Source organism: Bidens hawaiensis, unplaced genomic scaffold, assembly GCF_021521415.1.
Source record: "Bidens hawaiensis isolate Kalapana, Puna unplaced genomic scaffold, B.hawaiensis_p1.1 tig00028738_1, whole genome shotgun sequence".
Taxonomy (NCBI): Eukaryota; Viridiplantae; Streptophyta; class Magnoliopsida; order Asterales; family Asteraceae; genus Bidens; species Bidens hawaiensis.
In genome coordinates, this window is record NW_027505129.1 from 123,152 (window position 1) to 195,240 (window position 72,089).

At 40.3% G+C, this 72,089-nt stretch overlaps 1 protein-coding gene across 1 annotated transcript; it reads right to left on the minus strand.

The window, feature by feature from the left end:
* Window positions 1-21,928: 21,928 nt before the first annotated feature.
* LOC143610916 (uncharacterized) lies at window positions 21,929-27,418 on the minus strand. The gene is made up of 4 exons (XM_077085265.1): window positions 27,055-27,418; window positions 25,620-25,936; window positions 22,757-25,520; window positions 21,929-22,080 (listed from the first exon to the last, which is right to left on the minus strand). The coding sequence occupies exons 1-4, from the start codon at window positions 27,416-27,418 to the stop codon at window positions 21,929-21,931; spliced, it is 3,597 nt and encodes a 1,198-aa protein (XP_076941380.1).
* Between the last annotated feature and the right edge of the window lie 44,671 nt (window positions 27,419-72,089).

A 72,089-nucleotide genomic window follows, 5' to 3' on the forward strand; every position in this document is an offset into this window, starting at 1 on the left:
GAGAAAACGGGTCAACTACGAATAGTTGGTGAGTTTCACAATTCGAGTAAACCATGATAAATCATTATCAAAATATAATATTATCTGGGGACACTGTTAACCCAGTACTGTACTCATTCTGGGGGCAACGTTAACCCAGAAACACTTCCAAAGACATATGGGGACACAGTTAACCCAGTAACACTTCCAAAGACATCTGGGGACACAGTTAACCCAGTAACACTTCCAAAGACATCTGGGGACACTGTTAACCCAGTACTGTACCCATTCCGTACGATTCCCGTACAATCAAATATTTATAAATACACGCAAATCCATGCGTTCAGTATGTACTTAAACATCTCAGTAAAAAACATGCTTCCGCCCCGAGAAAATATTCGAAAACAGTTCAGAAAAAGGGGCTCGTGAAACTCACCTTAGCACATGCAAGCAGGTAACAACAATCATTATCAGTTAACACGTCCAATCTGTAATATGAACCCTACGATCGTTACTACACACTCATTATTAATATAACTTTAACCAAGTTAACCGGTACATCTGGGGACACTGTTAACCCAGCACTGTACCCGTTCTGGGGGCAAGGTTAACCCAGAAACACTTCTCCGGACTCAGATTGTGATATCGTTTAGAGTTCCATGGTCACAACTACTTTTAGTCGTTTTTCTCGTTTTGCGTGCCTAGCACGGTTATCCGTTTTTACGTTTCAAAAATGAGTTTGGTCACATACGACCCGAGAGTAGTGGTTGACTGATAATTTAATTAAAGATGTGAAATTAGAGCTCGGTTTAGACGCCCCGATTGGTCGCGGGACCCGTTTCCGTATTTGGCTTACCGGAAACTGTTAAATCGGTTAAAAATACCCAAATCATCCGAATTATTTTCGGATGATTCATTTTTACTTATTTAACTCAATTATATGAAAATAGTTCATTTTTAGGGTTTTTATACACCAGTCAGCTCGCTTAAGCGAACTTCACCGGTTTACGCGTTTTAACTTTAAAAGTTTGATAATTAGCACAAATAATTATCCGTTTAACCTCGGATCTTGAAATTCTGCACAAATAACATTTTGACAGTGGGGAAATTTATAGCAATATTTCCAGAATTAAATTTTATATTTAAAATTTATTTATCTATTTTTAAACACCATTTAAACACTAAATATGTCGTAAATACCAAACGACCTTAGAAAAATCCCAAATTTTTCCTGGATGTCCCCTGCCATCCACATAGTCCCTTGTAATTTTTCCAGAACCAAAATCTTCTTTTATATGCCATTTTCACTAAAACCGAGCTAGAAAACCCTAGAACTCGTTTAACCGAAAAGCCTACTTAGACTTCTCCAACTGACCTCAAATTTTGTGTGTGACTTATACGTGATATAAAAAGCTTATCTGTAATTTTCCAGAATTTTTCATGATATTTAAATATTTTTCATCATTTTTAGCCAAAACCAAGAATTAAATTCACCAAATATTCATCCTTTATCCAAAAATTACCAAAAATTCACAGAACTCTTATTTTAATGTGTAGAACATCCCTGTAAAATTTCATGACCTAACTCTAAAAAATCAACAACCTGTCCGAAAACTCCAAAACCGAACATAACCGAATATACATTTCGTTTTCCGCCACTACAAGCTACAAACTCGTCTTTCCGCCTTATCTACCACTAAACACAGAGCCTACAAATAACATACCACAATACCAAGCAAGTTACACTCACGATCAAGCCTCTTACACTATAGTTTCGGTTATTGCTTTAAAAACAAAGATTTAACCGTAAAAATTCGTTCTCGGTTCGTTTAACTCCTTTCTTGGACCAAGATCCCTTGTATAACCCGTATACATCACTTGATCATGCAAGAATCGGTTTTCATCTTTGAAACCTCATTTTCTTGCAAACAAACTCAAGAAACGAAGATGGAAACGTGATTAACTCGATTCTTTACCTTGTTTTCTTGCTCCAAAATCTCGGTTTTTAGATGATGAAGTGGAGAGGATTGATGAAGGAGATGGAATGTTTGTGTAAAAAAGAAATGGGAGGCTAAGGGAGCACTCCCAATCCGATCGGAACTTGAGGGGGTGGGGTGGGACCCACCTCTTTCAATTCTAGCCACACAATTGGATTTCCGAAATCCGGATAATGTTTTGGATAATCTGGTTCAGTTCATTTTTTGGTTAAATGTTTAATTCGGCTTAAAACGAGGCTAAAACGGTCGTTTTTCGGCTTAAAAATGAAATTTATATAAAACCGATTTAAAAACTTCAAAAACTTAAACCATGACATTTATTAACTTAAAACATCATATCATTAATTATCGCGCATCTTTTTCGGCTTGATCGATCATCTCTTGCTCGGTTTGGTATTAAAGGTTTCGTTTAATGTACCGACGTACCATTAAATCGAAATTCTTTTTCTGTGCCGTACTTTACTTATCCCGAAGCATTAATGCTTCGTAACATCACTAAATATTATAGATATCGTCTATAATAGAACCCTCGATTCGTTCGGGTTTCAATAATTATCGATCGATTAATCGCATATTCAATGCGGTGAATTATATATTTACATACAATCAATACAATGAACCATGTATTCTCGTATAATTACCATGGTAACTCATGTACCCGACATTAAATATGACGTAACTATCGTCTACCGGTTAGGGTATCCCTGGTTTCGTCGGAATCGTTACAGGGTAGCAGTTCATCATATGGAACAGTACCATCACATTTAAAAATGAGGTGGTGAATGACACAGTTGAAGAATTTGAAACGGGGGCACCGCTTATTCCCATTCAAATTGGCGAGTTCAAGACCACCAAGGCGTTAGTTTATTATGGTGAAAGTGTTAGTGTTTTACCGGGGAGTGTGTATGGCCGGTTCAACTTCGGGCCTTTACAAGAGGTAGACACCACCTTGGTGTTAGCTGATTTCACTCGAAGACAACTACGGGGGAAGTTGGCTGGTGTTGCGGTAAATGTTGGTGATTTTTACTATCTTGAAGACTTTCTTGTTCTTGATTATGCACCAACTGAGAAGGAAGAAGAACCCCGGGTGATATTGTGGAGACCGTTTTTGGCGACATCAAATGCTCAGATTAACTGCTGAGACGGAACAATTTGCATGACCTTCGGTAATTGTAAGTTAATTTTATATATTTTCAAATTCATATGATTATTCTTATGAAAATAAATATTTTATGTCATGTGCTACTAATGGGTGTCTGATGTGTTGAATAACACACTTATATTTCCTTACAATTTTATAATGTTTTAATGATTTAATATCAAATTTATGTAAGTTTAGGGGGTTAAGTGCAAAGTTTTACCAAGTTGAAATGTTTTGTGTAGGTTATGGAAAGATGTGGAAAAAAAGGCAAGAAAAAGAGAACTTGGAGGGTTTAAGTGTCAAAGTTTCAAAGTTTAATCAAGGCCCGACCCAAGCCCACATCTTAAAAGCCTTATATTATATTATATTATGATAATAACAAGGGAAATCTGCCATTATTCAGCCATAATACCCGAAATACACAGCCAAGAACCTTAACCCTAATTCTGCGATCGGAAGTCAGCCGCCGGCAGGAAAAAGAAAGAAAAAAGAGAAGAAAGAAGAGGCGGCTGGTCTTTGTGACGGCTGGAGAAGAAGAAGGAACCTTGGGGCAGCAGCTAGGGGCTTCAAACACTCACAAATCTCAGCCATAAACCTTGAGTATACATATTTAAACTTTACTTTATGTTCAAGAACCCTAACTTTGATTGATTTGGTCTTTTGTTTTACATTGTTTTGCAAGTGATTGATAGATTGACTTGTTATTGATTGAGTTTGGATCTTGAATGAGTTTTATCATGTTTATATTGATGTTTATGATGTTTACTTTGATTGTTTGTGGCTGTCCAAAATCTATGTTAGGCTAAACTTGCTTGTTCTACCTAGGATAGATGATTGTTGCATAGTTTTAACTTGTTTAATGAATTGTTAATGTTCAAGACTTAAATTATTGATGTAAAGTTTAACTAAACCATGAATTAGATTGTGTGTGATGGCTGTGTTTTATTTGTTATTACTTTTAATCCTCTTGCTTTAGTTAATTGAATCGGTTTTGATTAATTGATTGCTTGTTAAGCTCTTTACTTGGTGTTTTGGGTTTATTTGCGGGAAGTACAACCGTAGGGATAAGTGGGTAATATATCATCTAAAATCAGTTAAAATACACCTTCTTTGAGACCGAGAGGTGATAAGAAGTAATATTGTCTCATTTCTTTTACTTGTTAGAATTAAGACCGCGCGAGAACGGGTTTTTATCTTGTCAAGTTTGAGTGTTTATGTGCAATTAGTTGGTTTAATTTGGGTTTAGTTAAATTGTTCCTCTATCCTTGGTGGCGTAGTATTCGTTTCCATTAGGATAGTGTGTCGAGGAGACCTAGAGGAGAGTCGATATTTGAACACGTTAATAATTGTTTTTCCGGTTTGTTCTTTAAAAATCAACTAAAATAAGTTAAAGTTTGTTCGAGAGACTGAGAGGTAATTTGACTTTCTTAAACAAGTTTTGGTTGTGTCATCTTTTATAACCGGTGTCTTGAATATTTTCAATCCGTTGTCTTGTTATTTCTGTTAACATGATTCATTCCTAGGTAGACGTTTTTACATATTGAATTTAAATCAAAGTTTTCTAAAAGTGTTTTGTCAAACGTTTTCGTTTAGTTAAATTAATTTAAGTAGTTAAATAAAATCTTAAAAATTAAATAAATATTATTTTGGTAAGTCTTGGTTAGAGTTTTCTTAATCATTAACGTTTTCACGTGTCTTTGAGTTCGACATCCGGACTTCCTTGATGCTATACTATTTCTGATCGGTACACTTGCCGGTTTTGTGTGGTTTCTATAGGATTTTCGTTTTTATAAATTTAAAGCTTAATTGTGATTCGTTCTTTTTTTATATTATACATTTTCACACATCAAGTTTTTGGCGCCGTTGCCGGGGAAACGGTTTGAAGCGTTTTAAGAACGACTCGAGTTAGGACTTGCCTTATTTACTATTTGTTTTCTTAATTGTTTTGTTTGTTAGTTTAAAATAGTTTAGTTAATTAATATTTCTTTTATTTATTTTAATAGTTGTATGCAACGTACTCGATCTCTAGGACCTCCAGAAGTTGAAGGATTTCCCGAACCAGAGAGAGAGCTTCTTGAGAGACGTCGTACAAAACCGTCTTCTTGTTCATCTACATCCGTCGGTAATACAGTTTCTTCTCCTACTTTATCTGAACCCATCGTTAGGGATAGGATTATGGCCGATGCACCACCGAGGAGGACAGTCGCAGACCGGGCCCGTCCGGTCGATGCTGGCGCGAGATCCAGCATTGCTCCACCAGCTATAGGAGTTCAAACAACCTGGCAGATTCCATCGAACGTTCTGAACACCATTTCCCATTCTGCTCAATTTCACGGGTTGCTCCACGAAAACCCGCATTCACATCTCACTCGCATCGCACGTATTTGCGACACGTTTCATCTTTCCAACGTATCCGAAGACGCCATCAAACTCCGCATCTTTCCGTTCTCACTCGTTGATCAGGCGAGTCTGTGGCTTGAGTCTCTCCCACAGGGATCCATTTCTACTTGGGCCGCCATGCAGACCCAGTTCCTGGAAAAATACGATCCTCCAGCTAAGGCCGCTCGTTTGCGTAACCAGATTCATTCTTTCCAGATGGAGGACACTGAGAGTTTCTACGAGGCGTGGGAGAGATTCAAAAACCTACTTGTTTTATGTCCGAACCACGGCTTGTAGGACTGGGCGGTTGTTGAAAAGTTCTATAACGGAGTGACTTACGCGACTCAGAATATGCTTGACACTGCTGCAGGAGGCAACTTATTGACGACAAAGGATACCGATGAGTGCATTGCCTTATTTAACGGTTTAGCCATGAGTGGATACCCGCGACCACCTTCTAAGAGCACCAAAACCGTCGACGCGTTATCACCGCCCTCGCGGCACAGGTTGAGGCGTTAGCGAAGATTGTGAAGGACCTGCAGGTGAAGAGTAAGTTGTGTGAGATCTGTAGAGGAGGGCATGATACTGTTCAGTGCCCTGTAAGTTTCCAGGAGGAGGTTGTAGACTATGTTAACAATCCGAACCGAAACCCTAATTCTTTTAATTCTTATAATTCGGGTTGGAGAGGTAACCAAAATCCTAACTGGAGGAACGGAAATCATTCCGGCTTCCATCCGCGTCAGAGTCTATTCCAGGATTCCGGTGAAGGAACGAGTGGTGGGGAGAAGAAGCCCACGCTGGAGGAGATGATGGCACAGCAGACTCAGATGCTGTCGCAGCTTATGACTCGAGAGGATTCCCGTCACAAAGAGACTCAAGAGAAATTTCGGGAACACGAGTCATTCATGAGAAATTAGGGGGCGTCAATTCAAAATCTTGAGAGGCAGATGGGAGAGATAGCGAATCGTCTGAATGAGAGGCCGCCAGGTACACTTCCGAGTAACATGAGTAGAATCCGAAGGCCTTCGCGAAAGCGGTGACGACGAGGAGCGGTGTAGGGGCACGTAGTAAGCCAGTGAATCAGGGGCCTGCGGTAGATGTAGAGGAGCAGGTAGACGAGGAGATTCAGATGGAGTCTCCACCGGCCAAGGTGCATCAGAGGCGAAGCCCAGGAAGTACAGCACAGGCCGAGGACCAGCCATTACCCAGCACACCACCGAGAGTCTACAAACCTAGACTCCCATTTCCCGGGAGAGTTCGCAGGGATAGAGACGAGGAGCAGAACACTAAATTTCTTGATCTCCTGAAGCAACTTCACCTTAACATTCCATTCCTTGAGGCACTAACTCAAATGCCGAAATATGCAAAGTTCCATAAGGATATTCTTTCTAATAAGGAGAAGTTAGCTGAGGTCTCTTCCATCTCGCTGAGTGCTGGTTGCTCTGCAGTTTTGCAGAGAAAGTTACCGGAAAAGATGTCCGATCCTGGGAGTTTCACGATTCCCTGCATCTTGAGTGATAATACGGTTGTTCATGCACTGGAAGATCTTGGTGCCAGTATTAATCTCATGCCGTATTCCGTGTATTGCAAGTTGGGTTTAGGCGAGCCGAGGTCTACCCGTATGAGTATCCAGCTTGCTGATCGTTCTGTGAAATACCCCCGAGGGGTGGTCGAGAACATGCTAGTTCGTGTCGACAAGTTCATCTTCCCGGTGGACTTTGTCATCCTGGACATGAACGATGACGACAGTGTCCCACTCATCTTGGGCCGACCATTCCTTGCCACTGCACAGGCATTGATCGATGTCGCCGAGGGTAAATTAATCTTAAGAGTTGGGGATGAGAACGTCACCTTTGACGTTCGACAGTCACTAAAACACCCCAAGTCTGCTGATGACTCCTTATACTTCATTGATACCATCATGGAGCATGTTGGGGAGTTTCTCAGCGAAATTTGTGGAGGATCTGCCTCCGACACCCAGATTCTCGACAGGGAGATTCCGAATATTGAAATGGTTGCCGTAACCAATCAGTCCTTAGATGACGACACCGAGTCGCATACCCCTGAATCTGGCGTGTCTGCTGAGATCGTACGAGACGATCCGATGGACCGACCTTCGGTTGAGAGTCCTCCTCTTTCCTTAGAGCTTAGGGATCTGCCTGCCCATCTTGAGTACGCATTTTTAGATGAAGAGAGGAAACTTCCAGTTATCATTGCATCTGCTTTGACGGAGGTCGAGAAGGAGAAGTTGTTGAGGGTGCTACGAGAGCACAAAGAGGCGATTGCATGGAAGATTATCGACATCAAGGGTATCAACCCTTCGTTTTGCACTCATAAAATCCTCACGGAGGATAATTTTAAAACTGTCGTCCAGCCGCAACGGCGGATTAATCCGAAAATGCAAGAGGTCGTAAAGAAGGAGATCATTAAACTCCTTGATGCGGGAATCATTTTCCCCATTTCTGATAGTGCTTGGGTGAGTCCAGTCCAAGTGGTTCCTAAAAAGGGTGGCATGACTGTCGTCACCAACGAGAGGAACGAGCTTATTCCCACGAGGACTGTGACGGGATGGCGAGTCTGTATTGATTATCGCCGATTGAATGATGCCACCAGGAAAGACCACTTTCCTCTCTTATTCATTGATCAGATGTTAGAGCGTTTAGCGGGTCAGCAGTACTACTGCTTCTTGGATGGTTTCTCCGGGTATTTCCAGATTCCCATAGCTCCCGATGACCAGGAGAAAACCACTTTCACCTGCCCTTACGGTACGTTTGCCTACAAACGTATGCCGTTCGGACTTTGTAACGCTCCGGCCACATTCCAGAGGTGTATGGTGGCCATTTTCCATGATATGATCTAGGACTCCATGGAGGTATTCATGGACGATTTTTCCGTATTTGGGAGTTCCTTCGATCATTGTTTATCTAATCTTGAGAGGATGATGTCCCGTTGCGTTGATACCAACCTAGTCCTAACTGGGAGAAGTGTCATTTTATGGTTCGTGAGGGCATTGTTCTGGGACATCGGATCTCGAGTGCGGGGATAGAGGTTGACAAAGCGAAGGTCGAGACCATTTCTAATCTTCCCCCACCCACCTCTGTGAGATCCATTCGTAGTTTTCTAGGTCATGCCGGGCTCTACCGCCGGTTCATTAAAGATTTCTCAAAAATCGCGAGACCCATGACCAAACTTTTGGAGAAGGATGCTCCATTTGTTTTTTCCGAGCAGTGTATCGAGACGTTTGATCTTCTAAAAGACAAACTCGTTAACGCCCCGATCATGGTTGCTCCCGACTGGTCGTCACCATTCGAGTTGATGTGTGACGAGAGCGACTTCGCAGTCGGAGCAGTTCTTGGACAACGGAAGGATAAATATTTCCATCCGATCTATTATGCGAGCCGGACCTTAAACGGCGCACAGGAAAGCTATACCACCACCGAAAAGGAGCTTTAAGCTGTGGTGTTCGCTTTCGACAAATTTAGGTCCTATCTGGTTTTGTCCAAAACGATTATTTATACGGATCATGCTGCTATTCGTTATCTCTTCAGCAAGCAGGATGCCAAACCTCGTCTTATCCGTTGGATCCTGTTGCTTCAAGAGTTTGATATTGAGATCTGTGATAAAAAAAGGGGCCGAGAATGTTGCGGCCGATCATCTTTCACGTCTAGAAGGTGCTGAGTTAGGAGATTCGGGGGGCAGGATCAACGACCGTTTTCCGACGGAAAGTCTCATGTTTGTTAAGGCACAGGAGGAGGGTTTTCCATGGTTCGCTGACTTCACGAACTATCTTGCTGATGGATACCTCCCGAAGATGTCTTACCAGCAAAAGAAGAAATTCTTTGCTGATGTTAAGTTCTACCTATGGGACGACCCGTATCTTTTCCGTGTTGGTGCTGATCAGTTAATTAGGATATGTGTAGATGCAAAGGAGGGATGGCAGATTTTGAGCCATTGTCATGTGGGACCGACAGGAGGTCACCACGGTGCGAGTTCGACAGCGAAGAAGGTATTTGATTCTGGATTCTATTGGCCTTCTATTTTCAAAGACGCACATGAGTTTGTTAAAAATTGTGACCGATGTCAACGTATTGGTAATATCTCATCCCGGAATGAGATGCCCCAAAATGCGATTCAGGTATGTGAGGTTTTTGACATTTGGGGTATCGATTTTATGGGCCTGTTCCCGTCGTCTAGATGGAACAAGTACATTCTTGTGGCTGTTGATTACGTTTCCAAGTGGGTCGAGGCCAAAGCATTGCCCACTAACGACGCCCGAGTTGTAGTGAGATTTTTAAAAGGTTTGTTTTCCCGTTTTGGAGTCCTGAAGGCCTTGATCAGTGATCGAGGTACTCACTTCTGCAATGCGTAGATGGAGAAGGCGTTGCAGCGCTATGGGGTCACCCACCGGCTTGCGACCGCCTACCACCCACAGACCAGTGGGCAAGTAGAAGTGAGTAATCGGGGAATCAAACGTATTCTCGAGAAAACGGTTGGTTCAAATCGTCGGGATTGGTCCGACAAATTAGATGACGCTCTGTGGGCTTTTCGAACAGCCTACAAGACTCCGACAGGTTCCACACCATTTCGGATGATTTATGGGAAGGCATGTCATCTTCCTGTTGAATTGGAACTGCATGATAGAAAGCTGAAGGGTAATAAGCAGTTCAAGTGTGGGGATAAGGTTTTATTCGGTTAAGGTTATTCCCGGGAAAGTTGAAATCCCGATGGTCGGGACCGTTCACGGTCACTGAGGTTTTCCCGTATGGCACCATTGAGATACAAGATCGAAGCGGGAAGTTTAAGGTGAACGGCCATAGACTGAAGCACTACATTGGAGAGCCGATAACTGATCAGACAGTCAAGGTGTTCTACCTTGACTCATTCACCGAGGATTAGTCGTGATGGATGCATCACTCGGGAGACAGCCCGAGTTGTAGAGTTTGTATTATGATTCTCTTTATTATTCTTTATAATGTTTTTATTTGTTTTATTTTTAGTTATATTTATAAAAACATAAAAATAAAAAAAAAATATTTAATAAAAATAAAAATAAAAAAACAAAAAATAAAAAAAATTCAAAAACACAAAAATATGTTTATTTCTTATGTTTTTTTTTCTGTTTTGTACGCCAATACATGCGAGCGAGTTTGAGTTGTTACAGGTATTATTATGCGCATGGTAGCTCTGATGGCGTTTTGGAACTGGTTCACCCGTGGTTGCGGCCGCGAATGAAATGCTATACGGTCGTTCGTTTGAGTCATACATAGCTGATGAAGAATTTGCATCTAAACCAGGGGAGTAACCCGTTCTCTATTTTAATTTCTGTTCTTTCAAGTTTTAGTTTTATGCTACATTTTATTTTTATTTTATTTTATTTCTTTTCCTTTTTCTCATCGAGGACGATTTCGTTCTAAGTGTGGGGATGGGAATTTATTTTACTTAGTTGTAGAAAAAAAAATAAATAAAAAATAAATTAATAAATAAAAAGTTTTCACTTGTTTTTTGTTTTCGTACGTTGTTAAAATTAAAAAAAATATATATCTAAAAAAAAGAAAGAAAATAAAAAAAATGTCCCTTGTTTTTAGTTTCTTTTGCGTTAAAGTGGGAGATGATGATATTTATCGGAAATCGGTTTTTCAAACTACTAATAATATGAGATAAATAAAAGAAAACGCACTTAACTTGGGATGTGTCGGTAGGCTCAGCCTTGAAAATGAAAGGGCAAATTTGATAAAACGGTTAAACGAAAATCTTTTGTGGGTAAAGTGTTTTGTCCGTGGAAAATAAGCAATGAAAGGTCGGGCCATACTCAAGCCTCAAATTTTGGTATGAAAAATTGGAAATATCATGAGTTTTAAAAATCTGAATACGTTATCATATGATGCTTGGGTAGGTTTAACGTTAGAGTATGCTGTGTAGCCTGTGATATAAATCTTAAAATGATAGTTTAGTGTTTTACACCTCATCGGCGTATGGTTTTATAACCTTAAATCCTGTATTGATGGGATGCTTCGGGTCCGGAGACCATGGGTCTGTATGCAATCTATTTAGCTGGGTATTCACAATTCCTAAGTGGGGTTGTGAATATTTAAAATAAAGCCAAAGAGCAAACCCTTTTAAGTCTATAAACATGATCACAACAGTACGAAAGTACAAATACACTACAGACTTGATCATCCACGCTGTTAGTCATGTGGGGTCCCCTTGCTCGCGTCTCATTACCATTAAGAAACGGACCACAAGGGACACGCTACATGTAAGCCTTATAGATAAAATTTTGCATACTCACCTATGGTTATGGATTTGGGGTATTGCTTGATAACGGGGTTATGTCATGTTGTGGGGAGCACTAGCTATAAAATTGAACCTTAATCATATCTAAAGGCTGCTTGGTAGACTTTGATGCTTAAGCTTAAGTGGATAAACAATACCCTTGATCGTCTTAACTATTCATAAATATTGAGCAACAAAGTTTTAATTCTGCTAACTTTGAGGTTTAAGTCAAGTTGGGGTGGTCTGGTCCGGTAAAAGCAGAAAATAAGCGGGTCTTATTGTACAAACCACTAAGTAATATTATTGTCGGATCTTATTTGTCCTGGTAAAGATTAAGGCATGGGTTTAGGTGGACAACAATATCGATGATCGCGGTTTTTGTGTTTTTCTGAGCTTTAAAATCTAACCTATATGTTTGATTTGACTTTGATTTTCCGATTCTGATCCAACTGCAGTAAAATCTTTTTTAGGGACGAAAAAGTCTTAAGTGTGGGGATGTTTGATGTGTTAAATAACACACTTATATTTCCTTACAATTTTATAATGTTTTAATGATTTAATATCAAATTTATGTAAGTTTAGGGGGTTAAGTGCAACGTTTTACAAAGTTGAATTGTTTTGTGTAGGTTATGGAAAGATGTGGAAAAAAAGGCAAGAAAAAGAGAACTTGGAGGGTTTAAGTGTCAAAGTTTCAAAGTTTAATCAAGGCCCGACCCAAGCCCACATCTTAAAAGCCTTATATTATATTATATTATGATAATAACAAGGGAAATCTGCCATTATTCAGCCATAATACCCGAAATACACAGCCAAGAACCTTAACCCTAATTCTGCGATCGGAAGTCAGTCGCCGGCCGGAAAAAGAAAGAAAAAAGAGAAGAAAGAAGAGGCGGCTGGTCTTTGTGACGGCTGGAGAAGAAGAAGGAACCTTGGGGCAACAGCTAGGGGCTTCAAACACTCACAAATCTCAACCATAAACCTTGAGTATACATCTTTAAACTTTACTTTATGTTCAAGAACCCTAACTTTGATTGATTTGGTCTTTTGTTTTACATTGTTTTGCAATTGATTGATAGATTGACTTGTTATTGATTGAGTTTGGATCTTGAATGAGTTTTATCATGTTTATATTGATGTTTATGATGTTTACTTTGATTGTGTGTGGCTGTCCAAAGTCTATGTTAGGCTAAACTTGCTTGTTCTACCTAGGATAGATGATTGTTGCATAGTTTTAACTTGTTTAATGGATTGTTAATATTCAAGACTTAAATTATTGATGTAAAGTTTAACTAAACCATGAATTAGATTGTGTGTGATGGCTGTGTTTTATTTGTTATTACTTATAATCCTCTTGCATTAGTTAATTGAATCGGTTTTGATTAATTGATTGCTTGTTAAGCTCTTTACTTGGTGTTTTGGGTTTATTTGCGGGAAGTACAACCGTAGGGATAAGTGGGTAATATATCATCTAAAATCAGTTAAAATACACCTTCTTTGAGACCGAGAGGTGATAAGAAGTAATATTGTCTCATTTCTTTTACTTGTTAGAATTAAGACCGCGCGAGAGCGGGTTTTTATCTTGTCAAGTTTGAGTGTTTATTTGCAATTAGTTGGTTTAATTTGGGTTTAGTTAAATTGTTCCTCTATCCTTGGTGGCGTAGTATTCGTTTCCATTAGGATAGTGTGTCGAGGAGACCGAGAGGAGAGTCGATATTTGAACACGTTAATAATTGTTTTTCCGGTTTGTTCTTTAAAAATCAACTAAAATAAGTTAAAGTTTGTTCGAGAGACTGAGAGGTAATTTGACTTTCTTAAACAAGTTTTGGTTGTGTCATCTTTTATAACCGGTGTCTTGAATATTTTCAATCCGTTGTCTTGTTATTTCTGTCAACATGATTCATTCCTAGGTAGACGTTTTTACATATTGAATTTAAATCAAAGTTTTCTAAAAGTGTTTTGTCAAACGTTTTCGTTTAGTTAAATTAATTTAAGTAGTTAAATAAAATCTTAAAAATTAAATAAATATTATTTTGGTAAGTCTTGGTTAGAGTTTTCTTAATCATAAACGTTTTCACGTGTCTTTGAGTTCGACATCCGGACTTCCTTGATGCTATACTATTTCTGATCGGTACACTTGCCGGTTTTATGTGGTTTCTATAGGATTTTCGTTTTTATAAATTTAAAGCTTAATTGTGATTCGTTCTTTATTTATATTATACATTTTCACACATCAGTGTCTTTCTCATGTAAGTGAGGATGACGCCAAAAAGTAGAATAGTGTTGTTTTTGACATGTCTAAGTGTGAGAAAGAGAAGGAAGAGTTGAATGCGGTAGAAATTTAAAGCGGGGAGCTTGTTAGTCCAACAAACAATACTAAGGTAGTGATGGAAGTGGTGGTCAATGTGGAGAAAGGTAGAACAAGCATGAAGAAACCACCAAAGAAGGAGAAGGTAAAGGAACCACCTGGATTCGAGAATGAACAAAGGAGGTTGGGATGTTTTGGGCCAAGGTGGGAGGAATTAGAGCTACCATTGTGCTGGAGAAGTACACGAAGTGAGATGGAGGAGGAAGGTAAGTACTCCATTCGACCACCATAACCGCCAAATCAGGTAACGGTCCGGCTGAAGACCTTAACAAAAACTTAGCGCTGACTGGGAGGCAACTCGGATTTTATTTTTGGTTTGTATTTATTCTATTTTTGTATATTTTTAATCGCTTGTCTCAAGTGTATCACCATAGAAAATATCAAGTGTAGGGAAGCCACAAGACTAGTTGGAGCTCAGAGTTTCCGGTAAGAAAGATATCCAGTGAGCGGATTCTCGGGTTCTTTTGCTATGGTTGATTTAGGTACGTGTATATTTTGTTTTACGTAAAACTTTGTGGGTGTAGTTTCCTTTAAATCCTCACGAGACCTTACTCGTCCACCCGGCCTACCAGGGGGTTTAAAGGGCTTGTTGCATATGCTAAATGCAATTGTGATTCCTATGAAAGTGAGTTAGGTCTTTTAACACTTTTACTAGTTTAACAAATTTAATTATGAAATTTATTTAACTTGGCTTGGTAATTAAAATTAAAGGTTTTGCAAACGGTTTTAAAGACTTATCCTAACAGTTGTGAGAAGCATGCTTCTACATGTGTGAGAGTTTGCAGATTTTGTTGAGTGAATTACGGAGCCAGGTTCGTTGAAAGCTAGCATGAGTGTACTTGAGTTACTTATTTTCTTGTCAGGTGATTTCGTTTTCACAATTTTATTTGTTTTTCTAGTTTGTTTGTTAGAAATATAATTTTATAAGTTGTTATGACCATCACATTAGGCCCGGTTTTAGAATTTATAATGAGTAATTTTTAACCCCATCCTCAGTATTGTTATTTTAAAAGTTATATTTTTAAACATTGAGGACAATGTTCACCTCAAGTGTGGGGATGGGGAAAAAAAAATTATTGTCTTAGAGTACCTTGATTGTGCGCAAAAGCCGAAATTGTAACTTGTTAATTGCTATTAATAATGCCAAGTAGAGGTCTTTGGCAATGGTCAATTTTTAAGCTTCTCGAAAGTCTTCCTATTAAACGTTTTTCAAAAAAGGAAATTAAAATGGACAGTTTAGATGGGGATAACGAGTCATGGGCACGGATACACATGTTTCATATCGACAGCCTAATTCCTCCCGTGCGTGTGTGAGATTTGCTTTATATATAATACACATATAATATATAGATATTTACACATGTCATATGAGTGTCATAAAGAGAGTAACCAGTGTGTTCATGATATCTAGAACTTGTTTGTCATATGTATATCGAGATCTTAATAACACTACATGTATGAAAAAATAGAACCGTAGAAACCCACATATAATAGCCTTTACATAAAAAAAATAAAATAATACTCCCCATCCTACATTATCCTATATGAGCCAAGTTTGTGCCTTTTCCCTTTCGTTTTTTTAACCCACATTACAAGCCGTGTTAGCCTCGGCCTTTTATTTTAACCATGTGGATGAAATCCGGTACGTTAAGGGTTGTATATAAGTTATTATTTGCCGAGCATAGTACACAATGTATGTATGTCTCGGGTCTTAGTTGTTTGTATACATTGATGTTAGTTTTATCAGTAAAAAAAGAAGTTGGAAAATCAATGTAAAGCTCAAAAAAAGTCAATGTTTGAGTCAGTATCGTTTGTAAATAATAGTGAGTGAGTTGTTTCTTTGTTGAATAATTTGGGTTTCATCCACCATATGTCACTAAATAAATCTGCGTCCACGCCCTAACCTAAGCCACAACAAAACCCTTAGTTCTATTCTTTATGCAACCGGTGGGTAATGGGTGGAGATATGACTTACTTCCAAGCTTATTTTATTCTGTTCATAGTTGGTATAGAGGGCAGAGAGATACTAGCACATTTTATGTTGGTCCATATATTAAACCGAGATGAGAGATGTTATATTATGAGGAGTATGAACATGTGTGTCTTAACCGGAAACAAAGTACACTCGTTTAGGTGGTTTCATAGTTTTAAAATGTATCATTAAATTATTTGGTGGGTTATCAATTTTGACACTGTCAGTTCTTGGGAATTGGGTATGAACTTACACCTTACTAGTATTAATAATGATAATTTATGAACCATCGATCGAAGTGTATGTGTTTCATGAGAGTTTGCTTGAGGGCAAGCAAATGATAAGTGTGGGGATGTGATGCGTGAGTAAAAGAATGTGTTGTAAGTGTTTAATTTCATGTATGTCAAGTGTTTTTATATATCGAACACGAGTACTTTGAGTGGTTTTATGTTTACATGTGCTCGGAGCTTAAAGGAACTAATTTGGAGCACTTAGGATGGCATGGAATTGAGTTATGGGCACAAAGGATGCAATTGGGGTGTTCGAAAGTGATTCGTGCGCATCTAAAGTAAAACGGGCATATCCGGGGCTAGAAAATGAGTTACAGAACCCATAATATATGAATTTTGGGTTTCTCAACGAGAAGAATATGAAAATGGACTACTAGAAGCCGTAAGGCAGAGGCTGAAGGCCATAGCCTACGGCCCTGGTGTAGGCTACGGTGACCTGGCCGTAGGCTATGGCTAGGTCTGACGGGCATTGTGTATTGGGCTTGTTTTCTTCCATATTTATGTCGGGATAAACCCTAAATTGATTATTCTTGATATCCTAACATCCTTGGGTGATTTTGGAGCCATCATACACCATCCTAACACCTACCGATCACCATAATCATTCATGCTTTCATCCTTCCACTCCATAATCAAGCTTATTAAGATGAAGATGAAAGGCTAAAACATTTGTAACCATCTCGGGAGTAGGGTTGTGATTAGGGTTAGACTTTGATGTTTTAAACCTTGGTATTGGATTTGAATTTGATTAACCATCTGGTTAGTTAACTTTTGATGTATGTGCATTTAAACAGTTTTTTGTAATTGAATGCTTTGAAGTTTTATCAGTTATTTGATTTGTAGTCATTAACTTTTAGGATTAAGTTCTTAGAGTCATTGACCCGTTTATCTTTAACTATTAAGCCGATTGCATTTATCAAACCCTAAAACTGGTAATCAATAAGGTTATTATTCATCCAAACCAATTGTTCGGATTAAGTTCAATCAATCAGTAAGGTCAAATATCTAGTCTTTTGATTATAGGTGTAATCAAACGAGTTTTCCAAATAGGTTTAATCAATTGATCTAATCTGCTTCACAACCTGAAACCTGGAGTTGGTTATCTTTCTCTCAATTGTTTTACAACCAAACAATATTTAAACCGCTTGACATCGTCTGTCCGCCTTAGTTAATTAATTACTGAATAATAGACATAACTTGCACTTTCCACTGATTCCCTGTGGATTCGACACCTTACTTGCTCTTGCTAGTAAAGGTTAGTCTATATAAACCAAGTTATTGTTAGACATTATAGAACATGTGAGATGAAACCGAGCTAGGGCTCATCAAGAGTCAAACCGAGTTAGGGTATATGAGAGTTTGTAATCGGTTTTTTGAGTTATATATTCTGATTAATATAAAGTAGTGTTAGTCGTTTACTTCGTGTTTAATTATCGATCGCGACATGAATTGCTATCAGAGCGACCAAGATGATAAATACCAATATGGTTGTGAAAGAACAGAAGGTCATTGATCAAGAGAAGTCCCAAGAAGTCAAGACCAAAATGATAAGGACCAATATGGTTGTGAAAGCTGAAAAGGTAAACATTGTGGGTCAACCCAAAAAGAACAAAAGAGACATGTTCCAAGTTAAAGGTCCGCCTATTCCAATTCAGTATTAAGGGGTGATTTTTGGAGTTAAATCATGAACCTGGGTTATGGGTTGAGAAGGTGGAGCCGATTTAAGCTAATTAATCGATCTCATTAGTTAATTAATTACTACAATCAGATATAATTGTCTATTGTATTTATTAGATAAATATGAAATTTTATTTAATAGATAAATAGGAGCTTGTGTTTGTATCAAATTATAATAAGTCTATATAAAATCCCAAAGAATTTATTTTAGTTTTAATAAAGATTAATTGATTAAGTTTTGAGTTATTTATATTCTTGATTAATAAAGTTGATGAGTTATGCCAAAATGCTCTCAAGTTTAATGCGGTCTTTGGCCATTAATTTATCCGAGATTTTCTAAGTAAAATCTTAGGAATTTGTGGCAGAATAGCAGTACACATGGTTTGTGTTGTACGGTATATAGATTTTTTGACTATATTATTAGGTAACTATTTCGAAACTTGATGTCTAGCAACTTATATTATACGATAATAAAAGATTTGGTGTCATGGGTGTTATTTGTTTATGACAAATAAAAGTAACGAAAAAGAAAGGATGAGAGAAGGTCGGTCGGTGGTCGGCGGATGGAAAGATTTCATTTAGACTAAGGGTAGTGGAGTGTGGCGGGCCGGGCGTGGACGACATGGCAGCCGCACACACCACTACACCCTTGCGTGGACGACGGGTGCGGACGGCCGCCATGGACCTGATCGCGGGGCTTTGTAGCCGTTGGTGTGTGGGGAAAATAAAAAAAAATAGCCGCTGAAGGCCAAAAATTTAAAAGTTTCTTTTTTTTTAAATACCAACCCTACCACTTCAACTATAAATAACAACCCCATTTTATAAAAATAACGCACCATTCTCACTCCCTTTCTCTCTCTAATTTAAAAACCTCTCTAAGATTCTCAAATTTAAAACCATGTCGGGCTCGAGTTACGGTAATATCAACATCAACGACCCTCAATTTCCGGAATGATTGAACTACTTTGACGACGAATCGTTTCAAGCGTTCATTGATATGTCACAATCCGAATATTTGGTCCCAGAAACACAACCGGAGCCGATACCGGAGAAGCCGGAAAAACGATCCCACAAAAAGGGGAAGAAAACCGGAGAAGCGGATGGTCCTTTGACATCGGCTAAGCGGAAGTCTACTCCGTGGTCTAAAGTAGGGAAACTTGCGTTGGTAAAAGCTTGGATTGAAATATCCCAAGATCGGAACGCGGGTAATTTATATCGCGAATTTTATTTTTTAATATATCTTTTAAGTTTTGTGTGCAATTATTACATTTTTTTGTTATTTATTTTGTAGCCGTCTTTTAAAGAGCTCGAGTTTTTTGGGCCAAGGTTCGGAAATGTTTTTATAATCAAGTGGGGAGTAGGGCTCGTACCGAAAATATGATATCGGTTCGGTGGACCGATACTCGTAAATTTGTAGGATTGTTTACCAACCTACATAACCGCAATGCTATCCGAATGCGGCCGAGTGGGTCGGCTGATCTCTCGGTTTACCAATTCACTTGTGATGAATGGAAACAAAAGGTGTTGAGTAGGTAGGGGATGGTGAAGACGTTTGACGAGGGCTACTTGTGGGAGGTGTTAAGAAAGTGCTCGAAATGGATGCAACTATGTGTGGAGAACTTTGCCAAATGGGCAAAACGTACAAAATCTAGTGCGTCCGGCACATACGTCTCTTCGAGCAGGTTGGAGAATCAAATTGACTTCGAGCTAAACTTGTCTGAAGGTCATTTGAAAGACTAAAGTTGTAGCCACCCTCCGGGTAGGGATCGTGGGAAAAAACGGTTGTTAATGACGACAATAAAAAGGAAATTAAGGAATTGTGAAGTGGCATCCTCTAGATTGGTGAAGCTCGACATAAAAAAACCGTTTCAAGAGTTTGGCTTTTCTAGCCAAAGACTTTAGCCACCTACCGCCATTCAACCAAGCGATAATGGAGGAAGAAAAAGATCGTATTCGGAAGGAATTGACGACAAAAAAAATAAAAACACTATTTTTATGTATTTTTTATTTTCCTTTTTATGTTTTAATGAAGTATTTTAATTTATATTTGTGTGTATAACAAAAAAAAATATAAAAACTAAATTCAATCAAGCCTTGGATCACCTGGACCACTACTCCCTCTAGGGCTTGTTCCAATGGCTTGATCTTGTACCATGTTAGCGCATGTATGGCGTAAATATATTAGATCACTTGGGGTTGGATCAAGCCTCACTACCCTTAACCTTAATGACCATTTTCAAAAATCAAAATCATATTGTTATTAAATTGTTGCATGTCCTCCATAGGTCCCATTAATGACACAAATAGGTAAATTGATGATGATGGCCCGAATTTGAGTGTTCAAACCGAATCTCATACTCAGACTCATTAGCCGGTTATATATAAATAATAGGCTGATTGATTCTTGTTTGCTAAATAGACTAGTTTTAAAGTTTTACCTCAAAATTACTTGTAGAGTACTTCAAACCTGATACGATCTTTTATTTATTATGTATTATGTTTATTATATTATTATTATTGTCTACTAATTAGGCCTATTGGGCAGAGGGTTTGTGAAGGTAACCACTAACCGGGTCTGGTACAATAAAGGTTAGGTTTCATTATGGTAGCCATGGAGTTTCTATATAAGGAGTCGCCATCATTCATTTGAAGGACCTTATCTGGGACCATTGGCTCCCAACATATTTTTATGTCTGTAAACAAGAGGAAACTCTTAGCAGTCACTTCCACTCCCCCACTTTTCAATAGCAGATCTCGAGCTACCGGAGAAGAAGATCAGGGCGGTGGTTCGTCATCTCGAAGACCAGGGAACATCGACATGGATCTGATTCGGATCCATTCCATGTTTTTCATTGGCGTCATCCGTAAGACACGACAACGAGCCACGTTTTGTTCTTCTCTACTCCAAGCTTCCCGGTTTTGCATATAGATCTATGTTTGCCCCGAGTGACATATGCAAGATCCAGTTCTGATTTATTCAGATCTGAGTTCGTTTGAGCAATTGCAACATTTCGTATTCGGCCGTATCTCCAGATCTACGTTCGTACGGATCTACTCTCTTTAGATCTGAACTGGTTTCGGTTATTAAAGGGTGAGTGAATTTAAAACTAATTCCATGAAATAATTTCTAGATCTATTTTGTTTTGGAGGATAAAAATTGGGCTTTTCTAACCACACCGGGGGAGGTGTGGTTAGAAAACCACGCAAACTGTCACGTATAGCTCTATACGTAGCTTATAGGTGTTTTTTTAAAAGACGTGTTTTTTTGTCTTTTACTTAACCATGACTTATAGCTCTATATGTGGCATATGTGTCTTTTAAAAAAACGTGTTTTTTTGTCTTTTTTTGTTTACTATATTTTTTAGTTTTAGTTTAATTTTAATTATTTTGATTATTGATTTTTATTTTGTTGTTTTATTAAAAAAATTATTGCTTTTATTATCAAGAATTACAAAAAATATAACGAGGCAATGTAAATAAACTATATATTTATATATATAACACAACCATTACAACAAATTTGTACGAATAATAACAAAATGTAGAAATATATCTAAATGACAACGTCACTAGCGTGGTAACAGGTGATGCTTAAATCTTAGGATTATGTGACGATAAAAAACAAAAAAAAAACCACCACCGCGTTCTGACCATGAAGCGAGCACATCGAGCATTAGGCGTGGTCGCGAGGACAACGACGACGTTGTACAATAAAAAACACAGAAACCAACACCATTACAATGAGTTTGTATAAATAATAAAAAAATGTATATATATATATATATATATATATATATATATATATAAATGAAAACGTCATCATCATGTTAACAGGCAATATTTAAATCTTAGGATTTATGTGACAATAAAAAAACACAAAAAACCACCACCACGTTCTGACCATGAAATGAGCACACCGGGCATTAGGCGTGACCGGGAGGACGACGATAGACCGGGATTCAGATGTAGGTTTGTTAGCGACAACGGCAACGATGACATTCGTGACACTGCCATTAAGATAAATTTTTGTTATTATTTGTACAAACTCATTGTAATGGTTGTGTGTATGTATATATCATTTATTTATATTGTTTCGTTATATATTTTATAGCTGTTGAAAAAGAAAATCAACAAAAAACATTTTTTTAATAAAACAACAAAATAAAAAACAATAATTAAAATAAATAAACTTAAATTAAAAGTAAAATATTAAACACAAAAGACACAAAACGCATTTTTAGAAAATTCCCTTATATACCATGGATAGCACTATCCATGGCATATTGTGGGGTGTGGTTAGCAAGACCCTAAAACTTACCAGATCTGAGATATTTAGTATATTCAAACATTTATAATCTCAGGAATCACGCACCACAATCTCGGATTTGGTGACAAAAAGGAGATCCGTTTCTTTTTCAGATCTATTTTTTTTTTTTTGACAAGAAAATTTCTATAAACACAGCCCAAAAAAAAAGGCAAAACCACCCACAAACACCAATTACATAAACGTAAACCGACACCACGAATCCCAAGACAGGGAATACTTATCAAACCTATTGGAAAACCAGAAAAAACTTAGGGATTTAATCTCACTAATTAAATCACCCACCCTAACAATTTTACGATCAAAAACACATTCATTCCTAGCTTTCCATATTCGCCAACAGCTGATGATAACAATACCTTGAAAAGCAGTTTTAGCATATCCTTTAAGCCCAACATAATTATGCACCTCCATCAGATCATCCATGGAGAAGGCAAAAAAATTATTAATACCACACCATGACGCAATAGCTTGCCAAATAATCGAAGCCACATAACAAGAAGTGAAAATATGCTCAACTGACTCGTCTCCAAACTCGCATAAAACACAAATCGAGCGGCCCACCGAAATCTTCCTATACGATAACGCGTCAACAGTCGGAATTTTACCCAAAACAGCTCTCCAAGCGAAAATATTACATCTAACCGGAACCCATCTACACCACCGAAACGACCCCGCGCCACGGAAACCACTCTCGGCCCGAATAAGATTTTTAACAGTTCCGACAGAAAAACCACTAGACCCACCACCGACCCACCTCCAATAATCCTCTCCATCCGGAAACACCATCGGTGTAATAGAAGCTTCCATACTGCCAATTTCATCCAACACTATCGAATTCCTCTCACCATCTATCCAACTCCAATCAAACGCCAAACCGTTCGGCCCTTTAATAACCCGATCCGAAACCAAACAATTTTTAAACCTTTCAACCTTAAAAGCATTACAATAAACATCCTTTAAGGGCACTAAAGTCATCCAAGGATCCAACCAAAATTGAATCGCACCCCCCGAACGAACTTCTCCCTTAAAAAAATTCCGAAAAGGAACATTTCCGACTGAAAGCTTATTCATTTGTTTAGCTATATTAGCCCACACCCCATTACCCAACCTACCAATTGGTAACCCACCCCACCCAACCGACGACCTATGAATAGCACAAATAACCCTCTTCCAAAGACCATTTTCACTCTTATACCTCCACAGCCACTTACTTATCAAAGCAACACTGGAAACACCAGTACTACAAATACCAAGTCCCCCTTCCTTTATCGGCACCGCAACTCTCTCCCACGCAACCCAATGAATTTTCTTAGACTCCACCGAGCCTCCCCAAAGAAACTTCTTATATAACGAATCGATCTTCTTAATAACCGCTTTAGGAACAACATAGAGTGACATATAATACACCGGTAAACTCGAAAGAACCGACTTAATAAGCGTAACCCTACCTCCAATCGATAAAGTTTTCACCTTCCAAGAATCCAACCTATTATGAATGATATCCACCACAGGATTCCAACTTACAATCCGATTCATATTCGCCCCAACTTTGAGCCCTAAATACTCAAACGGAAACTCACCTTTCCTACACCCAATAACGTTCGCCATGCACCCTATCTCATCATCCTCCACACCCACACCGAACAAAGACGATTTAGCCACGTTAATCTTCAACCCGGAACATAAATAAAAACACCTCAACACTCTAATAACACACTTAATATTATCAATAGACCACTCCCCCAAAATCATCGCATCGTCCGCATAAAACAAATGAGAAAGAACCGGCCCATTGTTAGGAAGTTTGATTCCACAAAATAAACCTTCATCGCACACCGCACGAATCATACACGAAAGCGCCTCCATAACAACGAGAAACAAAAAAGGAGAACTAGGATCACCTTGTCTCATTCCTTTAGAACATTTAAACTCGTAAGTCGGACTCCCATTGACCAACACCGCGGACCGAGCTGAAGAAAGAAGTCCTCTAACCCACTGACACCATCTATCCGGGAAATTCATTTGATGAAGAATAGAAATCACAAAATCCCAATTCACGTTATCATACGCTTTCTCAAAGTCTATTTTCAAGAAAAAACATTTCTTCTTCTTTAACTTACACCACGAAACAACTTCATTAATCACAAGCGGCCCATCTATAATAGACTTACCATGAATAAACGCCGACTGTTGATCCGAAATAACCGAGTCCAACACCACTTTCATCCTATTCGCCAACAGCTTGGAAATAACCTTAGCAATAACTCCCACCAAACTAATAGGCCGGTAGTCGTTTAATGACAAAGGATCCTTCTTCTTAGGAATCAACGTGATAAACGAAGAGTTACAACCTATATTGATCTTACCGTCCTCAAAAAAATCTGTAAAAACTGCATAAAAGTCTTCTTCAAACACTCCCCAAAACTTTTTAATAAAGAAAAAATTGAACCCATCCGGTCCCGGCGCTTTGTCACTTCCACATTCAAAAACTGCGGCTTTAATCTCCGAAGTTTTAAACCGCTCAACCAAAAACCCACTATCCTCTTCCGACAGCCTTAAACAATTAATACATCTCAAATGCGGTCTATTATCCAAATCTTCATGAAAACGATCCCTAAAAAACCGAAAAACTTCTTTTTTAATTAACGACGCCTTAGTAACCCACACCCCATTAACATTCAACCCTGGAATCCCATTCGAGGCTTTGCGACAATTAACCATAGAATGAAAGAACTTAGTATTATCATCTCCATCCCTTGCCCACTTCAATCGAGATCTTTGAATCAAATCTTGAAGCTTCAAACCTTCATGTTCTTTTAAAACCGCTTTACACCTTGCTAAAGTCCATACTTCATCCTCCTCTAAATCCCTTTCTTCAAGACATTCTTCTAAAATAGCCATTTCCTCCCGAACCACCTTTTTCTCCTCTTCCTCTTTAACTACCATCTCATCCCTCCACCGTTTAATGTGAATCCGCAACCATTTAAGTTTAGCTAGCAACCTCAAATCCGACGAGCCTTCAAAAACAAAAGAGTCCACCGCCATATTCACCACATCTTCGAACCCGGCACGACACGTCCAAGAGTTCAACACCCTAAACGGCCGAGGGCCAAAGTTAACCTATTTACACGACAAAATAATAGGCATATGATCCGATATACATGTAGACAAAGCCCTCAAACAAGCTTCCGGCCATTTATTAAAAAAATCAACACTAACTAAAAACCGATCCAACTTACTACATTTCTTCCCCCCTTCACGAATACACGTGAACCGGAAATTACGCATCTCAAACTCCCAAAGATTAGCTTCCCGGATAAACCCATTAAACGACCGAGAGCACCCCCCTTTGAACACCGAATTCCTTCGTTCAGACGCCTCCCTGACAACGTTAAAATCTCCACAAACCACCCAAAACCCGTCACCACCTCCAACCAAATCCGACAACCGATCCCACAACATCCTCTTACTCATCGCCCCTTGCGGAGCATACACGTTAACAATATTCAAAAGACTCCCCTCACCTTTCATGAAACCTTTTAAAAACAAAAAATTCCTATCCTTTATACAATCTAACACCCCAAAAACTCTAGGGTCCCAAACACAACTTAAACCACCCGACAAACCCGACGAAGCAACATACTGAAAATAAGATCTATATTTCTTCAAAATAAAGAGTATCAAATGAGAAGGTGCAACTTGAATTGCATATTGTACAACCTAACTATACCCTTAGGAGACATTATCAGAAAATAATAAAGCTTGTCAGGCTGAGCCAAACCATATTTGTCATTTAAAAAAAATAAAAAAATGTGTCCATTGGTAGTTAGGCTAAGAGTAATGGGGTTTGGTTGAGCCCCAAGTGATCCAATCAAAACCCGGCACGTAGGCGATAACATGGCCATGGATCAAGCCCCTCAACCAAGCCCCAGAGGGTGTAGTGGTCTAGGTGATCAGGGGCTTGATCCAGTTTTTTATTTATTTATTTTTTGTTATGTACGCAATTATAAATTAAAATACTTCATTAAAACATAAATAAAAAGGAAAATAAAAAATACATATAAATAGCGTTTTTATTTTTATGTCGCCAATTCCTTCCAAATACGATCTTTTTCTTCCTCCATATGTGTTCCCGAGTTTCATTTAAGGTGAGAAAAGAAAGGGAGGAGAATTGAAAGAGAAAAGAAAGAGAGGGGAGGAAAATAATCACTTTATGTTCCCGAGTTTAATGAAAAATATAAGAAAAGGAAAGAAAATGTAGGAGTTAATAGGTAGTTAATGTTATACATAAACATTTTCTCTCCTAATCTCTCCAATTTGGAAGGATGGGTATTGACTTAAGTTTTCTAGCCTTTTCTCCCCCCTCCCCTCCCTTCCTTAAAAATCTCTGGAACATGATTCATTCCCATTTTCTTCTCATTTCGTTCCCCTCCCCTCTTTAAATGAGACTCGGGAACACAGCATTAGCGCTTGGTCGTATGGCGGTAGGTGGCTAAAGTCTTTGGCTAGAAAAGCCAAATTCTTGAAACGATTTCTTTTATGTCGATCTTCACCAATCGAGAAGAGGCCACTTGACAAATCCTTAATTTCTTTTTTATAGTCGTCATCAACAACCGTTTTTTCCCACGATCCCTACCCGGAGGGCGGCTACAACCTTGGTCTTTCAAATGACCTTCGGACAAGTTTAGGTCGAAGTCAATTTGATTCTCCGACCCGCTCGAAGAGACGTATGTGCCGGACGCACTAGTTTTTGTACGTTTTGCCCCATCAGTCACGTCCTCCGCACATAGTTCAATCCATTTCGAGCACTTTCTTAACACCTCCCACAAGTAGCCCTCGTCAAACATCTTCACCACCCCGTACCTCCGCAACACCTCTTGTTTCCATTCATAACAAGTGAATCGGTAAACCGCGAGATTATCGGACCCACTCGGCCGCATTCGGTTAGCATTGCGGTTATGTATGTTGGTAAACAACCCTACATATTTACGAGTATCGGCCCACCGACCCGATATCATATTATCGGTACGAGCCCTACTCACCACTTGATCATAAAAACATTCCCGAACCTTGGCCCAAAAAACTCGAGCTCTTTGAAAGTCGGCTACAAAATAAATAACAAAAAATGTAATAAGTACACACAAAACTTAAAAGATATATTAAATAATAAAATTCACGAAATAATTTACCCGCTTTCCGATCTTAGGATATTTCAATTCAAGCTTTTGCCAACGCAAGTTTCTTTTCTTTAGACCACGGAGTAGACTTCCGCTTCTCCGGTACCGAAGGACCATCCGCTTCGCCGGTTTTCTTCCCTTTCTTTTTGTGGGATCGTTTTGCCGGCTTCTCCGGTGCCAGCTCCGGTTGTGTTTCCGGGACCGAATAATCGGTTTTTCACATATCCAAGAACGTTTGAAACGATTCGTCGTCCATATAGTACAATCCCTCGGGAAATTGAGTGTCGTTGATGTTGATATTACAGTAACCCGAGCCCGACATGGTTTGTAACTTGAGAGATTCTTAAATTATTAGAGAGACATGTAGTGAGAATGATGTGAGATTCTTAAATTACAGTAACCCGAGCCCGACATGGTTTGCAACATCAGCAGTCGCGCCCCCCCCCCCCCCCCCCCCCCCCCCGTTCACCCCACATTACCCTCAACCTTACTTGAATTACACCCCTATCTGGAAAGGGTACGAAATTGGATGCCACAAGTGTCTTCTATTACTACCCAAGTCGCGGAGTCAGCCGTTAGAATCGCGCCTCCTACTTGTCAAATCTGCGGAGTCCGCTTGTTTGAACCGCACGTGACACAGGCAAATTCTGAAAAATCTAAACTATGTACAAAATGGTTTATACACATGCTAAAGCTAGATACACCTTCACGCTGTTGCCAACCGCCGGCAGGAGCCGCGATCTGCTTGTTAGCGCCTACGGGTTGATAATGTCATCCGCGGGTCAGCAATACACGCATACAAACCACATAAAACTAATAATGGAAGTACAAACCCAGGTAGACCGAAGGAAAAGGATCAGGAAATGTTTCATTTGCATCCTGATGTGACAACTATGACCACAATGGGTACTTACGCGCACCAGCAGACAAAATTTCAGTCAGAAGACACCAACCATCGCGATCAGCATAGGCGGCGCTCAGGCTGGTTAGTTTCAATCCAGCAGACCACGTGCAAAGCATGAGGGATTATCATCGGCTTAAGCATGTCCCGAAAAAGCCCCAACGTTTCAACACCAGATTTCGTAAAAGCTTCAAGTTCGTTAACTGGCGTACCAACAGTCCGCCACCACGAGATGCTATGCGTTATGCCAAGTCGAACTCTCTCATAACTGGCCGCGTACTGGCTTCGATGATTCAAAACAAAGCACGACGTGTCATATCCGTGTACATGCAAACCATTGCGGATCACTTATGCGCACCGGCGTTGCAAATTCAGCCACCGTGGACCACATCTCGCGCTCCGGCGTGTTAAACTCCACCTTCGAGGAGTCACATGTGTACTCCCGCATGCGCGTTCTGAGTGTCAATACAAGCAAACGCGGGCCTTATACCAGGGCCGACCTAGGGGTGTGGCCGGGTAGTCGACGGCCACAAACCCGACACCCCGGCTCGAAAAAATAATTTCAAAATTTTTTTTGTGTATTTTTATAAAAACAAAATTATCTATAATCAATGTTTCAATATAATTTCATAACCACTAACTTGGTCTAGTGGTAAAGAGTTATGACATCTAACCAAAAGGTTGTGGATTCTAGTTTTACTTGAGATATTTTTATGTTTATTTTTATACACAAGTTTTTTACACAACTCAAATCATAACTAAGTAGCAAGTAAGCCTACTTAAAATTAAATTGTTTAAATAAAAAAAAAGGTTTCTTTTACTTAAGGCCTAAAAATAATTTCACCTTTAGCCCAAAAAAATTTCGTCTTTTCGGAGCCGGCCCTGCCTTAATACATCGTTTCGGCGGGCCAACGACTACGATGGGTAATATACGCGGAATGGCATATTAACACCCACCACCAAAGCCACTGAAGCGGGTTACATGCATGTTTTGCCATCATGAAACGTCAACAGTGGGACCTCTATGTGATCCCGCGGATAAAAACTTTCCGCCGCAAGCTGCATTTGCGGGGTAAGCACGAAATAAATCTGGTGATCTTCAGCCCTGTCACCATGCGGAACTCATGGACAAGTGGCTTGAGCTTCTCCACTAACTGCCTGCATGTCAATAGTTGTCACCGCGGGCCAGTAACAGATTCGCGCGTGCAAGGAAACAATCATGGCGGATGGACTATTTTTAAACCTGCTCCATCTTTTATGAAACCATGGAGGTGGAAAACCTCTATATGTCACATGAAATGAAGCATCTCTTGTCATCACGTTTCATTGAGAAAGTACAATGGATTAATTTTCAAATTTTAAAAACAGCCCCTCAACTTTTAGGTCATATTTATTATGATCTTAAAATAAAAAGGGTTTAAACTGGTGACATTTTACCTCCTTCGAGGTTATTAAAAGTATAAAAAAGATTGAACTCAACTATAGAGAGCATTACTCGTGTCAGAGGCGCGGTGCATTCGCGTCAAAGGCTCGGGATACTTGTGTCAGAGGCGCGGTGCATTCGCGTCAGAGGCTAGGGGTACTCGTGCCAGTGGCGCGGTGCATTCGCGTCAGAGGCTAGGGGTACTCGTGCCAGTGGGGCGGTGCATTCGCGTCAGAAGCTCGGGGTACTCGTGTTAAAGGCACGGTGCATTCGCGTCAAAGGATCGAGGTACTCGTGTCCGAGGCGCGGTGCATTCACGTCAGAGGCTCGAGGTACTCGTGTCAGAGGCGCGGTGCATTCGCGTCAGAGGCTCGATACACTCGCGTCAAAGGCGCATAACACATTTTTGTTTTATGGAATGCTTTCTTGTTTAAATGGTGTTGGCTTCCCAAAAAGTAAGTTTCTCCAAAATCTTATACTTTTTGCTTATATTAATTTTGGGATATATAACATTGCAAAATAAAACAAAACAAAAAGTTTGAGTATATAAGATTTGCATTAAAAAATTGCACAAAGATTCAAGTGCTTATATCAATGTAAAGCATATGGCTACACGCCAAGTTTATGACATGTGTGCCATCTTTGGATGGACAATGTCCAAATATAAGGTTGGGCACACCTCATAATTCGTCCGAGGATGGGAACCTTATAATACACTCACATGGATACACGCCGAATTTATGACCTGCGTGCCATCTTTGGATGGAAGACATCCAAATATAAGGTTGGGCACATCTCATAATTCTCCCGAGGATGGAAGACATCTCATTATACCCGGTGTGCGTGGCAGAAGTGACCCGCGTGTTATTAAACTTATACCCGGTGTGCGTGCAGGAAGTGGCCCGTGTGTCATTAAACTTATACTCGGTGTGCATGCCGGAAGTGACCCGTGTGTCATTAAACCTATACCCGGTGCGCTTGCCGGGAGTGACCCGCATGTGATTAAACTTATACTTGGCCTGCGTGCAGAAAGTGACATGCGTGTCATTTTATAGGCTCGCGTGCCAAACTCGCCATCATGGTTTAAAACTTCTTACAACCCGAATCAAAGTAGACACACATGCAAAAAGGTCTATATAGAAGGCATTGGGTCAAAAAAGCACTACTCCTCACTCTCGAGCATTCCTCATAAGTCCAGACTTCCACCTAACCGCTTGCACGCTCAGGAGAAGCACTGGACTGTTGGGGGGGGGACTTGTAGGTGTATTGTGACATCTGACCCGATCCGACCCGACCCAGGTACCCGTTTCTCCGATCCGATCTCTTTCTTTTATGATTTAATATTTATTTATACTTATACTTTACTTTAAATAATAACAATATATTTTCCTTTCCGCCTCTTCCTCTCTTTTCCTTCCCGCCGTCCCGTCCCTCTTCTTCTCTCCGCCTTCTTTTCCCTCTTGTTGCCGTCCCGCCTCTTTCTCTTTCTTGTCGTCGTTCCGCCCTTACGCCTTGAACCTCCTTTTTCTCTTAACTCTTTGCTTGTCCTTTGTTCCTTCCCGCCTAAGGTTGTCTGCGCAGCTACACGCGCCAGACTCCTTACAAGGAAGCCTGCGCGAAGACCAGTTGTTCCTGCGATACGCGAGGCGAACTGTTCTCGCAGCGCGCTAAGAATTGTAGTTCTTCCCGCAGCGCGCTAAGAACGGTAGTTCTTCCCGCGACGCGCTAAGAATCGTAGTTCTTCTAGCAGCGCGCTAAGAACGGAAGTTCTTCCCGCGACGCGCTAAGGATTTTAGTTCTTCCCGCGGCGCGCTGTGGGCTGTTCTCTGTATGCCTTCGCCCTCGCGCGTGCGCTCGACGCCTTCTCGCGCTAAACCCCCCCCCCCCCCTTTGAGTCTCTTCTTCTGTTTAATCTAGCCGTTTGCCTTTGTGATGTCTTATCTTCTGTGTTGTTGACCTGACCTATCTTATGTCTGAAAAGTTACTTTCGGCGCAGCATGCGCACCAACCCCATTGGTTGGCAGAAAAAGTGACTGACATTATCTTTTGAGATCTGCTTTTTCCATGCTTGACCAGTACCTTTATCTGACCCGCTCATGCCTGTTTACTGTTACCTGTCAGCTTTTCCTTTGCCCCCTGCAGCTGCCATATCTTTTGATATCTTTTGCTTTTGGAATCTTTTGCTTTTTGAGATATTTTCCCCTTTTCTGGGGATTGTGTTTTCTAGGGTTTCCCTATAAATAATAATGTTATTTTCCTAACACTATACACACAAAACACTTAAACTCTCCTGTTCTCTCTTCCTTTGCTCCTTGCCGTTGTTCTCCCTCTGCCGCCTTCTCTCTCTGCCTCCGTCCTCTCTCCTGTTCTGCCCTGTTTTCCGGTAATCTATAATATATAATAATTTGTTTAAGTTACTTATTAATTATGCTAACTTATAGTCAAGACTTAAATCAAATCATTAAAACAATAATCTTTAATTATAGGTTAACTTGTGCTTGTTTAAAGTTGGTTCTTGCTTTATCTTTCACTGCACCGTTTATCAAGTGAGTAATCTCGTACCTAATCCCTTTTTATTTTTAATGTTTTGGGATGTTCATGTGTTCATACAAACTTAGAGTCTTAAACTTATTTATGAACTTTAGTCGCGCAGTATCCCATGTGTTGAGGACGTTTACTTGGCTGTTTATTTGTATGTGTGTATCATTAACCGCTTTGTTCGGCCTATTCCGAAGTTTTCATGGATCCATTGGATGAACACGGGAGACCTATCGTTTACGGTTTTCTTTGTTTACACTTGCACAGATGTTTTCTTGTTTTTGTGCTCATTTGGGAGCACGGATTGAACTATGAACTATGATCTATTTAGGCTTGATCACAATCTGATTACACCCTTGTTAAACACCAGACATACACGTGTTGCGCGCAGATTTATTGTTATCTATGTATTCTATTAAACTTGATTTCTCACCAACACGCAAGTGTTTGACGTTTATTTTAACACATGTTCAGGTTTGCTGTAGCTACATTTGGAGCTTGTGGACACGTAGGACGTTTTTACTTTTGGACCTAGATTAAAATGTATCAAGACAAGTTATTGTTGTTCGAATATTTTGCCTTATAATATATTGATTTATGTTGATTTATGTTATCTTGTGTCTACGCTGCGCGTGCGTGAATGAATATATTTATTAAATATTGACACCCAATAGTGTCACGAGTAATGAAACAATATGTGGCGCCCCGATGTATAATCCGCCTTTGGTCGGGGTGTTACAGATTGGTATCAGAGCTCGTTGACTTTAGGATAGGTGGTTAGACGTAACGGCCTAGAATACCTAAGAGTCCCTTCTCGCGCATGAGAGAAATCTCATGTTTGCGCGCTTATTGTTAATTACTCGTTATTTATAAATATGCTTGCGCAGACGCAGTATATGATTTTATGATTTATTTCGCGATATTTCGATTTTTGTTGAAGTTCGATTTTTATTGATTTTACTTACATATTCGTTTGTTGGGATTGAAAATCCGAAAAGTCATGGTGATACATGAATAGTTGATTTTCAATTTCCATTTACGATTATGTTCTGAGGTTGGAGACTTGAAAAGTCATGGTGATACATGAATTGTCAACCTCCAATACTCATTTTCTAGTATATTTTATATTGAGGATTGAAAAGTCATGGTGATACATGAATCGTCAATCTCCAATACTCGTTTGCTCGTATATTTTAAATTGGGAATTCGGAAAGTCATGGTGATACATGAATTGTCGATTCTTGATTCGAATTTGTTACCTTTATTAAGTTTGCATCTAGGGTCATTTATTTTACTTTAACTTTTGACAGTAAGATTAAACTTTGCGCTAAGATATTAACTAAATTAAAACTTTTATAGATTAAACTTTATAAGATTAAACTTTATAAGATTAAACTTTGCGCTAAGATATTAACTAAATTAAAACTTTTATAGAACTTTTATAGATTAAACTTTATAAGATTAAACTTTGCGCTAAGATATTAACTAAATTAAAACTTTTATAGAACCAAGCTTTATAAGATTAAACTTTGCGCTAAGATATTAACTAAATTAAAACTTTTATAAGATATTAACTAAATTAAACTTTGCGGAGGTTGGAGACTCCGCGAAACCAAGCTTTATAAGATTAAACTTTGCGCTAAGATATTAACTAAATTAAAACTTTTATAGAAGGCCTCCGCTATCTCGCCATCATCAGAGGAGAGAATCCTCGCGCAGACGTAGACAGCAACGTTCCCAGGAAATGGCCGCTGCAATAGCCCAAGCCTTGAGCCAAAACAATACCTCCGGTTATAACATTAAGTCCTTTAACGCGGGTAACCCTCCAAAGTTCACAGGTCTTGAAGGAGCCACCGTGATGCTCCAGTGGCTCGAAAAGATAGAAAACACTTTCCTCCATACCCAATGCCCTCCAGACAGACGAACCCTATATGCTTCCAGTGTCCTGGAATCCAGAGCGCTTACATGGTGGAATGGAGTAGCTCATGCGCGTGGCGCAGAGGCTGCTTCCAGCATGCTCTGGGAAGAATTTAAGGATCTCTTGACGCGAAAAGTTAAGCGCCTGGAGGAGGAATTTTGGAATCTTAAGCAATACAGCGGTGAAGCGCGCGAGTACGCGACGCGCTTCCATGAACTAAGCCTGCTTGTCCCTCACCTTGTTACCCCTTCCCGCCGAGCCATCGAGAAATTCCTTGGGGGTCTCCCCATGGAAATTCAAGATTCTGTATGGGCCAGAAACCCAGCAACCCTCTCTGACGCCATCGAGTTGGCCGCTGTGCTCAGCGACAACCATGTCAGAGCAGGAACCCTGTTCCTGCGGGGAACTGAGAAGACCAAACCCACCAAAACTGTCCCTGAACCCGCAGAAACCAAACCAGAACCCTCAAACCATAACCAGAAACGTAGGCGCAGACAAGCTTACGCGCTTACCAGCCCGCCCATTGTCCAGCAACCCACCTACCAACCTCCAGTACACGCTCCTAACCCACTGTCAACTTACCCAACTCCCCCTATAGTCCACAACTATGCCTTAACCAATCCCACACTCCCTGCCCCGCCAACTAAGAAACCTTACACAGGAACCCAACCCTTTTGCCCAACCTGTAGACTTCACCACCCAACCCAAACCCCGTGTCGACAATGTAACCGATGTGGCCGCGTTGGTCACTCTGCCGAGTTCTGTAGAGTCCCTTCCGCCAATCCAATGGCGCCAACACCACCAGTCTACCCGCAGAACCCACAACCAACATACCCTAATCCACGACCCAGGACGTGCTTTAACTGCGGTGATCCCAGTCATTTCCGGAACGCGTGCCCGAGACTACAAGTGCAAATCACACAAGCGAATCCGGTGAACCAAATTTCAAACCAAGTGGCGCGTGGCCGAGCTTTTAACATAACCGCGCACCAAGCGCAAGCGAATAATGACGTAGTTAATGGTACATTTTTGCTTTACGGATTTTATGCTTCTGTACTTTTTGATACTGGCGCCGATCGAAGTTTTATTTCTCGCGCGTTTGAGCAGAAGCTTGCGCGAACCGCGCAGCGATTTAAAAGAAAATTTTTCAGTTGAATTGGAAAATGGTGAAACTGTTTTAATTAGCTCAGTGATTAAAAATTGCACGCTTAACCTTAACGAAAACGATTTTCTAATCGACCTCATCCCCATGCCTCTTGGAAGCTTTGATGTTATTATTGGTATGGACTGGCTCTCGAAGAATCGCGCCGAAGTTATTTGCGCCAAGAAGTTGATTCGCATTCCTCGAGAAAACGGTGATCTTCACATCTATGGCGAGAAACCCTCCAGTGGTCTTAAGCTTATGTCTTGCGCCGAAGCCCAAAGACTCATGCGGAAGAAGTGTATTGCATTTTTAGCCCATGTGGTTAAACCCGATGAAGGAAAGAAGAAGCTTCGCGATATCCCTGTGGTGCGTGATTTCCCTGAAGTTTTTCCTGATGATCTTCCTGGTATCCCTCCCGCTCGTGAAGTCGAGTTCCGTATTGATCTTGTCCCTGGTGCTTCCCCCGTAGCCAAATCTCCTTACCGTCTTGCGCCCGCTGAAATGCAAGAATTGGCAAGTCAACTTCAAGAGTTGACCGCTAAAGGATTCATTCGCCCTAGCTCTTCGCCCTGGGGTGCTCCAGTGTTGTTCGTTAAAAAGAAAGATGGTACGTTTCGCATGTGTATTGATTACCGCGAGTTGAACAAACTCACCATTAAGAACCGGTATCCCTTACCGCGTATTGACGACCTCTTTGATCAACTCCAAGGTGCCTCTTGTTTCTCCAAGATTGATCTCCGCTCTGGCTATCATCAGTTGCGCATCTGCGATGAAGATGTTCCGAAGACTGCCTTTCGAACTCGTTATGGCCATTTTGAATTCTTGGTCATGTCCTTCGGTTTAACCAACGCACCCGCCGTTTTCATGGATCTAATGAATCGGGTGTGTAGGCCTTTCTTGGATAAATTCGTGATTGTGTTTATCGATGACGTTCTGATTTATTCTAAGACCAAGGCCGAGCATGAGCAACATCTTCGGTTGGTGTTGCAAAAGCTTAGAGCCGAGCAGCTCTTTGCCAAGCTCTCCAAGTGTGAATTTTGGTCGGATGAAGTACAGTTTCTTGGCCATGTTGTAAACAAGATGGGGATTCATGTCGACCCATCCAAAATTGAAGCAATCAAGAACTGGATTACGCCATCCACTCCTACCGAGATCCGTTCCTTTCTGGGCTTAGCTGGTTACTACCGGCGATTCATTTCGAACTTCTCAAAGATCGCATTGCCTTTAACAGCTCTAACGCACAAAGGTAAACCGTATATTTGGGGCTCGAAGCAAGAAGAAGCTTTTCTGACGCTCAAGCGTTTGTTGTGTGAAGCTCCTGTTCTTGCGCTACCTGAGGGTAATGAAGATTTTGTCGTGTATTGCGATGCATCCAACCAAGGTCTCGGTTGTGTTCTTATGCAACGAGGCAAGGTTATCGCTTACGCATCAAGGCAACTCAAGGTTCATGAAAAGAATTATACAACTCACGACCTCGAACTAGGCGCAGTTGTATTCGCCTTGAAGATCTGGAGACACTACCTTTATGGTACTAAGTGTATCCTCTACACTGACCATAAAAGCCTTCAGCATATCTTTGATCAAAAGGAACTCAACATGAGACAACGCCGATGGAACGAACTCATCAGCGATTACGATTGTGAGATCCGGTATCATCCTGGTAAGGCTAATGTGGTAGCTGATGCGCTCAGCCGTAAACCCTGCCAGCTTAACTGTATTTTGCCGCGCACGCAGCTTCACTTTGCGCCGATTCAGAGCAATCTTGAATCACGCATTGGCGACGCGCAGCGCGCATCCATCAGTAATGGTAACCTTCGCGCCGAGTTAGCGTGTGGCGCGGAAGCGCACTTTGTCCCTAATCTGAGTGGAATTCTCTGCTATCTCAATCGCATCTGGATTCCCTTTGATGAAAATCTTCGCGCTGATATCCTGAGTGAAGCGCATAAATCTCGGTATTCTATTCATCCCGGCGCTGATAAGATGTACAAGGATTTGCGCATTACTTATTGGTGGCCCGGTATGAAAAAGGATATTGCTGTGTTCGTAGCTAAATGCCTGACTTGTTCTAAGGTAAAAGCTGAACACCAGCGCCCATCTGGTTTGCTCGAACAACCAGAAATTCCTATGTGGAAATGGGAAGGTATAGCAATGGACTTTATTACCAAGTTACCTTTGACAGCAAGCAAACATGATAGCATTTGGGTAATAGTGGATCGTTTGACTAAGTCTGCTCACTTTCTGCCCATTCGTGAAAACTACGGTGTTGAGCAACTCGCGCAGCTTTATGTCAAGGAAATTGTCTGCCGCCATGGTACTCCTTTGAGCATCATATCCGATCGCGATGGCCGTTTTATATCTCGCTTTTGGAAATCTCTCCAATCTGCGCTAGGAACTCGCTTGGACATGAGTACTGCATATCATCCTCAGACTGACGGACAGTCTGAGCGAACTATTCAAACTCTTGAGGATATGCTCCGATCTTGTGTTCTTGATTTTGGAGGTAATTGGGATTCGCACCTGCCTTTGATCGAGTTCTCTTATAATAACAGCTATCATTCCAGTATTGGTATGGCCCCATTTGAAGCACTTTACGGTCGTAAGTGCCGCTCCCCGATTTGTTGGAGCGAAGTGGGTGAAGCTCAAATCACAGGACCCGAACTTGTTCAAGAGACAACCGATAAAATCGCCAAGATCCGTGATCATCTGCTGACTGCCAGAAGCCGACAGAAGAGTTACGCAGATCGCAGGCGAAAGCCTCTTGAATTTCAAGTTGGTGATCTTGTTCTCCTCAAAGTGTCGCCCTGGAAGGGTGTTGTCCGCTTTGGGAAGAAAGGTAAGCTTGCTCCTCGATATGTTGCACCATTTAAGATTCTCGCGCTGTGGGAAAAGTTGCCTACAGACTTGACCTGCCGCCCGCGCTCAGCAATGTACATCCAACGTTCCATGTATCCAATCTCAAGAAGTGTTTAGCCGACGAGAACCTTCACATCCCACTTGATGAAGTTCAAGTTGACGAATCCATGCATTTCGTTGAGAAGCCTGTTGAGATTATGGATCGCGAGGTAAAGCAAACCAAGCGCAGTCGCATCCCTATCGTGAAAGTTCGCTGGGAGTCCAAGCGCGGAGCCGAGTTTACATGGGAAAGGGAAGATCATATGAAGATCAAATACCCGCACCTGTTCTCTGCGCAACCTACTTCGAGATAAATTTCGGGACGAAATTTCTTGAAGTAGGGGAGACTGTGACATCTGACCCGATCCGACACGACCCAGGTACCCGTTTCTCCGATCCGATCTCTTTCTTTTATGATTTAATATTTATTTATACTTATACTTTACTTTAAATAATAACAATATATTTTCCTTTCTGCCTCTTCCTCTCTTTTCCTTCCCGCCGTCCCGTCCCTCTTCTTCTCTCCGCCTTCTTTTCCCTCTTGTTGCCGTCCCGCCTCTTTCTCTCTCTTGTCGTCGTTCCGCCCTTACGCCTTGAACCTCCTTTTTCTCTTAACTCTTTGCTTGTCCTTTGTTCCTTCCCGCCTAAGGTTGTCTGCGCAGCTCCACGCGCCAGACTCCTTACAAGGAAGCCTGCGCGAAGACCAGTTGTTCCTGCGATACGCGAGGCGAACTGTTCTCGCAGCGCGCTAAGAATTGTAGTTCTTCCCGCGACGCGCTAAGAATCGTAGTTCTTCTCGCAGCGCGCTAAGAACGGAAGTTCTTCCCGCGACGCGCTAAGGATTTTAGTTCTTCCCGCGGCGCGCTGTGGGCTGTTCTCTGTCTGCCTTCGCCCTCGCGCGTGCGCTCGACGCCTTCTCGCGCTAAACCCCCCCCCCCCCTTTGAGTCTCTTCTTCTGTTTAATCTAGCCGTTTGCCTTTGTGATGTCTTATCTTCTGTGTTGTTGACCTGACCTATCTTATGTCTGAAAAGTTACTTTCGGCGCAGCATGCGCACCAACCCCATTGGTTGGCAGAAAAAGTGACTGACATTATCTTTTGAGATCTGCTTTTTCCATGCTTGACCAGTACCTTTATCTGACCCGCTCATGCCTGTTTACTGTTACCTGTCAGCTTTTCCTTTGCCCCCTGCAGCTGCCATATCTTTTGATATCTTTTGCTTTTGGAATCTTTTGCTTTTTGAGATCTTTTCCCCTTTTCTAGGGATTGTGTTTCCTAGGGTTTCCCTATAAATAATAATGTTATTTTCCTAACACTATACACACAAAACACTTAAACTCTCCTGTTCTCTCTTCCTTTGCTCCTTGCCGTTGTTCTCCCTCTGCCGCCTTCTCTCTCTGCCTCCGTCCTCTCTCCTGTTCTGCCCTGTTTTCCGGTAATCTAAAATATATAATAATTTGTTTAAGTTACTTATTAATTATGCTAACTTATAGTCAAGACTTAAATCAAATCATTAAAATAATAATCTTTAATTATAGGTTAACTTGTGCTTGTTTAAAGTTTGTTCTTGCTTTATCTTTCACCGCACCGTTTATCAAGTGAGTAATCTCGTACCTAATCCCTTTTTATTTTTAATGTTTTGAGATGTTCATGTGTTCATACAAACTTAGAGTCTTAAACTTATTTATGAACTTTAGTCGCGCAGTATCCCATGTGTTGAGGACGTTTACTTGGCTGTTTATTTGTATGTGTGTATCATTAACCGCTTTGTTCGGCCTATTCCGAAGTTTTCATGGATCCATTGGATGAACACGGGAGACCTATCGTTTACGGTTTTCTTTGTTTACACTTGCACAGATGTTTTCTTGTTTTTGTGCTCATTTGGGAGCACGGATTGAAATATGAACTATGATCTATTTAGGCTTGATCACAATCTGATTACGCCCTTGTTAAACACCAGACATACACGTGTTGCGCGCAGATTTATTGTTATCTATGTATTATATTAAACTTGATTTCTCACCAACACGCAAGTGTTTGACGTTTATTTTAACACATGTTCAGGTTTGCTGTAGCTACATTTGGAGCTTGTGGACACGTAGGACGTTTTTACTTTTGGACCTAGATTAAAATGTATCAAGACAAGTTATTGTTGTTCGAATATTTTGCCTTATAATATATTGATTTATGTTGATTTATGTTATCTTGTGTCTACGCTGCGCGTGCGTGAATGAATATATTTATTAAATATTGACACCCAATAGTGTCACGAGTAATGAAACAATATGTGGCGCCCCGATGTATAATCCGCCTTTGGTCGGGGTGTTACAGATTGGTATCAGAGCTCGTTGACTTTAGGATAGGTGGTTAGACGTAACGGACTAGAATACCTAAGAGTCCCTTCTCGCGCATGAGAGAAATCTCATGTTTGCGCGCTTATTGTTAATTACTCGTTATTTATAAATATGCTTGCGCAGACGCAGTATATGATTTTATGATTTATTTCGCGATATTTCGATTTTTGCTGAATTTCGATTTTTATTGATTTTACTTACATATTCGTTTGTTGGGATTGAAAATCCGAAAAGTCATGGTGATACATGAATAGTTGATTTTCAATTTCCATTTACGATTATGTTCTGAGGTTGGAGACTTGAAAAGTCATGGTGATACATGAATTGTCAACCTCCAATACTCATTTTCTAGTATATTTTATATTGAGGATTGAAAAGTCATGGTGATACATGAATCGTCAATCTCGAATACTCGTTTACTCGTATATTTTAAATTGGGAATTCGGAAAGTCATGGTGATACATGAATTGTCGATTCTTGATTCGAATTTGTTACCTTTATTAAGTTTGCATCTAGGGTCATTTATTTTACTTTAACTTTTGACAGTAACTGACTCCGCGAAACCAAGCTTTATAAGATTAAACTTTGCGCTAAGATATTAACTAAATTAAAACTTTTATAGAATGCCTCCGCTATCTCGCCGTCATCAGAGGAGAGAAGCCTCGCGCAGACGTAGACAGCAACGTTCCCAGGAAATGGCCGCTGCAATAGCCCAAGCCTTGAGCCAAAACAATACCTCCGGTTATAACATTAAGTCCTTTTTTACGCGGGTAACCCTCCAAAGTTCACAGGTCTTGAAGGAGCCACCGTGATGCTCCAGTGTCTCGAAAAGATAGAAAACACTTTCCTCCATACCCAATGCCCTCCAGACAGACGAACCCTATATGCTTCCAGTGTCCTGGAATCCAGAGCGCTTACATGGTGGAATGGAGTAGCTCATGCGCTTGGCGCAGAGGCTGCTTCCAGCATGCTCTGGGAAGAATTTAAGGATCTCTTGACGCGAGAATTCTGCCCTCCCAACAAAGTTAAGCGCCTGGAGGAGGAATTTTGGAATCTTAAGCAATACAGCGGTGAAGCGCGCGAGTACGCGACGCGCTTCCATGAACTAAGCCTGCTTGTCCCTCACCTTGTTACCCCTTCCCGCCGAGCCATCGAGAAATTCCTTGGGGGTCTCCCCATGGAAATTCAAGATTCTGTATGGGCCAGAAACCCAGCAACCCTCTCTGACGCCATCGAGTTGGCCGCTGTGCTCAGCGACAACCATGTCAGAGCAGGAACCCTGTTCCTGCGGGGAACTGAGAAGACCAAACCCACCAAAACTGTCCCTGAACCCGCAGAAACCAAACCAGAACCCTCAAACCATAACCAGAAACGTAGGCGCAGACAAGCTTACGCGCTTACCAGCCCGCCCATTGTCCAGCAACCCACCTACCAACCTCCAGTACACGCTCCTAACCCACTGTCAACTTACCCAACTCCCCCTATAGTCCACAACTATGCCTTAACCAATCCCGCACTCCCTGCCCCGCCAACTAAGAAACCTTACACAGGAACCCAACCCTTTTGCCCAACCTGTAGACTTCACCACCCAACCCAAACCCCGTGTCGACAATGTAACCGATGTGGCCGCGTTGGTCACTCTGCCGAGTTCTGTAGAGTCCCTTCCGCCAATCCAATGGCGCCAACACCACCAGTCTACCCGCAGAACCCACAACCAACATACCCTAATCCACGACCCAGGACGTGCTTTAACTGCGGTGATCCCAGTCATTTCCGGAACGCGTGCCCGAGACTACAAGTGCAAATCACACAAGCGAATCCGGTGAACCAAATTTTGAACCAAGTGGCGCGTGGCCGAGCTTTTAACATAACCGCGCACCAAGCGCAAGCGAATAATGACGTAGTTAATGGTACATTTTTGCTTTACGGATTTTATGCTTCTGTACTTTTTGATACTGGCGCCGATCGAAGTTTTATTTCTCGCGCGTTTGAGCAGAAGCTTGCGCGACCGCGCAGCGATTTAAAAGAAAATCTTTCAGTTGAATTGGCTAATGGTGAAACTGTTTTAATTAGCTCAGTGATTAAAAATTGCACGCTTAACCTTAACGAAAACGATTTTCTAATCGACCTCATCCCCATGCCTCTTGGAAGCTTTGATGTTATTATTGGTATGGACTGGCTCTCGAAGAATCGCGCCGAAGTTATTTGCGCCAAGAAGTTGATTCGCATTCCTCGAGAAAACGGTGATCTTCACATCTATGGCGAGAAACCCTCCAGTGGTCTTAAGCTTATGTCTTGCGCCGAAGCCCAAAGACTCATGCGGAAGAAGTGTATTGCATTTTTAGCCCATGTGGTTAAACCCGATGAAGGAAAGAAGAAGCTTCGCGATATCCCTGTGGTGCGTGATTTCCCTGAAGTTTTTCCTGATGATCTTCCTGGTATCCCTCCCGCTCGTGAAGTCGAGTTCCGTATTGATCTTGTCCCTGGTGCTTCCCTCGTAGCCAAATCTCCTTACCGTCTTGCGCCCGCTGAAATGCAAGAATTGGCAAGTCAACTTCAAGAGTTGACCGCTAAAGGATTCATTCGCCCTAGCTCTTCGCCCTGGGGTGCTCCAGTGTTGTTCGTTAAAAAGAAAGATGGTACGTTTCGCATGTGTATTGATTACCGCGAGTTGAACAAACTCACCATTAAGAACCGGTATCCCTTACCGCGTATTGACGACCTCTTTGATCAACTCCAAGGTGCCTCTTGTTTCTCCAAGATTGATCTCCGCTCTGGCTATCATCAGTTGCGCATCTGCGATGAAGATGTTCCGAAGACTGCCTTTCGAACTCGTTATGGCCATTTTGAATTCTTGGTCATGTCCTTCGGTTTAACCAACGCACCCGCCGTTTTCATGGATCTAATGAATCGGGTGTGTAGGCCTTTCTTGGATAAATTCGTGATTGTGTTTATCGATGACGTTCTGATTTATTCTAAGACCAAGGCCGAGCATGAGCAACATCTTCGGTTGGTGTTGCAAAAGCTTAGAGCCGAGCAGCTCTTTGCCAAGCTCTCCAAGTGTGAATTTTGGTCGGATGAAGTACAGTTTCTTGGCCATGTTGTAAACAAGATGGGGATTCATGTCGACCCATCCAAAATTGAAGCAATCAAGAACTGGATTACGCCATCCACTCCTACCGAGATCCGTTCCTTTCTGGGCTTAGCTGGTTACTACCGGCGATTCATTTCGAACTTCTCAAAGATCGCATTGCCTTTAACAGCTCTAACGCACAAAGGTAAACCGTATATTTGGGGCTCGAAGCAAGAAGAAGCTTTTCTGACGCTCAAGCGTTTGTTGTGTGAAGCTCCTGTTCTTGCGCTACCTGAGGGTAATGAAGATTTTGTCGTGTATTGCGATGCATCCAACCAAGGTCTCGGTTGTGTTCTTATGCAACGAGGCAAGGTTATCGCTTACGCATCAAGGCAACTCAAGGTTCATGAAAAGAATTATACAACTCACGACCTCGAACTAGGCGCAGTTGTATTCGCCTTGAAGATCTGGAGACACTACCTTTATGGTACTAAGTGTATCCTCTACACTGACCATAAAAGCCTTCAGCATATCTTTGATCAAAAGGAACTCAACATGAGACAACGCCGATGGAACGAACTCATCAGCGATTACGATTGTGAGATCCGGTATCATCCTGGTAAGGCTAATGTGGTAGCTGATGCGCTCAGCCGTAAACCCTGCCAGCTTAACTGTATTTTGCCGCGCACGCAGCTTCACTTTGCGCCGATTCAGAGCAATCTTGAATCACGCATTCGCGACGCGCAGCGCGCATCCATCAGTAATGGTAACCTTCGCGCCGAGTTAGCGTGTGGCGCGGAAGCGCACTTTGTCCCTAATCTGAGTGGAATTCTCTGCTATCTCAATCGCATCTGGATTCCCTTTGATGAAAATCTTCGCGCTGATATCCTGAGTGAAGCGCATAAATCTCGGTATTCTATTCATCCCGGCGCTGATAAGATGTACAAGGATTTGCGCATTACTTATTGGTGGCCCGGTATGAAAAAGGATATTGCTGTGTTCGTAGCTAAATGCATGACTTGTTCTAAGGTAAAAGCTGAACACCAGCGCCCATCTGGTTTGCTCGAACAACCAGAAATTCCTATGTGGAAATGGGAAGGTATAGCAATGGACTTTATTACCAAGTTACCTTTGACAGCAAGCAAACATGATAGCATTTGGGTAATAGTGGATCGTTTGACTAAGTCTGCTCACTTTCTGCCCATTCGTGAAAACTACCGTGTTGAGCAACTCGCGCAGCTTTATGTCAAGGAAATTGTCTGCCGCCATGGTACTCCTTTGAGCATCATATCCGATCGCGATGGCCGTTTTATATCTCGCTTTTGGAAATCTCTCCAATCTGCGCTAGGAACTCGCTTGGACATGAGTACTGCATATCATCCTCAGACTGATGGACAGTCTGAGCGAACTATTCAAACTCTTGAGGATATGCTCCGATCTTGTGTTCTTGATTTTGGAGGTAATTGGGATTCGCACCTGCCTTTGATCGAGTTCTCTTATAATAACAGCTATCATTCCAGTATTGGTATGGCCCCATTTGAAGCACTTTACGGTCGTAAGTGCCGCTCCCCGATTTGTTGGAGCGAAGTGGGTGAAGCTCAAATCACAGGACCCGAACTTGTTCAAGAGACAACCGATAAAATCGCCAAGATCCGTGATCATCTGCTGACTGCCAGAAGCCGACAGAAGAGTTACGCAGATCGCAGGCGAAAGCCTCTTGAATTTCAAGTTGGTGATCTTGTTCTCCTCAAAGTGTCGCCCTGGAAGGGTGTTGTCCGCTTTGGGAAGAAAGGTAAGCTTGCTCCTCGATATGTTGCACCATTTAAGATTCTCGCGCTGTGGGAAAAGTTGCCTACAGACTTGACCTGCCGCCCGCGCTCAGCAATGTACATCCAACGTTCCATGTATCCAATCTCAAGAAGTGTTTAGCCGACGAGAACCTTCACATCCCACTTGATGAAGTTCAAGTTGACGAATCCATGCATTTCGTTGAGAAGCCTGTTGAGATTATGGATCGCGAGGTAAAGCAAACCAAGCGCAGTCGCATCCCTATCGTGAAAGTTCGCTGGGAGTCCAAGCGCGGAGCCGAGTTTACATGGGAAAGGGAAGATCATATGAAGATCAAATACCCGCACCTGTTCTCTGCGCAACCTACTTCGAGATAAATTTCGGGACGAAATTTCTTGAAGTAGGGGAGACTGTGACATCTGACCCGATCCGACCCGACCCAGGTACCCGTTTCTCCGATCCGATCTCTTTCTTTTATGATTTAATATTTATTTATACTTATACTTTACTTTAAATAATAACAATATATTTTCCTTTCAGCCTCTTCCTCTCTTTTCCTTCCCGCCGTCCCGTCCCTCTTCTTCTCTCCGCCTTCTTTTCCCTCTTGTTGCCGTCCCGCCTCTTTCTCTCTCTTGTCGTCGTTCCGCCCTTACGCCTTGAACCTCCTTTTTCTCTTAACTCTTTGCTTGTCCTTTGTTCCTTCCCGCCTAAGGTTGTCTGCGCAGCTCCACGCGCCAGACTCCTTACAAGGAAGCCTGCGCGAAAACCAGTTGTTCCTGCGATACGCGAGGCGAACTGTTCTCGCAGCGCGCTAAGAATTGTAGTTCTTCCCGCAGCGCGCTAAGAACGGTAGTTCTTCCCGCGACGCGCTAAGAATCGTAGTTCTTCTCGCAGCGCGCTAAGAACGGAAGTTCTTCCCGCGACGCGCTAAGGATTTTAGTTCTTCCCGCGGCGCGCTGTGGGCTGTTCTCTGTCTGCCTTCGCCCTCGCGCGTGCGCTCGACGCCTTCTCGCGCTAAACCCCCCCCCCCCCCCCCCCCTTTGAGTCTCTTCTTCTGTTTAATCTAGCCGTTTGCCTTTGTGATGTCTTATCTTCTGTGTTGTTGACCTGACCTATCTTATGTCTGAAAAGTTACTTTCGGCGCAGCATGCGCACCAACCCCATTGGTTGGCAGAAAAAGTGACTGACATTATCTTTTGAGATCTGCTTTTTCCATGCTTGACCAGTACCTTTATCTGACCCGCTCATGCCTGTTTACTGTTACCTGTCAGCTTTTCCTTTGCCCCCTGCAGCTGCCATATCTTTTGATATCTTTTGCTTTTGGAATCTTTTGCTTTTTGAGATCTTTTCCCCTTTTCTAGGGATTGTGTTTCCTAGGGTTTCCCTATAAATAATAATGTTATTTTCCTAACACTATACACACAAAACACTTAAACTCTCCTGTTCTCTCTTCCTTTGCTCCTTGCCGTTGTTCTCCCTCTGCCGCCTTCTCTCTATGCCTCCGTCCTCTCTCCTGTTCTGCCCTGTTTTCCGGTAATCTATAATATATAATAATTTGTTTAAGTTACTTATTAATTATGCTAACTTATAGTCAAGACTTAAATCAAATCAATAAAACAATAATCTTTAATTATAGGTTAACTTGTGCTTGTTTAAAGTTGGTTCTTGCTTTATCTTTCACCGCACCGTTTATCAAGTGAGTAATCTCGTACCTAATCCCTTTTTATTTTTAATGTTTTGGGATGTTCATGTGTTCATACAAACTTAGAGTCTTAAACTTATTTATGAACTTTAGTCGCGCATTATCCCATGTGTTGAGGACGTTTACTTGGCTGTTTATTTGTATGTGTGTATCATTAACCGCTTTGTTCGGCCTATTCCGAAGTTTTCATGGATCCATTGGATGAACACGGGAGACCTATCGTTTACGGTTTTCTTTGTTTACACTTGCACAGATGTTTTCTTGTTTTTGTGCTCATTTGGGAGCACGGATTGAACTATGAACTATGATCTATTTAGGCTTGATCACAATCTGATTACACCCTTGTTAAACACCAGACATACACGTGTTGCGCGCAGATTTATTGTTATCTATGTATTGTATTAAACTTGATTTCTCACCAACACGCAAGTGTTTGACGTTTATTTTAACACATGTTCAGGTTTGCTGTAGCTACATTTGGAGCTTGTGGACACGTAGGACGTTTTTACTTTTGGACCTAGATTAAAATGTATCAAGACAAGTTATTGTTGTTCGAATATTTTGCCTTATAATATATTGATTTATGTTGATTTATGTTATCTTGTGTCTACGCTGCGCGTGCGTGAATGAATATATTTATTAAATATTGACACCCAATAGTGTCACGAGTAATGAAACAATATGTGGCGCCCCGATGTATAATCCGCCTTTGGTCGGGGTGTTACATGTATGGTACTTTAAACCCGGTACAACCTTTTATTTATTATGTATTATGTTTATTACATTATCATTATTGTCTACTAAGTAGGCCTATTGGGCTGGGGGTAACCCCTAACCGGGCATGACCCAACAAAGGTTAGGATGGTTTCATGATGGTAGCCATGGAATTCCTATATAAGGAGCATTCATCATTCATTTGGAACCCTTGGCTCCCAACATATTTTTGTGTCTGTAAACAAGAGGAAACTCTTAGCAGTCACCTCCACTCCCCCATTTTTCCATGACAGATCTCAAGCTACCGGAGAAGAAGACCAAGCCGGTGGTTCGTTCATCTCGAAGACCGGGGAAAATCGACATGAATCCGAAATCAGATCCATTCCATGTTTCTTCAAACATTATTTCCAAATTCGACCAGAGTAACCCGTCTCCATAACCATCTTAACCAAGTATTCTTCATATATATTCATAGTTTTATTTGGGTGAGTTGGTTGTGAGTCAAGCCGGTTAAACTGGATCGTTCATTGGACTAGGCTTTTAAGAAAAAAATTATTTTGAAATCTTATTTATTGATTTAATAGTTTAAAGATCATATTTTCTTTACTTCCTATTCTACTAAGAGGGCATTTGGCTTGGCTTCTCAAATATGCTTGTTTGCTTTTTAAAACGCAAAAGTAATTTTGAAAAGGTAGCTATAAAATGATGTTTTACCAAACAGTTTTTACTTTTCAAAACACAAATAAAAATAATCAGTTTTTAAAAGCTCACCCTAACACCCTCTAACATGGCAAGTTGACACCAAAATGTAAAGTGCTTATACATTTTAATTTTAAATTTTAACCAAGTATCTACCTTTCTAAAATTTTAATAATCTATAATGTGATACAAGTTTAATTAAATTTATACCATTGTCACTACCTGATGCCACCTTTTCTATTAGCTCATGTAAATTGCATGTTGAACCATATTTTGAAAATTGAAAGAGAAACATATAAAATATTTGGTGCATGTTCATTAACGACGACTATTGCATTTGTTTCAAAAGGACATGTCTTTTTCTTGCAAATCAAAATTCTATGTTATATTTTTTTTCAATTAATGTTTCAACATTTGAAACATTTATTCATGCGCTCAATTTTATGGCACCTTTACGGTGTAAAGGTAGGGGTGTCGTCCCTGAGTCCAAAACATCATTTGCCATCTCTCTATCACATTAGTGCCATATCATCTTCGTTAATCTTTTTTTCCTTAAAGCATTAACGTTCTCCCTAACTTCCCTGTTATATTTACGCATATAATATCAATATATTTTATAATAATTAAAACAATCCTTTTTAATAATACAAACTATAATTTACAAAGAAAATGCTTTTCATTAATAATAAAAATTACAAAAATAAAGTTTAGCTACATGAAAAAAATTGGGCGCCTCGGTCGATGACGAAAACACTAGGGTGCGTTATGATTGAGATCATGACACAAGGTAATAAATGCAAAGTTTCATTAAATTAAACACTTGTCCAAACAAATGATAAGATCATAATCGAATAACATGATATTCAAAACTCAATTAATGGTCAACTAAGTTCTAAGACACTAATCTTTATTCCCATGTGAGTCGTCATGCAAGCTTCAACTTATAAAGTCCCGTCACTAGAAAAACATGTAAAAGTATCAACTAAAAATATTTAGAGAGATAATTGGGTTTATGATATGATAGAGAATTAATATATGTTTGAAAACTCCACACATGTCAATTAAATTGTATACATGAGATTCACAATAAACCCTCTTAACACGATTAATGAGGCATCTTGTGACATTTGTCAACTTTTCGTATTTATTACCTGATTCATATTGTATTTTGAATCATTATTCAAACGATGGATGTTTTGTTATGTTGTGTGGTTTTATGTTTATTCATGATAAACCAACTCAATCATGTGTTATTATCAAGTTTATTCAAGTATATAAGTATATTCGTTATTTTGGATAGACAAAATGGCAAAAGGCGTCCTTTATGTTTGCACGGTTTTTCAATAGACGTCCTTTGACAAACTTAATGTCAGAAAACATCCTTTATGTTCAAAAAACGTTGCACGGTTCATCCTTTTCACTAACGAGGGTTAGTTTTTCTAGTTAAATCCAGTCATGTGCACCTCATGTGAGGGCAATTTAGTCTTTTTACCCCCTCATGGGTTATTTGTGTTATTGACTTAAAATTTTGGTCAATAAATAAATAAAAAAATTTCTCTTTTTAACCATCATCTTCTTCCTATTCATAACCCACCATTAACACCACCCACCACCCATCATCATCATCATCATCTCAAAGAACCCTAGATCTAGCAGTTGGTTCACCACACCTTCAAATTTCACCATTCCCCCAAATTCAGACTCAATTGCTTCTTCACTGACCCTAATTTAAAACGTTAAAACCAAATTCAACCCACCAAACTCCAAAAACAACACAATTCCACTTCAATTCACACTCAAAACCACCTCAATCAACTCATTCTCAAATCAATCAACAATTTTTTCAAGTTAATACAAAAACCCCTAATCACTGGGCTTTTGTTGGGGTTTTTGTTACTGTACGATCACCACCATACCATGGCTGTAACATCACGTAAATTTCGGGCCAAAAATGTCAAACTTTCAAAGTCTAGTGACCAAAATTGCCAAACTTCAAACTTCAGGGTCAAAAGTGATAATTCTGTTTTCCTGACCCATCGCGATACGCGATGGATCAGAAGGGACACCCATCGCGTATCGCGATGGGGTGTCTGACACAGTGTGACACGTGTGCCACGTGGCACACGGTGGCACCGTCTGCCGCCACGTGTCACCACGTGGCAACACGTCTGCCACATGTCTCCACGCGGCACAACGTCTCACGTTTCACCACGTGGCAGGTCTACCCGGTGACTCAGCAAGCCTACATTGCGTTACGCGATGGGGTCCAAAATCAGCTCTATAAATAGCAAGGTCCGGGTCTTCACAATTTCGCACCAAAACACACATATCTCTCTCTCTAACTTCTCTCTAAAACCCTGAGAACCCGACCCTCGATCCACCTCGAAATCCGTGCCCCAATTCCTCGTTTTACGTGCCCAATACATCGATAATCGTGCCACCTTCCGACGATGTTATTAGCAAGGAGATAATATTAGTGTGACGTCCCGCCGACCATCTCGAAGTACGTGCCACGAAGTGTTGGTGTTCGATTCATATGTCCAAGCAAAAGGGTTGATCAAGCGTGTGTTGATAAAGAAATTGACGTCGAAGTGTTGGCCGAGTGTGTAGGGTTTATTGAGCCAAGAAAGGTAGGCATAATGCCCGAATAAAATAATAATAAAATATTATAAAGGCTTAATACTCCAAGTCGAGGTTATTCTCGATATCTCGATAAACAAAGAAATATATAACAAAGAAAATAAAGGAAAAGAAAAATGAAATATATATTTGAGTATATATATGTGTATGATTATTCTTTGTTATAAATTATATTATTTAAGTATAATGAGTATACTTAAATAATAAAGAAAAGAATATGTTTCTTAAAGAAGAAGAAACGTAGGATTTTTATAAATAAACTAAAGGTTTATAATAATACTTTTGAACTAAAAGTTTTAAAGTAAAAGAAAATTTGAACTAAAGGTTCATCGAGATAAACGAGACTAAAAGTCTTAAGCCGGATTGTATATCCGACTAATGAAAGGTTATACTCGTACTATAGGTGCGAGATAGCAAAGGAAAGACTCACGGACGGTGTTGGAAGCCGATACCACTGAAAAGGTGAATACGCCCTACTTTTACAAACTTGTTTTCAAACAAACAAACGTGTTATGTGTAAAACTTTACATGAGATTGAGTGTTTCTAAAAACATTGTAAATAAGAGTATAAGCCTAGCCCTCAGGCTGTAGTATACGTTTGTCTGGATCCTTACATATGTGGAATGCGGTGGGCACATCGCACCACGCTTGGTCAAGACCTCCAGCCACGATGGGCCGGACCTAAGTTACGTTCGAGTGAGACTGACCATGTGTATATATATGGTACCTAAGTTATGTCGAAACGCTACGGTGTTTTGCTAAGGTGACCTAGTGTAGAGACTCGAATTTATAATGATTGTTTAACTTAATTATTCCTAAGCCAAGATGGGCCGAGACTTACGTAGTCTCGATGGGTGATTAAGTAAAGAAAATTTTTTTAGCGTCAGCATATTCACCAGCATTCGTTGCTGACGTATTTTATAACATTTTACAGGTAATCAAGATTAGAGCTTGTGAAGACAAAGAAGCTCAAGAATCCGCTGGCTCGGATAATTTTGGTAAAATATTAAAATATGGTGGTTTTGTAAAACTCATAACAAGTAAACTTAAAATGGGACTTTTGTCTCGTCTTTTGTGTTGTAAATATTTTAAATTTAATCCACATGTTTTATAAAGTCTTCCGCTAATAACCCGCCACTCTGATTTATTGACAAATGTGGTACCAACTATTGATCACACTCTTAGGCCTAAGATGGGGGTGTGACAGGTTGGTATCAGAGCCATCGATCTTAGCGAATTGGGTATCATAAAACAATATCCAAGCTTCGATCCAAGCATAGGAAATATTTACTTGTTTATTTGAATATGGATAAGTGTGGCTGGTAACCCTTTCTTTCCCTCTCTACATTCTAAACCACCTATCAAGATGTCTTACGAGAAATTAATGGAGTATTATGATAATGAAGCATTAAGGGCAAGAAAATACTACAAGTTCCCAAGAGACATCATGAGTAAAGACTACTTTGAATCATTCTTCAACTCCAATGAAGAACATAATCAAACCCTAATCCAAGTCCAATCTACCACTTAGATAATACCCCACATCAAGTACACCAAGTGCCAAGGCACTCCAGCTACCATCCAACAAGCCTTCCTATGTATCAACCATCTGAAGTACCAACATATCATCCTTCTGAAGTTCCATCATACTACCCATCAAATGTTCCGACATACCTACCACCAAACCCACATCCTTCATATCTTTCCTTTCCAACTTACCCATCAAAGAGGAACCAAAATCCCCATCCTCCGACTGGATGCAATGCCACTCCGATCAACGTAGGTGGCATACTGGAACCTCTACTATGGATACTGCCAACTCCAAAGGACCATCTCACAAACCCAAGATGAGGGTAATGACACCATCCGAGCACATTTACATACCCGCAATGTAACAACACGGATTTTTCCAATTTAAGATTTTTCTATAACCCGACCCGTTTTCATGTTCATGAAATAATATGAAATAAAACATCGCGTCTATCAAGTATCTATTATTTTATTAATATTTACTTATCTTATTTATTTAATATATATTAAATAACTTTGATATATATATGATTTTAGCCCTAAACTAAACTTTAATCCTTTATTGTTTCCACTTTCAAACTTCAAGGACTAAAATGCAATTAATGATTATTATGATCATCAAACCCGTTTACCCATTTTTACAATCCAAACCCGTGACCCAAATTCGTGAACCCGGATACTCAATTGGTTGACTTGCACCTTAATCCTCGCATCTAACTTTGGAAATTATATCCGCGGATTGTTTATGCACGTATTACCTACCACACCAACAACCTAATTAAGAAAACGTGATAAAAAAATTACACGAATTAACATATTTACAAAACCCGTCTTTATCATCATAGCAAGATACCATCTAGGGTTCATAATATTTCAATTAAACAAGGCGGCACCTTCCCCTCGACCCGTCGACCATAAACCTATGCTTAATTGAAGTATAATAACCTGCACATAAGGATTTGATCCCTGTTTGAGCCGCGGCAGTTGTCATCGCCGTTCATCATCATTACGTCATCCAATCAGGTAATACAGATATGAAACACACTCCTTTTTAACTACTGATCAATAACCCTCGCGTACTTACAGCAGACGCATAGCTGATTAACGAATAGAAAATCCTAGGGTTTATAATCCAACTTGGGGGTTTTAACAGACATGGTATTTAAACATTCGTTTTCATTCTCTAACAAATAGACTTGGTAGCGCAGTTGGTTGTCTGTGTATGTTTAAGGTCTGAGCCGACCAGGGTCGCAGGTTCGATCCCTGGCCAGATCAGTTTTGTTTTGTTTTTCTTTTTAATGGTTTTCAATGATTTATTATTATTAAATATAAAAAAAACATTATTTTGTTAAACCAACGTTACTAGGTTACGTTTTTATCAATTAATCTCATTAAGTTATATATATATGTGTGTGTGTAATGTAAGTATTGTTAGTGCACAGAAATTTGACACTGTGGATATGTTATCCTGGCATATGTTTTGGATCAGTTATCCTTAGCGTGTATTCCAGATCCTGTCAGGATCAAGGATCCACAGTACTTATTATTTACTAACGGTTGTTCTCATGTGTAATCTAATATTTAGCAGGTATAACGATTAGAAGACTCGGTCTATCTACTAACTTGTAGTCAAGAAGACATTTACGTATCTGGATCAATTATCCTTCTGAAGAGTTCCAGAGCTATGTCAGGATCATGGATCCTCGGTATTTGGTGCTATTAACGGTTATTTCTTATATGAAGGCTGATATTTATCAAGTGTAACGGCTCCAAGACCTGGTCTACCCCCTATTTCGCAGCCTGAGTGATGGAGCACGTGGTCAAAGTGGCTGTTACGTTTACATTGAAGATAAAGGCGGATTTTTAGGAAAATTAGTTAATAGCGTTTATTATTAATAACTCCATTGAGTTATTATCTATTATATATAATTGAGATTATGATCAGATATAGGACACATGGTATACACGCACACCTGAGTATTCTCTCTGTCACAGCTCACACACTTAGAATTATTGTACCACTGATCATAATCTCCACACTTGTAACCACCTTTTTATTATCAATATACTTGACGGTGATAGTTTTCACCGTCCGAGGGTTTTTTATGCCGGAGATCACGATAATCACATACTCATCGACCAAAGGTTACCTTGTTGATCTTTGACCGAAAAGAATCGACCAACGATTACTTAGTTAATCCTTCATCGAGGAAGTTCGACCAGAGATTACCTTGATAAGTTTTGACCGAAGTAAGACTATCTTGGTTAAGGGCTTTTTCCCTCGTGATCAAATCACTGTGTTCACACAAATTACGATTACGCATCCAATAATATCTAAGTAGCACTATACCTCATATTTACGAATTTGGATACTGGATCCTTAGAAGATTTTTATCCAAAACAATTTGGCGCCCACCGTGGGGCAATTGGTGCTGTAATCCAGAAAATATCATATCAATATTCAACCTTTCATACCCATATCACCATCAATGGCCTCTCAATCAACCTCTGCTTCATCAACCATGCCATCCTTAGTTTCTCTCTCATCAAGAACTTTGCCGCCGATGCCTCCTCCAATTACGGGAGCACCAAGGACCACCGCGGATGGAAACAAGACACAAATTCCAGTCTTCTAGAACTCAAAAACCACTGCTACCACTTCGGTGGTCAAATCTAACAACGATGTTTCTACAATGTTTTCACAGGTTAAGGCATACATGGAGCAGCAAAACAAAACCAACCAGAGGATCCTACATGAAATTGAAGATCTAAAGAAAAGAAAGAGGCCAACGTAGGATCAGACTCCCTTAATGCCTAGGGTGTTGGATTTCACTACTCCAGGATCCGTGGCTCAGCATACTCAAGTATCCTCGATCCTTCAGCCAGGATCATTTACCCTTCAACAGGGGTCCATGGGTCTGCAAACTCAAGGATCCTCGTTCCTTCAACAAGGATCATCCATCCTTCAACCAGGGTACGTGGGTCAACAAATTCAAGGATCCTCGTTCTTTCAGCCAGGATCATCTATCCTTCAGCAGGGGTCCATGGGTCAACAAACTCAAGGATGCTCGTTCCTTCAGCAAGGATCATCCATCCTTCAACCAGGATCCTTTGGGTTGTATCCTCAAGGATCCTTCAGCTCCCAACCTCAGGGATCCTTCCGGCAGAATCAAGGATCCTCAGGAATTCACCATCAAAGGTCTTCTAAGGTCCATGAAGGGGACATCATCCCCATGCAGACCATTATCTCTGGTGGACCTGCTTCTGTAGCAGATGCCTCTTATCTTAACTACACTTCTTGGATACCAACGTTCAACCAACCAAGAAGTAACGCCTATAATCACATATCCTCAGATTCTAACCTTGGCTCTATACAGGATATAGGAATCAATCAGGCTATGGATAGGGAACTTCAGAAGCTTATGGATATGATATCCAGCGTGCCAGGAGTGGTCCGTCCAATTCCTGAAATACCAGAAGGGAGCCACAAGTTACCCAGATTTGCTCCACCTATCTGTGATGCTGAAATCCCGAAGCGGTTCCAGACTCCGAATATGAAGACTTACGACGGGACCACTGATCCTGAAGAACATGTGGCACAATATAGAGAAAGGATGGAGATCAATCTTATTCCGGAGAGACTCAAAGAAGCTTGCCTATGCAAAGGCTTTGGATCCACACTGACAGGATCAACATTAAAATGGCTGCTAAGTGTTTCTCCCTTTTCAATTACTTCTTTTTCTCACTTAGTTAACTTGTTCGACAGCCAATTTTCCTGTAGCAGGAAATTTGAAAAGTTAACCAGTGACTTATACCGAGTTATCCAACCAAGTGATGAATCCCTTAGGGATTATGTTACGAAGTTTGGAAGGGAAGCCTTGGAAATCCCTAATCTTGATATGGCTACGGCTGTTGAAGCCTTCAAGATGGGACTTCAGAGGGGCTCCCCCTTTTATGATGATCTTGTGATGACTCCTTGCAGGTCCCTAGATGAATTAAGGAACAGGGCTCTCAGATTTATACGGTTAGAAGACGACAAGAAGATCCAGGATCGTCTTGGGGGACAAACGAAACAAGAAACTCCCAAAAATAATAAAGGATCCTGGAACATGAACAACAATTCGAAGCCGTACACCAAGTTCAACAATCAGAACGTACGAGCAGTTGAAGAAGGAGACGACGATAAAGAAGATCCCTGCATCTCCGACTATTGTTTCTCTGTGGACACTCATGGCTTGATCTGTGCCATGAAGGACCTAGGGGAAAAAGCAAGGTGGCCCCGAATAAACGAGAAGACAACCGCGTTCAAGGACAAGTCTAAGTGGTGTGCTTTTCATGAAGATTTTGGCCATATGACAGACGAGTGCATCGGCTTAAGAAGGGAAATTGGATACCTCTTAAGCAAGGGTCACTTTAAAGAAATCCAAGATCCAGGATCCTGAAGACCTTCCACAGAAAGCAACACCACTACCACAAGATGCTCATGTAAGCAACTTCGTCGCCAGAGATTATGACATATTTCAAACCTATTGTTCTGTAGAAGTAGAACCTGTGGAAGACTTCAAGTTGGACGATGAAAGAAGGCCGCTCATCCACACTACTCGAATAAATGATCAGAGAGTCTTCTTTGATTCAAGTATCCAGGATCCTCACCAGGATGAAATGGATGTGCGAATGGTCAATTACATCTCTGGAGGATCAGACATATGTGGAACTTCCTTCTCGGCAGCAAAGAGGCTCGCTAAATAAATCAAGTTGGATAACAGAGAACGACCAATAGTATCTACCACTTTGACAACATATAAAAGGATCTTCTTCGATGAGGAAGATAAACTAAACATCCAGGATCCTCACCATGACGGTTTGATTATTACTTTATTTATCGCTAACCATTATGTACGCAGGATCCTAGTTGACGTTGGGAGCTCGGTCAACATTATCCAGCATGATGTCCTCAAGAAGATGAATATACCAGATTCGGAGATCATTCCTAGAACATTAGTGCTAGTCGGTTTCAGTGGAGAAACCAAGAAGACATTAGGGGACATCAACCTCCCAATCTATATTGAAGGGTTAAATTCATATCAAAAATTTTGTGTTATTGATAACCTTTCTTGTTGCAATGTTATTTTAGGCAGGCCCTGGCTGAATGGAATGAAGGCGGTGGCCTCAACTTACCACCAATGCATCAAATTACCTACCCCGTGGGGAGTTGTGAAGATAGTTGGTGATCAGGCAGAGGCCAAGAACTATTATTCTTCATCGATGAAGCCAACGACCAAGCAAACTATAGCATAGCAATTACAGCAACATCCTAGGGACGTGCTGGAAGCTCGGTTGAAAGACCTTAAAGAAGTATCTTTGGACCCCGAGGATCAAGAGATAAAGGTGTTCCTAGGATCCAGTATCACTAGCAAGATCGAGGAGGATCTCATATCCTTCTTAGGGCGAAGAAAATCTACCTTTGCCTTCAAGCACTCAGACATGACAGGTATTTCAAAGGAGGTAATTACTCATAAATTAGGCCTTGATTTGTCAATTAAACCCGTCCATCAGAAGCGAAGAAAATTCGCTCCTGAGATGAACGCGATCATACAAGAAGAAGTTGAAAATTTTCTTAAGTCCGGTATGATCAGAGAGGTTAAGTATCCTCGATGGTTAGCTAATGTGGTTGTTGTTTCTAAAAAGAATGGAAAGTGGAGGGTGTGTGTCGTTTTACTGATTTAAATAAAGCATGCCCCAAGGATCCTTTCCCATTACCACATATAGATTCCATGGTGGATGCAACGGCAGGACATGAAATGCTTACCTTTATGGATGCTTCCTCTGGATTCTAACAAATTCAGATGGAACCATCTGATCAAGAGGATACAGCATTCATGACTACTACCGGCATATACTGTTATACTGCTATGCCGTTTGGACTAAGAAATGCAAGGGCAACATACCAAAGACTAGTCAACATGATGTCCAAGGATCAGTTGGGCAAGACTATGGAAGTATACATAGACGATATGGTGGTAAAATCAAAGAAAGCTGAGGATCACCTTAGAGACCTCGAGGAAGCATTCAATACCCTAGACCAATATAACATGAAATTGAATCAGTCAAAATGCCACTTTGGTGTTAAGGCTGGAAAGTTTCTGGGATATATGGTGACTAAAAGAGGAATTGAAGCAAGCCCCAAGCAAATTGAAGCCATCGACAATTTGAAATCTCCTGCAAATGCAAAGGATGTCCAAAGGCTCACGGGAAGAATAGCTGCTCTCAATAGGTTCATCTCAAGATCCTCCGAGAAGTGCAAGGACTTCTATAACATCCTTAGGAAGAATAAGAAGTTTGAATGGACGGAAAAGCATGAGGCTGCGCTTACAACCTTGAAGGATTACTTATCCTCAGCTCCAGCTCTAATGAAGCCTCTGGATGGAGAATCCTTATATATGTATTTAGCTGTCTCAAGAAATGCAATAAGTGCCGTTTTGGTAAAGGATCATGAAGGTGAACAACATCTCGTTTATTATGTAAGTAAAAGCCTCTTAGACGCAGAGATCATGTATTCTCACCTTGAAAAATTAATTCTTGCTTTGATTATGGCCTCAACCAAGTTGAGACACTATTTTGAAACACATACTATTATTTTGAGAACTAACTATCCTGTTAAGAATGTGCTTAGAAAACTAGAAATGTCAGGTAGACTGCCCAAGTGGGCTGTGAAGCTGAGTGCATATGATATTCAGTATGAGCCTAGAACAGCCATTAAATCACAAGTGCTTGCAGACTTTGTGGCTGATTTCAGTAGTGACATGCAAAATGAAGCTGATCAAGAAGTCCAACAACTTGAAGAAACCAAGGATCCTTGGATCCTCTTCACTGATGGAGCATCCAACGTAAGAGGAACAGGATTGGGTATACTACTAAAGTCGCCATAGGGGAACATAATACCCCAGTCCATTGCATGTGCATTCCAAGCCACCAACAATGAGGCAGAATATGAAGCACTTATTGCAAGTTTACTCTTAGCTAAACTGATGAGGATCAGGTATCTTCAAGTTTATATAGACTCTTTACTTATAACTAACCACTTTAACGGTTCTTATAATGTGAAAGGTGAGAATATGGTCAAATATTTAGAAATTGTGAAGGAATTGGCGAAATCCTTCGAATTGTTTAGTATAATACAAGTACCAAGGGAAGAGAATGCTGGGGCAGATGCCTTAGCAAACTTAGCATCATCGTTGAAGATCCCGGATGATGTAAAGATACCCATCATTCATATATTGTCTCCGGCAATTGGAGAACAAGAATCCGTGAAGATAACAGTGGAAAATCCTAAAGCTTTCAAAAGTAGAACATACGGATCCTCCATCCTCTTCAAAAGTAGGATCTTGGATCCTTCCAATCAAAAAATTCCTTCAAGATGGAGAGATCCATGCAGGGGAAAATCCTAAAGCTTTCAAACTCAAGGTATCACAATACATTTTATTACATGATGTGCTGTATAGGAAATCTCTTGCAGGTCCATACTTGAGGTGCATCGAGGATCCTGAAATTCAAGAGGTGCTCAAAGATTTTCACGAAGGTGATTGTGGTAATCACACTGGAGGTAGAGCTCTGTTTTCTAGGATTCTAAGACCAGGATACTTCTGGCCAACAATGAAGAGAGATGACATGGAATACTCAAAGAAATGTGATGCTTGTTAAAGGTATGCAAACATCCTACATCAACCAGCAGAACCTATGTATCCTATATCCTCATCATGGCCTTTCATGAAGTGGGGCATGGATATTGTGGGTAAACTACCTAAGGCACCAGGAGGAAAAGTGTTTATGCTTGCTATGACAGACTACTTCTCTAAATGGATTGAAGCAGAAGCATTCGTGCAAGTCCGAGAAAGGGAAGTTATATCATTTATTAAAAGAAATATTATAACTAGATTTGGTATCCCTTCAGAAATTATTTGTGACAATGGTTCCCAGTTTATCGGGAAAAGAAACACTAACTTTTGTGACAGTTGGGGCATCAAGATGATTACTTCCACACCGGTACATCCTCAAGCTAATGGTCAAGCGGAGTCTAGCAACAAGATAATCATCAACAACTTAAAGAAGAAGCTAGGATCCAAGAAAAAAAAGTGGGCTGAAGAGCTACCTTATGTCCTTTGGGCTGACAGGACAACACCCCAGAATGCAACAGGCCAGACACCCTTCTCATTGGTGTTTGGATCAGAAGCAGTAGTTCCTACAGAAATGGTGGTCCCTACAGCCAGAACAAGCATCCGTGATCCTAAGGCCAATGAAGAAATCCTTCTTGAAGACTTGGATACCGTTGAAGAACTCAGAGACCTAGCCAAGATCAGAATGGCAGCATATCAACAAAGGGTAGCTAGGGCATACAACAAAAATATAAGGATAAGAAGATTTCAAGAAGGAGATCTAGTCTTGAGGAAAGTCTTCCAAAACACAACCAATCCGGCAGATGAGAAACTAGCACCCAAGTGGGAAGGTCCTTATCTGATCGAGTCGGAAGCAGGGAAGGGGGCATATCATTTTCTCACCATGGAAGGCAACAGGTTACCAAGAGCATGGAATGCTATCCATCTCAAGAAGTATTTTTTCTAGTCAGGATCTAGTATCCTTCGAAAATCAAGCATCCATCTAGGATCAAGGATCCTAAAATTGGTAATATCTATCTGATCACTTATTTATTTCATATTCTTATTATTAATTTAAGGATAATGTATTCTTAACATTTATCTTTTCCAAGTTTTTAAGTAACAATGCAGATTTCAATAAGAGGTTCAATGTCTAAGAGGTTGGCCACCTCTCCCTCATGCTTAAGGTACATTGCTATTTTCCTTGGCCAAGCCCACGATTGGATATGACCCCCGATGGTCATATCCTACAAGGTTTAAAGGTTTTCACCTTTCTTATAAATTAGAGTTTCTACACTCACGCCTGGAGCGCACGCTATCCAACGTATAGTCCGGGGCAGCGGGACCAGTACACTCTTAGTGGCTGACAATTTCGTTGCTTTCGGCTATATGGAGGATCCTACGATTTATGGTAGACGTACCATACCACCAGTTTATAACGTTTTCACGTTATCTCAAGACAAAGGTTTCTAACATTTTCATGTTAGCTAAGGTTTATAACGTTTTCACGTTATCTCACATTTGGGCTAAATCCCGGTTTGGGCGAGTCCCCAGTTAACATCCGTATTTGGGCTTGTCCCCAGTTTTTGGGCTTGTCCCCAGATTACACGGGCTTGTCCCCAGTTAATTTTTTGGGCTTGTCCCCAGTTTATTGGGTCTAATCCCAGATAATATCATAAGTTATTTGCATCAGGTATCATAAATTAGATTCTGAGGATCACCGAAGGATCAATACTTATAGATTCAAAATCCTAAAATTCAGTTTTAATGGTTTTCAATGATTTATTATTATTATTAAATATAAAAAACATTATTTAGTTAAACCAACGTTATTAAGTTACGTTTTTATCAATTAATCTCGTTAAGTTATATATATGCACAGAAATTTGACACTGTGAATATGTTATCCTGGCATATGTTTTGGATCAGTTATCCTTAGCGTGTGTTCCAGATCCCGTCAGGATCAAGGATCCACAGTACTTATTATTTACTAACGGTTTTTCTCATGTGTAATATAATATTTAGCAGGTATAACGATTAGAAGACTCAGTATATCTACTAACTTGTAGTCAAGAAGATATTTACGTATCTGGATCAATTATCCTTCTGAAGAGTTCCAGAGCTATGTCAGGATCATGGATCCTCGGTATTTGGTGCTATTAACGGTTATTTCTTATATGAAGGCTGATATTTATCAAGTGTAACGGCTCCAAGACCTGGTCTACCCCCTATTTCGCAGCCTGAGTGATGGAGCACGTGGTCAAAGTGGCTGTTACGTTTACATTGAAGATAAAGGCGGATTTTTAGGAAAATTAGTTAATAGCGTTTATTATTAATAACTCCATTGAGTTATTATCTATTATATATAATTGAGATTATGATCAGATATAGGACACATGGTATACACGCACACCTGAGTATTCTCTCTATCACAGCTCACACACTTAGAATTATTGTACCACTGATCATAATCTCCACACTTGTAACCACCTTTTTATTATCAATATACTTGACGGTGATAGTTTTCACCGTCCGAGGGTTTTTTATGCCGGAGATCACGATAATCACATACTCATCGACCAAAGGTTACCTTGTTGATCTTTGACCGAAAAGAATCGACCAACGATTACTTAGTTAATCCTTCATCGAGGAAGTTCGACCAGAGATTACCTTGATAAGTTTTGACCGAAGTAAGACTATCTTGGTTAAGGGCTTTTTCCCTCGTGATCAAATCACTGTGTTCACACAAATTACGATTACGCATCCAATAATATCTAAGTAGCACTATACCTCACATTTACGAATTTGGATACTGGATCCTTAGAAGATTTTTATCCAAAACAATTTGGCGCCCACCGTGGGGCAATTGGTGCTGTAATCCAGAAAATATCATATCAATATTCAACCTTTCATACCCATATCACCATTAATGGCCTCTCAATCAACCTCTGCTTCATAAACCATGCCATCCTCAGTTTCTCTCTCATCAAGAACTTTGCCGCCGATGCCTCCTCCAATTACGGGAGCACTAAGGACCACCGCGGATGGAAACAAGACACAAATTCCAGTCTTCTAGAACTCAAAAACCACTGCTACCACTTCGGTGGTCAAATCTAACAACGATGTTTCTGCAATGTTTTCACAGGTTAAGGCATACATGGAGCAGCAGAACAAAACCAACCAGAGGATCCTACATGAAATTGAAGATCTAAAGAAAAGGTTACCTTGTTGATCTTTGACCGAAAAGAATCGACCAACGATTACCTAGTTAATCCTTGACCGAGGAAGTTCGACCAGAGATTACCTTGATAAGTTTTGACCGAAGTAAGACTATCTTGGTTAAGGGCGTTTTCCCTCATGATCAAATCACTGTGTTCACACAAATTACGATTACGCATCCAATAATATCGAAGTAGCACTATACCTCACATTTACGAATTTGGATACTGGATCCTTAGCAGATTTTTATCCAAAACAAATATATATTAATAATAGACTTTAAATTATTTAAACCCGGCATCATCATTTGGGATTCTTATCGTTGAGCGTCTTATAAACATATATTTATTTTATATAAACTAAACCTATTAAACAGATTTTCCTTAAAAGACTTAAGACGAAATATTTATATCTTTCTACACATTATTATAACTATTTTATTTATTTATTTCTATATCATTATTATTATTATTATAAGAATATCCCAAATTATATTTAATTAAATGATTTTAATAAATTTTTATATTTAATCATTAATCTATTTAGAATTTGTTATTTCAAGCATATCTTGTATTAATTAAATTATTTAAGTATTTAATTATATATTATATCATGGGTCATTATTGAGGATTATATAATTAATAAGGCTATTAATAACAATGATCGCAGAGATTAATCGATCAATCATTAACATTTCTAATCCCAAATATAACTTAATCACATCAAAATCTTAATTCCTTAAATCATGTTATATCTCTTACAATTAATTTAATATTATATTATTTAACTAGGAATCCTTGACGGTATTTTCCGAACGAGTTACCTTGCTCTCATCATCATCACTTATATTTCATACATCCGAGCAGGTGAGTAATCACTCCCCTATTTTACTTGTTTTCAAATGTTTTGGGGACACTTGCCTACCATTTATCATATTATTTATCTTATTATTTCTCAAACGCAAACTGTGATCTTTGTGCTGTGTATCAATTGAATGATTGCTTGTTACTTGCTATTTGTTTACTTGCTTACTTGAATTGCATTCGGAGAGCTCCAACATAATCTCATTATAGTATGATCATACGACCGTCGTAGTGGCCGGAGCCCGATCGCATTGGCAATGGTTTCACCGACACCTCATTATTGGTAACCAATGCCCATTCGCATGGCAACGGTTTAGCCCTTTCTTTATGGTTGATTTTTATGTATGTGCTATGGTTTAATTGGTTATACTCACAGGTAACAGTTTTGCCTATTTTTATTCACTTATATCATTATATTTTATTACCATTTTTGTTTGTGTCAAAACTGGTGATCTACTCACTCAACATGTGTTGTTGACAAATACATATTTTGTACGCATTTGCAGGTTATAGATTTGGATTGCTTATCGAACTGAAGCTCACATAGAGATGACTTTAGGATAAAACATATACAAGAATATTTGGTTTTGTATTTGTAATTTTCTTTATTTTTTGTTGTACTTAAATGTAATTAGATATTGTCGCTTTACAATTGCATGATAGTACCTTGTGAGCTGTGGCAATCAGTTCGCGCCCCGGCATTTCCGCCGTAGGTTGGGGTGTGACACGAAATATCAAAGGAGACTACACAACTAATGGATGAGGAAGACCCGGAAGAAGAAGATCCAGAGGAAGAGATAGAAGAAGATCCGGATGAATAATACCCCGACAACCCCAATGAGATAACAACTTCAAGAGAAGAATCATCCTCTTCTCAAAATCGTAGCTATGGTTCCGTTGATCCTTATATGCAATTCCTTCAAGAGCTTAAGGGTAAAGCATCATCAAGCTTCACATCATTTCAAGGCAAGATTCCATCGATTGAGGAACAAGCTATGAGATACGAGAGCAGAATGAGGCTGCTGAAACATTTTTCAACTATCAATCTGATGTAACTGTATCCCCGTACCCCAATCCCAAGAACCACTACGATATTGTGATGATGGGTTACCGCGACCCACCTCCAAGATACGGGTATCCTACTGACATGCCTCAGTCCCAAGAGGAGCATTTGGATCGAGCCCTGCAGGAAACGGATGAATTGAGGAAGAAGATTGATGTTGATGGAAAGAAAAAGAAGAAGATAGGAGAGACGCTTCTTCGCAAATGCAATAAACTAACCAAAGTGGTGAAGAAATTCATGAAGGATTGAGAAGATAATGGTGTTGATGGCATAGTTTTCAAGAGTTGAAGTTGTGTGTTAAGATAGTCTGTGTGTTATATGTATCATATAATGTAATAAGGATAGGAGTTTATATATCGCATAAACGATATATAAAGTATGTTGTAATAAGAATATATATATCAATTTATGATATATATATGAATGTGAGATAAATAAAAGATGTTTTAAAATAAGAAATTGTTTAATTTAAGATAAAAAGAAAAAGATTGAAAAAGAATAAAAGATAAGAATGTCTAGACAAAGTGATAACCGAGAGGTTTCCCGAAAAGAAGCCGAGAAACGAGAAGAAAAAGGGAAAAGTCTTGAACAAGAGGAACCAATCCCCGATAAATATATAAACCAAATCCAACAAACGATCAAAAAGGCTGTTAGGGAAGAATCTGAATTTAGATCTTGTTAATGCACAGAAATTTGACAATGTGGATACGTTATCCTGGCATAAGTTTCTGGATCAGTGATCCTTAGTCAGATCCCGTCAGGATCAAGGATCCTCAGTACTTATTATTTACTAACGATTGTTTCCTGTGTATAACATTATATATAACAGATGTAACGGCTAGAAGACCTGGTCTACCACCTATTTCGCAGCCTGAGTGATGGAGCACGTGGTCAAAGTGGTTGTTACAAGTATATTCAAGATAAAGGCGGATCTTTAGGAAACATAGTTAATGGTATTTATTATTAATAACTCCATTGAGTTATAATCTTTGATTTATATTGAGATGATGATCAGTTAGGAAACACATGTATTCTCACACACACTAGAGCAGAACCATATATTCTCTCTACACACTAGCTTACTTTGTAACATCGATCATCAACTCCACAACACTTGTAACCAACTTTTATTTATCAATATACTTGACGGTGATAGTTTCACCGTCCGAGGGTGTTTTGTGCCGGAGACCACGATAATCACATACTCTTCGACCAAAGGTTACCTTGTTGATCTTTGACCGAAAAGAATCGACCAACAATTACTTAGTTAATCCTTGACCGAGGAAGTTCGACCAGAGATTACCTTGATAAGTTTTGACCGAAGTAAGACTATCTTGTTAAGGGCTTTTTCCCTCGTGATCAAATCACTGTGTTCACACAAATTACGATTACGCATCCAATATTATCGAATTAGCACTATACCACACTTAACATATTTGGATACATTATCCTTTAGTGATTTTTATCCAAAATAACTTGGCGCCCACCGTGGGGCAATTGGTGCTATAATCCAGAAAATATCATATCAATATTCAACCTTTCATACCCATATCACCATCAATGGCCTCTCAATCAACCTCTGCTTCATCAACCATGCCATCCTCGGTTTCTCTCTCATCAAGAACTTTGCCGCCGATGCCTCCTCCAATTACGGGAGCACCAAGGACCACCGCGGCTGGAAACAAGACACAAATTCCAGTCTTCTAGAGCTCAAAAACCACTGCTGCCACTTCGGTGGTCAAATCTAACAACGATGTTTCTGCAATGTTTTCACAGGTTAAAGCATACATGGAGCAGCAGAACAAAACCAACCAGAGGATCCTACATGAAATTGAAGATCTCAAGAAAAGAAAGAGGCCAGCGGAGGATCAGACTCCCTTGATGCCTAGGGTGCTGGATTTCACTACTCTAGGATCCGTGGCTCAACAACTCAAGGATCCTCGATCCTTCAGAAAGGATTATCCATCCTTCAACCAGGGTCCGTGGGTCAACAAACTCAAGGATCCTCGTTCTTTCAACCAGGATCATTTATCCTTCAACAGGGGTCCGTGGGTCAACAAACTAAAGAATCCTCGTTCTTTCAGCCAGGATCATCTATCCTTCAGCAAGGGTCCATGGGTCAACAAACTCAAGGATCCTCGTTCGTACAGCCAGGATCATCTATCCTTCAAAAAGGGTCCATGGGTCAGCAGACTCAAGGATCCTCGTTCCTCAACAAGGATCATCCATCCTTCAACCAGGATCCTTTGGGTTGTATCCTCAAGGATCCTTCAGCTCCCAACCTCAAGGATCCTTCTGGCAGAATCAAGGATCCTCAGGAATTCACCATCAAAGGTCTTCAGAGGTCCATGAAGGGGACATCATCCCTATGCATACCATTGCCTCTAGTGGACCTGCTACTGTAGCAGATGCCTCTTATCTTAACTACACTTCTGGGATGCCAATGTTCAACCAACCAAGAGGTAACGCCTATAATCACATATCCTCATATACTAACCTTGGCTCCATGCAGGATACAGCTATCAATCAGGCTATGGCTAGGGAACTTCAGTAGCTTAAGGATATGATATCCAGCGTGCCAGGAGTGGTTCATCCAATTCCTAAAATACCAGAAGGGAGCCACAAGCTGTCCATATTTGCTCCACCGATATGTGATGCAGAGATCCCGAAACGCTTTCAAACCCCCAACATGTAGGTGTATGATGGGACCACTGATCCGGAAGAACACGTGGCTCAGTATAGGGAAAGGATGGAGATCAATCCAATTCCTGAAAGACTCAAGGAAGCTTGTCTATGCAATGGTTTCGGATCCACACTAACAGGATCTACACTTAAATGGCTGCTAAGTCTTTCTCCTTATTCTATTACATCTTTTTCACATTTAGTTAACTTGTTCAACAGCCAGTTTTCTTGTAGTAGGAAATTTGAGAAGTTAACTAGTGATTTATATAGAGTTGTCCAACCTTATGATGAATCCCTAAGGGATTTTGTTACAAGGTTTGGCAGGGAGGCCCTAGAGATCCCTAATCTTGACATGGCTACAGCTGTAGAAGCGTTCAAGATGGGACTTCAAAGGGGCTCCCCATTTTATGACGAACTTGTGATGACTCCATGCAGGAATTTAGATGAAGTCAGAAACAGGGCACTTAGATTTATATGGCTAGAGGATGACAAGAAGATCCAAGAACGGTTCGGGATTCCTACAAAACAAGAGTCACCTAACCAGAAACAAGGATCCTCGTTCAGAAATAACAACTCAAAGCCGCACGCCAAGTTCAACAACCAAAACGTCCGGGCAGTTGAAGAAGGAGATGATGATGAGGACTACCCAAGCATTTCTGAATATAGCTTCTCTGTTGATACTCATGGTTTGATTTGTGCCATGAAGAATCTTGGAGAGAAAGCAAGGTGGCCTCGGAAAATTGAGAAAACAACATCCGTCAAAGACAAGTCCAAATGGTGTGCATTCCATGAGGATTTTGGCCACATGACGGACGATTGTATCGGTTTAAGGAGGGAATTGGATACCTCCTGAGTAAGGGCCATTTTAAGGAACTGTGGGGAAGAAAAAAGTCCAGGATCCAGGATCCTGAAGAAGTTCCTCAAAAAGCAACTCCGCCCCCACCAGATGCTCAAGTGATCAACTTCATCTCCGGAGGATCAGACATATGCGGCACCTCCTTCTCCGCAGCCAAGAGGCACGCTAAAGAAACAAAGTTAGAAAACGGGGAACGACCAGTCATATCCACTACTTTGACGACTGAAAAAAGAATATTCTTTGATGAAGAAGATAAAACCAGCATCCAGGATCCTCACCATGACGGTTTGATTGTTACTTTGTTTATTGCTAACCATTATGTACGCAGGATCCTAGTAGATGGTGGGAGCTCGGTCAATATCATCCAACACGATGTGCTTCAGAAGATGAACATACCAGACTCGGAGATCATTCCGAGGACATTGGTTTTAGTTGGTTTCAGTGGAGAAACCAAGAAAACATTGGGGGACATTAACTTCCCAATATACATCGAAGGGTTAAATTCTTATCAAAGATTTTGTGTTATTGATAACCTATCTTGTTGCAATGTTATTTTGGGCAGGCCTTGGTTACACGGAATGAAGGCAGTGGCTTCTACCTACCATCAATGCATTAAACTGCCGACTCCTTGGGGAGTAGTAAGGATAGATGGTGACCAAGTAGAAGCCAAGAATTATTATCCTTCATCCATGAAGCCAACAGCTAAACAGACGATAGCATAGCAATTACAGCAAAATCCTAGGAATGTACTGGAAGCTCGGGAGAAAGACATTAAAGAAGTATCCTTAGATCCCGAGGATCCAGATGTAAAGGTGTTCGTAGGATCCAGTATCCCCAGCGGAATCGAGGAGGATATAATATCCTTCCTAAGGCGAAGAAAATCCACATTTGCCTTCAAACATTCAGACATGACAGGTATTTCAAATGAGGTAATTACTCATAAATTAGGCCTAGATTTATCTATTAAACCTGTCCATTAGAAGCGAAGGAAATTCGCTCCTGAGAGGAACACGAACATACAAGAGGAAGTTGAAAAACTTCTTAAGGCCGGTATGATCAGAGAGGTTAAGTATCCTCGATGGCTAGCTAATGTGGTCGTTGTTTCAAAAAAGAATGGAAAATGGAGGGTGTGTGTCGATTTTACCGATTTAAACAAGGCATGCCCCAAGGATCCTTTCCCATTACCACATATAGATTCCATGGTGGATGCAACGGCAGGACATGAGATGCTTACCTTTATGGATGCTTCCTCTGGATTCCAACAAATTCAGATGGAACAATCTGATCAAGAGGATACAGCATTCATGACTCCTACCGGCATATATTATTATATTGCTATGTCGTTCGGACTAAGAAATGCAGGGACAACATACCAAAGACTAGTCAACATGATGTTCAAGGATCAGTTGGGCAAGACTATGGAAGTATACATAGACGATATGGTGGTAAAGTCGAAGAAAGCTGAGGATCACCTTAGAGACCTCGAGGAAACATTCAATATCCTTGACCAATATAACATGAAATTGAATCTGTCAAAATGCCATTTTGGTGTTAAGGCTGGAAAATTTCTGGGATATATGGTGACTAAAAGAGGAATTGAAGCAAGCCCCAGATTACACGGGCTTGTCCCCAGTTGCACGGGCTTGTCCCCAGTTACACGGGCTTGTACCCAATTGCACGGGCTTGTCCCCAGTTTATTTTTTGGGCTTGTCCCCAGTTTATTGGGTTTAATCCCAGATAATATCATAAGTTATCTGCATCAGTTTTATATGGATTTCAAAAGGATCAATACTTATGGTAACTTAGGTCTAACCAGACCTTACGGTATGATTTCTGTTTATCGGTTTTCACTTATTTAATTTCAGTTTATATCTTCATAGATATAAGGATTCATTATTCTCAATATATTTTTATAAGGATTTTAGATCCTGGTTTATTTTTGCAAGGATATTTTATCCTAAAAATTATTTACTAAAGAATATTTCTCAAAACTTTCAACAAGTCTAAAGCTATATCAGACAAACTTTCAAAATAACAGACTATCAACAAATAGTTAAAAGATAATATTTAATAAACTTACTTGCAATTACCAAAAATCTTAACCCGGATTTCACCATTCATAAAAATGGATCATCCACCCGGGTTAAACAGGTGTTAATAGATGTTCATGATTTGCAGGGAGAAAGGATATCAACCGGAAGGGAAGTTCCCAAGGAAACTCCATTAAAATATGACAATTATATCCAGCTTGTCAAATCTAATATGTTTTTGCAGGAAGTTTGAATTCAATGGCAAAATGACAGCTTTGATCTTATCACAACCGCCATTTTGGGTGCAATTGTTAATGCACAGAAATTTGACAATGTGGATACGTTATCCTGGCAAAAGTTTCTGGATCAGTGATCCTTAGTCAGATCCCGTCAGGATCAAGGATCCTCAGTACTTATTATTTAATAACGATTGTTTCATGTGTATAACATTATATATAACAGATGTAACGGCTAGAAGACCTGGTCTACCACCTATTTCGCAGCCTGAGTGATGGAGCACGTGGTCAAAGTGGCTGTTACAAGTATATTCAAGATAAAGGCGGATTTTTAGGAAAAATAGTTAATGGTATTTATTATTAATAACTCCATTGAGTTGTTATCTTTGATTTATATTGAGATGATGATCAGTTAGGAAACACATGTATTCTCACACACACTAGAGCAGAACCATTTATTCTCTCTACACACTAGCTTACTTTGTAACATCGATCATCAACTCCACAACACTAGTAACCACCTTTTATTTATCAATATACTTGACGGTGATAGTTTTCACCGTCCGAGTGTTTTTTGTGCCGGAGACCACGATAAT

Excerpts from the sequence above, each read along its gene's own strand:
- LOC143610916 (XM_077085265.1), bottom strand. The coding sequence starts at position 27,418 with ATGATATCGGGTCGGTGGGCCGATACTCGTAAATATGTAGGGTTGTTT. Across the intron at positions 25,937-27,054 it reads AGGTCATTTGAAAGACCAAG|GTTTCATGAAAGGTGAGGGG; the intron begins GTTGTAGCCGCC and ends TGTTTTTAAAAG. Across the intron at positions 25,521-25,619 it reads GTAAGTTGGATCGGTTTTTA|GTTAACTTTGGCCCTCGGCC; the intron begins GTTAGTGTTGAT and ends TCGTGTAAATAG.